Below are 72,089 nucleotides of genomic sequence, written 5' to 3' on the forward strand. Positions count from 1 at the left end.
CTTGCCAGCCCTCTGACTGGATAAATTAATCATGTTCTGATAGGGCAGCCCCAGACAGCCAACCTTTGAATGTCTATTCTTTTCTATAATCGATATAGCAATTTAGCAGTTAAACCTGCCTCCAGGCTACAGGGCATAAAAGTCATTGTGAAAATCTTTGTATTCTATTTATAATTCTTTGTTGATAATGTGAAATGATTTTTTGTTAAAAAAATACAAAAAGAAACAAATTATTGTTATTGCAATTATTTTCTTCATACTGAATGTAAAAATTGACTATAATCCACTTAATAATTTATAATTATTAAAATGACAATGTCATTTTTTAAATCAAATACTAAAAGCAAATACACCAAGCAAGAACTATAGAATCAGAGCTATCAAAGTGACTTGAATGATTTAATATACTGGGCCATTCTGCTATAATTAAGATATATAAATTATATAAATATATATAGTATATCATATATATTTATAAAAGTTATATATAAATGTGTGAAATATTCATTTTAAGCTCTGCCAAATAATACTGTATATTTTATTGAAAGAAAATCTCCAAGCCTTCCTCTTTTGTTTGTCAAATTTCACCAACAAAAGTTCTTAAAAACAAATACAATGTTTAAAAATACTTATTATGTATAAGATTTATCATGTTTTAAGGCAAATATATACAAACTTCCCTGTGGAAAGGGTGACCGGTCACAGCTTTCTTAAAAAAAAAAAAATACAAAAGATCCTCAGTTTTCCTTTTCACATGGCATGATCTCTAGACCTTATATTATTTCCATGATTTTTCTAGGAATTATTATTTCTTGGTTTTATTTCTTTGTCTATTTTATCAATATAGAATCATTTTTTCAAATTACAAAGTGCTGAGAGTGAGGGCAGTCACAACATAATAAATGAAATTTAGAAATAAGCATTTACAGCAGATAATTGCACTATTAGGTATTTACCCAAAGAATACAAAAATGCTAATCCAAAGGGATGCATGAGCCCCAATGTTTATAGCTGTATTATTATACTAACCAAACTACAAAAATAGCCCAAGTGTCCATTGTCTGATAAATGAATATAGAAGATGTAGTATATATGTGTACACACACACAGGAATATTACTCAGCCATAAAAAATAATGAAATCTTGCCATTTGCAACCATGCAGACAGAGCTACAGAGTATTCTGCTAGGCAAAATAAGTCAGTTAGAAAAAAAATACCACATGATTTCACTCATATGAGGAATTTAAGAAACCAAACAAACAAAGGGGGAAAAAACAAGAGAGGCAAGGCAAAAAAAACCCCAAAAAACAAAAAACAAAACAGACTCTTAACCATAGAGAACAAACTCATGTTTACCAGAAAGGAGGGTAGGTGGGGGGATGGGTGACATAGGTGTTGGGGATTAGAGAGGGCACTGGTCCTGATGAGCACCAGGGGCTGTATGGAAGTAGGGATCACTGTTCTGTGTACCTGAAGCTAATATTAAACTGTATGTTAACTAGAATTTAAATAAAAACAATAAAATAAAATAGATAATAAAATATGCATCCAAAAAGCCGTCTTAAACTAATGCTCACTATTTTTCTTACTGTATCTAAAATGATAATGAAAAAAATGAATGTCATTTTCAAAAAAAAAAAAACAACAACAACAACAGTAAAACTGCCTTACTAGATGGTAAAATAAATGAATTGGTAACTAACGGGACCTCTCCAAATTATGAGCTTTTTTGAGTATGGCCGATACTACAAGATAGGAGCACTATGCTTGTTTCCCACTCAACATGTCAGATCCATAAAAATAGTACATAAAACTAGACCTACTGTACTATAGCTCATTTCTATGTGGTTTAGTTACTTATCATGCTAACAGAGTCAGAAAATTTACTTTTCTGACAATGTAGGTTATAAATGATCTTTATTTCTTGAGGAAGCCCTGCTTAAAAGTATTCTCTCTGACTAAAATTAAAAATTCTCATTGAAGAAAAGCTAATTGGAGTCCACCTCTTCACAAGCTGTTCTCTCTATGGGTTCGAAGGCACAGTTCAGCTCTGTTCAGAGACCTTGAATCAAAGCCAAATCAATTTAGAGTTTGTCTGTATTGTTCACTACATCTCATGCCACTTTCTGGAATTGAAATGACTTTATGTTTGTATGGATCACCATCATGCATTAGTATTTATGGATCTTGAATGATGAGCAAATGTGAACAATGTCCCCTCCCAACGAACAAGTCTTAGCTAGAACTTATTGCTCATTAGCAGTCAAAGATAAAATTAAATCTCTTACAGGACCAAGTATCTTCCATTTTACATTCTCAAGTAGCTTGCTTTTTGCTCATTTTGATTTTCTGATTTAAAGTGATAAAATAATTCTTTGCCGAATAAGTTCTTTTGGCAACATGGGGGTGAGAAGGGGCAGTTTTTTTGGTTTTGGTTTTGTTTGTTTTTTACTAAAATATTTTTTTTATATGTTTTGGTTGTTGAAGGGTTGATGCAGCTATTTTTCTATAACATCAAGTATCACTGCCAACTACAGTGCAATTATACTAAATATTTTCCTTGTTCTTTAAGCCAGAAATATCTGTTCTTTGAAGGAAAAAAGGAAAGTGCTTTTATTTTTAGTGTTTTGATTTTCAGCAGTTTAAATCTAGAGGTTGTGATATTTCTTATCTTTACCTGTAATTAGTTTCCAGTTACTTTACATATTATTTGAATAGGTATATATATCCATTTATATGTTATTTTATTCCAATAATAGAATTATTGTTTAAAAATAAACATATAAAAATCTTACCAGTGTACATTACTAATATATTCTAAGAAGTAGAAAACATTTTTATCCAAGTAATCAACCTGTTACTACCTATTAAATTATTCCAAAGGATTGAGTTCTTCAAACCTGAAGAAATATATTTTCTCTATTCAGTATATATATCTCTGGTAATACGTCTGTCTTTTTTTTTTTTTAAGATTTTATTTATATAAAGAGAGAGAGAGACAGCAAGAGAGGCAACACAAGCAGGGGGAGTTGGGAGACAGAGAAGCAGGCTTCCTGCTGAGCAGGGAGCCCAATGCAGGGCTGGACCCTAGAACTCTGGGATCATGACCTGAGCTGAAGGCAGACGCTTAAGGACTGAGCCATCCAGGCGCCCCACTTCTGTCATTCTTAAAAGTAGAAATATCTATAAAGTTTATGGTATATATGGAGCCAAAACTGTACTATAAATTAATTTTGCCAAATTACAGCAATAACTGATGTCCAAATCATCCTCTTTTGTTAGGATCCAGAGACCAAAAGTAAAGAAGTGTATGTCAAGTAGCATGTTCCAAGGGGAGATGCAATACTGTTTATAGAGACTTGTAAAGTGCATTGTTAAAAACTTGTTTGGGATCTGTATCTTGATTGGGGTTTAGGTTATAAGTGTATGCATTTGTCAAAACTCAGTAAATGCACACTTAAAATTCATGCATTTCATTTTATGTAAAAACAACTTGCTTTCTGGCACTTAGAAAGAAAATATCAATAAGTATATATCATTATCAACAGCAGCAGCATGAACAGCATGATCATTATCCTGGCAATATTTTAGACAGTGAGAGAGGAAAAACACACATGCTCCTGTTTTTCTTTTGTTTTGTTTTTGCTTTTGAGATCAACTAAATAAAGTCAGGTGATTAATGTCTTTACAGATGTTACAGATCTACTCTTGGAAAATGATCAAATAGTGCTTTAGCTCTAAGTTGAACACAGTATGTCCAAAAAATGATACTGATACTGCATTTTATATTTTGTGTTATTAGTATGATATTCATCTTCATGTTCCCAGGACCAGACAGTCAACAAATAAAGAAAAAAAAATGAACACTGATTGTAGGATTCTTTGCATTCTCAAACAAAAAGAATTTCACTGCATTCTGAATCAGAGTTAATGGACTGAAGTACACAAAATAGCCCCGTATATGGTAGATTAAAAGTTGTGTGTCCCTTTCTCATCCAAACTATGGTAATAATCCCAAAACACTGGTAATACAAACACATTAAAAAAAAAAAACTAAATAAAAATTGAGCTCTCAAAGCCTTCTAAGTTCTTAAAAGTCAGAATTAGATTAAATTGGAACTTCAAAAAGACAAGACCCTCTTGAATAAAGACAAAACTTGAGGTGATTATCCACCAAGATATTTTTCCAAAGTCATTTTCTTTTCAAGAACAGAGAGCTGCCATATTTACTATCACATAGGAACACACCTTCAACTACAGAGCTACAAAGACTAAGACATAGGCTTAGTGTGAAGACATGAAGAAAGCAATCTGTTTTGATTTTGATTTAGATTTGGCATGGCAGAGCATGAAAATTTCTTCACTGGGGTGAAACATAAGGGATCTTGAGATGAAGTCTAGATGTTAAACTCATTTGGTGTTAAGAAACAGTAGGAGGTAGGAGGTGTAACATACAGACTGCCTGTGCAAGAATAATGTGAGAAGAACAAACAACAACAACAAAAAAATGAAACTAGGAAGCCCTCCATGGGAATACAAAATTAATCAAAATGTAGATCAGTTGGTGGGAGAAAGTCAAGTAAATGTCTTGAGACTTTCCATGAAGGACAAACTAAAAATACTTTTTTAGGTGTTCAAAAAGTTTATAATTTTCTAACTTGTACTATAAGATACTACTATGCATTACTTCAAAATCTTAAATGATTCAGACTTTCTCTGAGATTTTTCTATGCTAATGTATATTAAGAATTCTCCAAAAAGTGAAATAATACACAATATCACCCAAAATTCTTTAACTAGAATCTTTATTTAATTTTAAGAATTTGAGCAGGGTTCCACATTTGAGAGGGTTCCACAAAACCCTCTTAAAAATCTTGAGTGAAATTAACTTGAAATTTAAAGGAAGAGATTAATATGTCAGCAATTTCAACACAACCACATTGAAATGGAGGCACTTAGTTCAGTGCCATGATATCAAGAAAAGCAAGATAGAGTCCTTGCTCTTAAGTGCATATATGTGGTCTCCCAGAGATGTCACAAAAGAAAGATTGATAGGAGAAAAAATAAAGAACGAAGGAGAACATGCCTTTCTATTTCTACTGTGCAATTTCTGTGTGTGCGTCAAAGTCCTTTTTTGTATTTCCCAAGATTTCCACTTGGAATTTTTCTTCTCACTCTATTCATTCACCATGGCTCAGCTAGTCTACCCCAACAATTTCATTTATGACAGTGTTTTGATTAGACTGTGTTCGTATTTCCAGTCCATAATACTTTCCTGATCTCCAGACTAAATATCTACCTATCTACCAGTCACTTCAACCCACATTCACTATATAAATTCAAACATTGTGTAACTGATCTTACTATTTTATGTCTACTGTTTGTTTCTGCATTTATAATGTTGGATATAAAAAAATTTTCAGAGAACCTGTCTGCTAAGACAGAAACCTGTTAGGCATCATTGACCAGGATATCTAGCCCATCATAGCCAATATGATCTCTAAGCCATTACCAAACCTGTCAGGTTTCCCTTGTTCTCAACACTAATTCCTGCTCTGACACTTGGGTCATTGTGGCATTAGATCAGTCCTCCTCATTTCTCACCTAGAGGTTTGCATCAGTCACCTAAAGTTTTATTTTAATATTGATATTGAATTGGCAGATCCCTTTTTATTTGAGTTAACTACTTGAAAGCAGCCCTTTTGATACATGGGCATTATGATAAAAATATATATATAATAGTGGCTTTCAGTAAAATTACCTAGTAATGTCCCCAAATATCTCCATCCTCAATCCATACCCAACTTGTGAGTGTGGAACCATATGGGACTATCAAAGGCAGATATAGGAAATGGGTGCAGGCTGAAGGAGCAGATGAGGAACCATCTGGCAGAGAAATCACACATTTAAACCGGGAGATCCATTAATCTTCCTAAGAAAAATTGCTGTTATCTGACAACTTCCCAGGATCTTGAATGATCTACCTTTCATATATTCTGATTTCTTCAACTCAATAAAAATATGGAGGAATCTATTTGGGCCACAGTATGAGTCATGCTCTCCTCTCTAGACTTCACAGGAATTCCTCAATTAAAAATACAACCTTTGTATTTAATATTTAATGAGGTCACCCTTTTATAGTAATAGCATTTGAAAACATGATTAATTCCTTCTAGGAGGCAAATGCACTTCTAACCAAAATTTTAAAAATCTATTTGTGGATCTTATTCTGATTATAAAAGACAAATAATTTATACATTTATGCATATATATCCAAGGAATATAGAAGAGAAGAGAAAAATAAAATTTTCCTATAATCATGGTTGAATTAAGGACAAAGTAAGAGGACACATTATGCACATATTATTTGATAATGAAAAATAGCGAATTTGCATTTTAACACAGGTTCACTTAAACTGCCATGTCACAAATATTTTGAAAGTTACCTATGAATCAAACGCCCTATGGTGAATTCTTCTACCTACCAATTCTGTTTTCATATAAATGATATATATAGTGGTTCTTTTTTGTTTATAGCAGTGATGCGTGCTGATTCTAGATAACATCTGGAACATAGAAAAGCTGATGGTAAAAATTAGAATCACCAATAAGCCAACTATACCATAGTTTTAATTTAATCCTTTTATTTTCATTGTTTTTTCCTACATATGCAAATTTAAGCCAGAAGCTAGAAAAAGAGCAGGATAATCCAACATAAATAAAAATTAGGAAATAAATAGAAAAAAAAAACTTAGTGAAATGGAAACTCACCTGAGGTAGACTTGGAAAAAAGTTTACTTGAAAAGGCTACTAAAGAAAATCTTTTTAAAATATAAACAAAGACAGAAAGGCAGTATTGATATTAAGAAAGAGATAAAAGACACAAATACAGATGAACAAAATATATCAAATTGGTAAAATTTTATACAAATTGAAAATTTGATAAGAAATTCACTAGGAAAAGACATTTGTATGGAGGAGTCTATTAAATCTACAAGAAATAATACTTTTTAAAACAACCTTATTGAAATGTAATTTACATGCCATAAAGTTCACATGGTTAAAGGGTACAATTCCATGGTTTTGTATTTACACAGTTGTGCAAATATCTCCATAAGCTAATTTTAGAACATTTTCACCCTTTTTAAAAGAAACATCTTACCCATTAGCAGTAGGCCCCTGGTACCCATTTCTGTTATTTTAAGCAGTGACAGAACATCGGAAAAAAATGCAGAGTTTCCAAAAATATTATATGAGGTCATGAAACTAGCAAAAGAAACCCAAACAAGGAGGTGTGCAAACATTGTCTATCTGCATCCGTCTAATCTGTTCCTGTCTACCAAACTCTCACTCATGAACATATGTGTAAAATACTGGAGAAAATACTACCAAATCAGAATCAGCAATTTGTTGAAAAAGTAAAACATCCTCATCAGGTAGGATTTACTCCAGGAAGGCAGGCAATGATTAAGTTTAGAGAACATTTAAAAAACAAACAAACAAACTCATTTAAACATATTAAAAATAATAATCAAATGATCATCTTAAAAGATGTCAAAGTACTTAAGAGTCAAACATCTATTCCTTATTTTTGATGAATATTTCAGGAAATTTTAGAATGAAAGAATAATCCTTTGTACATTTGCAGGAGAAGCCTACTTAAATAAAGATATTTTCAATAAAGTCAAATGAAGAACAGATTTGCCAGTACTATTGAAAATTCTTATACACATATAATTAGATAATAGGTTACAATTATATGAATATATAAAAAGTAAATATTTATTTTTAATTTAAAAATTGTAGATAAAAATAGAAGTACATGAATACATATTTTTGTAATAAAAGCACATATGGTGTAAACCATAAATGTGATATATGAATATATATGAATTTATATATTAACACAATATATTAATATACATAGTCCATATATTAACAGAATACATCTGCTACCTGTATTGCATCCTTGACCTTAGTGAAAGCTTTCAGAATAATACATGACATCATATTCAAGAATAAGGGAGTTATATTAAGTCTGTCATATCACCAAGCGTAACAGATATATTTTATATACAAGTGTTTCCTACAATGGAGAACATAGAGATTAATATATGGTTTTGGTCTGTGGCTGGATTGATTATTTTCAGTAATCTTGTTTGATTTCATTCATCTGTATTTCCCCTTGTTTCCTGTACATTGTATATTTGGAATTCATTAGTAATCTACAGGGCTATAAAGAACATGATTGGGTTTTATTTGGGGATTTTTTGTTTTGAATTCATGGTAATATATCTTCTTTGCTTTTTATAATTATTCTAGGAAGGCTGTAATAAATCTACATTCACACCATCATTCTGTGCAATAGTATGTATATCAATTTGCCAATTTGGTAGGCAAAATTTGTATTTAGTTTTAATTTTTATTTGAAATGAGACTAAACATTTAGAAATATTTTATTAACAATTCATACATCTTAATATTTTGGACGTTTAAACAGTTTTCTACTAGAGAAATGTTTTCATACTGGTTTGCAAATGTTCTTTTTTTAAGTTTAGTGCTATTAGAAAAAGTTATGTATGAAATACTTATTGATATCCACTAGGTGACAGACAGTAGGTAGATATCAGAGATACATAGTTTGTGATCCTTAAGAAGCTTACAGAATGGAAGGGAACACAGAATGGACACATCCAGTGTCAATATTAATGTGATTAGTGCTTTGAACTGCAAACAAATGCTGCTAGAGAGCAAAGAGGAGCATCCAGCCAATATATATTAAATGTAATCACCTTTTCTTTTAGAATTAAATTCTTAGAAAACCATTGCTCATGTAGAAAGTTAAATATGTATCTATATTTTGTCCCAGATCCTTGTTTCCTTAAAATTGTGGTAATAATGTTTAGATGTATTGCACTATGGTCTGAAATGTCACCTGTACAATATATAGTCTTTTGAATATGCTGAGATGGTAATGTAGTGTAGTTTATAAGTGATTTTTTTTAAGCATTCTGTAAACAGTAGAGGTAAAGAGTTCCACACTGCCATTTCTGAAACAATATGGAACAGTGGGTAGCACAGTAGAGGATAGGCCTGGGGATAATGTTTTTAATCTCTGCAGCAGTTGTAGAGTTGACGGAGTTGTAGACATAGTGTAGGGATGGCTACTCTAGATGTTTGTTTGGTTTGTTCTTGGCACAATCTTTGGATCTCTGAGCAAGAAAGGAGACAAAAAAAATATAGTGCTTTCCTAATCTGTTTTGTTGGTTTGAGTCTGCATTTTTTGTAACTGAAGTTACAGGTAGGCCACCAATCACTTCTCTCCATCCAGCTGCATTAGTCATATGGGTAGATTTTTTTTGCAGTTTCTGAGAAATAAGTTTTCTGTCTTAGCATGTGGTCAAGTTTGATTTTTTTTTTTTTAAATCTATATAGATGTTCTAATAAGTTGGGAGAAGGACTACCAGACTTATTAGAAGATTAAACTTCTGTGAAAAGTCCAACTAGACTTTATAAAAAGTAAGTCAGATATGCTCCCCCTGTTTGAAATCTCACTGTAGAAAAAAAAAAAAAAGGGTAATGCCTTTGTATGGCAGAGAAGGTAATCTTACAGCCCCTGGTGCATTTTAAACCCATTTCTGCACTTTTTCATCAGTTACAATCTATACTGAAACCCAGGTAATTAGGTTCAGCCGCCAAAAATTCCATGTTTTCTGTATTCTGCAATCAGCTGCACATTTATTGAGCACCTACTATATGTTAGAGACAAGTATCATGTGGTGCTGGTGATAAACAGATGGATAAGTAAATAGTCCTTGAATGGCCAACTTCCACTGATGATTTTAAATCATTTTAGGAATCATTCCCTCTGGCAAGCCTGTGCAAAGTCATCCCCAAATCAGTACTTTAGGTTTACCTGGGTGATAGCATTTATCACATGGTATTATAATGGTTTGTTTCCTCGCAAAGGACTGTGGGTAAATATCTCCATAACTCCAGAGTCTGGCACAGTACTTGGAATATCAGAAAATATCCCTTGATATTTAAACACTGGGACAACAGAGGAAAACTGTGCTCGAGGAATAAAATCACATTCTATATCCAGATAAGATTGAAAGTGATAGATATACAGAGTTTGGAATTCATGATAGTAAAAAGATGGGATCCAGGTTACTAAAGGGAGGTTTATTTTCATCAATAAAAGCAGGTAACTGGAAAATCAAGGTGGTGCTAACAAAAACAATGGGAATATTAAAATATTAAATAGATGATATCTATTAGAGATTGGCATCATCATGATTTGTAGTAGGTCAAGCACAGAGGACTTCAGTAAAGCTGGTGAGGATAATTCTTTCAATTAAGAAAAGCTTTACTTTTACAGCTTTTATTTTTTGTATCTTTTATACCTAGACGATAAATTCATTAAGTAAACTACAATGATTGCCTCTGTGCTCTTCCTTTTATATAGTTAATTAATGTACTTTATAATACAAAAATTAGGAGAAACAAAATAGAAATTATTGTGTAACTTTTTCCAAAAAGTTATTCCAAAATTCAAATAACTCCATGAAATATAAACTAACACCACCTTAGTATTATATCTGTTAATGCTCATTATCATAATCAGAATATTTAAGGGTTTCATCATTCCTGGACATAGTAAGGCAGTTTTCTCAACTAGGGTTATATTTGTTATAGATATATATGCACGTTTTAAAAAGCCTAGTTACATGAAAACCTTCCAATATCTGTGAGATCAGAGGATCATTGGACTGAACAAGGAATCTATATTGTTTTAACTGCTGCAGGTGATTCTGCTGTACACTTCTTAAAATCACAGATTAAGGCATAAAACAAAGAAATCTGTTGCTAACTCTTTGAACATTGTCTAGGACAGTATTATTTAGTGCAGATAGTAATAGAAATAAAAGATAAAACAAATATCTGAATAAAAATATTTTTTCAGCTCATGCAGGCGGTAGCCTACTGCAACTCCCTGGGTCTCAGGGCTCCGTGTGATCCCGGTGCTGTGAAATCAGCATGGTAGCATCCCCTTCTGACACATCTGATTTCTAGGAAGTGTTTTCCAGGCATGATCAGCGGGGAGCAAACATCAAAAGACAAACTTGTAGTAATGGCGTTCCAGTCCATTGGACGTTCTATTTTAAAAGACTGCGGACCTCATCTTTCAACCCCTGCTCAGTTTTGAAGAGATCAAGGTCCACCCTTGGTTCCTTGCTTATTCCCCCTCAGAACCACATGGGTACCCTTCTCTCCTGATGATTGATGGAATCAAAGTGACGATTCCAACACTATGTCTTCAAAGAAAGTGCAGACTCCTTAGACTTCATGGATAGGAGTACAATGAAGTGATGTTAGAGGTAGGCTAAAAATAGATATGTTAGCAGCCGTATGTCAGTCTGGACAGTGACTCTGGCTTCCCTCAGAACCTCTTTCTCTGGCAAGCTGTGTAGGTACCAGGAGTCCAGCATTAACTTCCAAAAGCAAGCAACGTCCTCCATTTATTTTTCTACTCCTTTTTCCTCCAGAGTATCACTTTCTAGAAGAGATTCTTCACCTTTTTACTTGTTCCCCAGAATAGTAACTTTAAATGCATCAAATAAATATAATTATAAAATAAAGCAATTATATTAAATATTGCTATCCAAATATAAACAAATAGTTATGTAGCCCATACTTATGTTTTAACGCATTAAGCAACAAAATCTCTTAGTCTAGAAGCTACTTTGATTACAAAATAATGATGTGTGGATATGGTATTTTGAGACCTCTACAACAACCATGATATGAAATTATCTGTTCTACAAAGGTCACCTGACAAAGTCACAGGTCCTGATAATACAATTGTGGTTTGTGGTCTTCAGAGATGGTTGAGGGAAATAATTAATGTCAGCTAAAGTTAGTGAAAATAGAAGTGCATTTTGTTCCCTTCGAAGTTTATACCCCCTCCCCCAATTCTTTCCATAGGCCCTGACAGGACCCTAACTTAGAAACCATCGCCTCTTGATTTTTGCCTGTGTCTGTACTCCAAGTCAAAATGGCCTCTTCCCCTCATGTATTCCCTAGTCCTGCCATTTCTAACAAGGAAATGGACCAGAAAACTCTTGGAATTGGCTGCAATGGAAATGGTTAAGTTTTAGGATTGGCTGTCATGATGATGTGGGCGGTGAGGTAGTGGGGAGAGGAGGTGTGTAAATGGCAGAGGCCTAGAACCTAACTGGCCTGTATCATTGGTACTGGAATACAAAATCCTCACCACTCAGAGATGAGAGTCCGGACCAGTCAGAAGGAAGGAGAATCCCAGGTAAGGTACAGCCTCACTTTATTTTATCCAGGGAGTCTTTCTGTCTCAGATTCAGGGAATTAACTGACTTCCCCACCTACTAAGAAATGCCATTCTTCACAAAGGCAGAGGGCAGGTGTGTCCATTTTATAGTGAGCATTCAGAAGGAAAAGGCTGACCTTCCTCAGTGGGTACAAATGTTAGGAGAAAATAAACATATATGGACCCTATCCTGAGGACCATGTCATAAAGAATGCAGCGGTGGGCAGTACCTACAGTACCAAAGTATGACTTCAAATTCCTTTCAAATACATTTCAAATACAACACAGTCTAATTTATACAATTAAATCCTTTGTAATTCAGTCATAATATTGGAAAAAGAATTGCTTTTAAGACATGACTTTGGCTAGTTATTCATGGACCTAGCCACATCAACATCCTCATCTGGTAAAGTAGTAGCAATAAACCCGATCTAATAAGCCTACTTAAAGCAATTACATCTTTCAACAAATTCTGTAGCACTTATTTACATACAGTTGTTATATTAATTGCCAGGATATGTAAGTATAAAGAACGCCCAACAGGAATCTTAGCCAGACATTTTGTTAAAGTCAATAAAGGCAACGTATGTGATGGGCGAGCATATGGTCTCAGAATCCCGGCCCTGCCATTTACCAAATGTGTGAACTTGAACTAGCCACTTAAACACTCAGTGTCTTCATTTCTTCACATGTCAGATGAGAATGATCCTGGCAGGACCTACCTCATTCAGAGAGGAGTGGCTGAGTTAACCTGTGTGATGCCATTAGCACAAATTTGGCACATAGCTAGTACACTGCAAATGACAGCTATGATTTCTATGTTCCACAGTCATAAGTAGAGAAGTCCCCTAGACTGCTTTGAAATGTCGAACAGTGTCATGTTATCACTAATCCCAACCAACCTTTCCTTTTCTCCCTACAACTATTTTATTAGAGTTCTTTCTGTATTAGAAATGTGGCCTTGCATTCTTTTATTATGAGAACAAGTTTATAAGAAAAGAGAAGTTCTGGAATTCTTATGGCAGGAGGGCAGCAGTGTTTATACATGTTAGTGAATCAGTCTCTGCTGCTGAGCATAATTCTTACAGGAGATGAACTGGATTTATTAGAAAGCAAGGAAAAGTGCCTTGGATGAATGACATTATCCTAATTGGCCATAGTGACCAATGAGACCAACTCATTAGACAGGTATCTTCTCTTTCCTAACATCTCTTTCTGCTTATGACTATACGCTATTGATCCTAGGGACCTACTTGATTTAGTTTCTGATATGTTGCAAGGTTTAAAAAAGAGCAGTCTTAGGGGGCACCGGGTGGTGTACTTGGTTAAGTAGCCAACTCTTGGTTTCGGCTTAGGCCATGATCTCAGGATCATGGGATTGAGCCCCTCTTTGAGCGCCAAGCTCAGTGTAGAGTCTGCTTGGGACTCTCTCTCCCCCTGCCCCTCCACACCCCAAGCTCTCTCTCTCTTTCTCTAAAATAAGTAAATCTTTAAAAAAATAAAAATAAAAAAGCAGTATCAGCCTCTAATAGGAATTCAGAAAGAAATTTAATTCTTCAGTCATGCCTTCAGAGAACATTTAAAATAAGATCCAAACACTAACAAATACGTGAGATTCCTTCTAATCTTCTCACCAGCGTTCCAGCTGTTAGTGACTCCCTGAATCCCAAAACACTTACGAATTTTCCATTCACTCCTGCAAACTCCTCTCCCTGGCACACATCTTTCCTCCGTGTGGTGCTCCCTCAAGATGTCAGCATCTAAGCAGGAGTTTTGGGTCCTGCTTTCACTATGTTCTCTCCACTAACATTCCTATGGGTGCTTGTTCATCTCACACCCTCCAGCCCACCCACGTCCCATTCTGGGGGTGAAGTGGAAGCCATAGGCACTCAGATAGCAAGGAATCATCTTTTCCATCATTTTCTGTAAGCAGTAGGAGATGGATCTGTGGTTTGTGTGCTTCTTCAAACTCTGAAATTTTCTGTTTGTGCTTTAGCAATTAGAAAGCTTTGGCCTGCTCAAACAGAAGGAAGAAAGCCCCATGTGGGTTCCTCTTCTGTTTTGCCTTGTTTTTTCTTCAATAGGGGAAATAATCTTTGCTTTGTCATAGGTACAGGTTTTAGATTTATGTCCAAGAGAATTAAGTAGTTTCAGGTAACTCTTCTCAGATTATATAAAAGTGGGTGAAGTTTTCAGAAGTAGTAACAGCCTTCATTTGACTTTTTATTTTTTTTACATCTGCTAAAAGTAGCACTTAAAAAAGTAGTACTTAAAAAATCACAATATTTATACCATGAGAGATTGTTTAAATGGGATTCTCAGAACTACTGCTGTGTGACAACAAAAGGTGTGGCTGAATAGTACACCATCATACTATTGACTGTAGCATGGTAGAAGGATACAAATGATGTGTCAAAATATGACACCATTTATTGATGACCAATTGAAAAATACTGGTATGCACCAGGAAAAAAGGAAGAGATTTCTAAATACCAAGTGCCCCCACCCCAGTTTGTTGATGGGCAGATAGCCATCAGTGTCATTATAGCAGCCTTAGACCCTTAAAATCCTAGCACACAGCTAATAAGAGAACATGAGGTTTGAGCAGTTAAATTTCTGTTGCTGTATTTTATCTACCAAGGCTGTAAGATCTCTTAGCATTTTAGAATTATAACTTCCATGAAAACTTCTCATGTAAAGTAAAAAAAAGGATCTCATTACAGTGTGCATTATTTACAAAAGAGCTCCTCCCCATGAAAAGACTCTTTTAGTTTGACTTTTTCTCTCTAAGTTTTTTTATCTAATGGTTTTTAGAGGAGAAATAATAGATGCTAAATATAAAAAAAGCTGGCAAATACCAATTTTTTATTTGAATTTATCACATTTATTTATATGTAGTTTTCTGCTTAAATTTAACTTGCATGGAATAATTTTATGTTGAGAACAGACTTGATTAATGCATTGTCTCTTTGACATGTGCAAAGAAAGCATGACTCTCTGCTTTAGAAAGATGAGCCACTCTGTTAAATCCAGTGCTTAGTAATAGCCCGAGTTAACTAATACAGCAAAATGAGCATTTGTCTAATGGTAAAGTAAGATACAGGATAACCATATTTTAGGTCTCTGTTCTTGTTCAAAACCTAGGATTCGATCTGAAGTGGTAAATAAGATTAAGTTCCCTATAATAATAATGCTATCTACTTCTGTGTCTTAATGATGATGGTAATAGGCGATAAGTTTTTCTCTGGTGCTGCCATTTAATTTAGAGTTATTTAATTAGTGTTATTATAGCCTTAGCAAATCCTAAACATTTCATCCATTAATGTAATATTTCTCTTTTGGATTAGAAATTTACCTGCTAGAAGAGAAGTTTTGGATGATCTTTTTTATTCATTTAATTATCCATCAATTTTCCACCACACCTGACTACTATACACTTTATTATTAAAAAATGAAAATAAGAGGGATTGAGATATACCGAAACTATAGAAAAGTCTTATATTTTTATCATGTTATTGCTAAACATCAAGGAATAAATAATTCTCACAAGAGATTTTTTTAATAAAAGCATTTATAATATAAAATAGGCTTTAAACATATGAGCAAAAATATGGCTTCCAGGTGCTACTGTCCAAATGGTCACATGAGAGATAATAATTCCATTTTTTTGCAGGTAAATGAAAATCCAAAGCAGCTTATTCTTCCCTTGTGTTAATAGGCTTTGCCTGTGTCCATCGCTAGAACAAGAGTGTATCTTAGTCATCAGTATCATAGATAACGAAATTGCACAATTAGAGCTTTTTTATTGCTTTCTTTATTCACTGGCCTAATAAAATTTCAGATATTAAATAGATTTGTCTGTGTGTTGTGTTTGTTTAAATGCAGTGTGGACAACACTATTATTTTGAAGCTAATTTACTTCCAATCACATTGGTTTAAAACCAGATTAAAGTTTTTATTCTTTCTCCATCCTAATCAGAAAGTTTTAGGAGACAATCAGATAAAATTTATACCAGGCAAGTCAAGGGGAGATTTGCATTAAATATCCAGTTATAAAAGATATGACACCTCTCATAGTATTCTTATACTCATAGTTAAGCAAGAAAAAGGGTTAATGCACTTATTTTTTGTGGAGTCTATAAATACATATTGAATATTCACAAATTAACTATTTTTTTGCTACAATAGTAGGTTTGATGGACAAAACTTTAAGGAAAATAGATTTTGAAGAAAACACAGTTCTGTATAAGTCATCTAAAACAGTTTATATAATAATTCCAGCTAAGGAAAGGAAAACTAATTTATTTAATGACTAGTATGTGCCAGGCATTTTCACATATATTTGCTTATTTGGGATCTTGAAGATTAGTATTATAAATTCTATTTTTAAAATAAAGGGAATGAATTTAGGTGGTTAAGAACTTTGTCCAGGGTCATACAAATAAAAAGTAGCCAAGCTAACTTTAAGGCCATAGTTCTTCTGGATGATGTTGTCAAATACATGGTTTGTTTTCAGTGCTACAAAGAGTGGTGAACCGGGGGCACCTGGGTGGCTCAGTCAGTTAAGCATCCAGCTCTTGGTTTTGGCTCAGGTCAGGATCTCAGGGGTCCGGCTCTATGCTGAGTGTGGATCCTGCTTAAGATTCTCTCTCTCCCTCTGCCCCTCACCTCCTCTAGCTGCTCATACTCTCATGTTCTCTCTTTCTCAAAAAAACCCAAAAAACCAAAAACAAAAAAAACTCCCAAAAAACATAAACAAAAAACAAAGAGTGGTGAACCAGCATTCTCTGTGCTTTGTGGTCACAACAGTAATTAAAAGAAAGGGTTAATAACTTCCTGTGAAGTCTTCCTATCTCACAAACTAAGAGCTGTAAAAACTCTTCAGAAGAATTTTTTTCAATTAAATATGTACAAATGCACATTTATTTGCCAAACATTTGATTAAACCAAGTTCCTCTTTTTTTTTTTCCCTCCCTCAGAATGGGTCTGCTAATTGGAGTTTCACTTCATCTTTCTTCATAAACAATAAAAAATTTTCTTTCAAGTTGTTTTTTTATGTTTTTTAAAGATTGCTTTTAAAGCAATCTGAGTGTAGATTTTAACCCTTTTGTTAAAGTTGTCTCTATATCCTTACTTTGACATAAACTTTTTAGTGACTAAACTTTAATTGACTTTCCAAAGTATTCAATAATTCTTTGTGTAATATGTGAAATGTATTTCTATTCACAATCACTTAATGATTTAATTAAATTATACAATTATAATAACAAATACAACCTGATTAGGGAATAACTAAAACCCAACTAATGGGAGTGGAGATCTTGCTTGAGTGCAGGACATGTCATCATTTAATCTAGTTTAACTGTTAAATATAAACCATAGGGACAGTTTACTCCACCTCAGACAACTAAGGTTCCTATTTGCTATAGAAAAACTGATTTTCCAGGCAGAATTTAATAACAATTGATCAGGAAGATGATCCTATGTTCAGAATCGGTGAGTAGTTTACCAACTTAGAAATCAGTATCCAACTTCTCATGAGTTAAAATCAAAATGTTTACAGACATACTGAACTGAATTTAAAAAAATGTCACTTCTAATTTCTCAAGTCCCCTTTTGATTTTCTTTGGGGTAAAAGAATCAAGGATACAGACTACAGACTAGGAGACTGCATAGAAGAATACTGAAAATAGGCTGATGCTGGGTGCCTGGGTGGCTCAATTGGTTGGGCATCTGCTTTCAGCTCCAGCCATGACCCTGGGGTCCTGGGTTGGGTCCCACATCGGGCTCCCTGCTCAGCGGGAAGCCTGCTTCTCCCTCTCCCATTCCCCCTGCTTGTGCACTCTCTCTCTCTCTCTCAAATAAATAAAAATCTTAAAAAAAAGAAAATAGACTGATGCTGCCAATTGAGTATATCATGACCCATGGGTTTTAAGGGACCTAAGAGAGTTGAAAGTTTCAAAACTATTGATCACAGCCCCTGGAAAGGCTAATGCATTTTAAAGTCAGTGTGGCACCCTTAGCAAAGAAATAGACTTCTACTGGAAAACGTGGCAACTTTTCCTTAATTTCATGATAATCTGGCTACGGTTTGGTCTTCTGTGGTAACAGAGTAAATAAACATTCATAAGTGTCCCAATGTATACTACTTCTAAGACCCTACAAAGTAAGAATTCAGTCTTCAGTCGTGTTGATGACAGAAAAGTGCATCAGAAAAGCCAAATTGAAAAGAACTCTCATGATACCAAGAAATGTAAATAACATCAAGGAAATGACCATGTTTGTCAAATTTATTCTCCTAAATTCAGACTTGATTTGTCAAGGAATATCTCTTGCTTTTTAACTATTATTTAAATCATTGTGGTAAATTCTAGCCTACCCAGGAAACTATAATATCTAACACATTTGATGACACAGTGAAATTCTCCATGATTGATCTTTAAGATCTATATTAGCAGAACCTTTGGGAAGCCTTTGATACCATCTGCAAAGACAGCTGTCATAGAAGTTTATAAAACTTTGATACTTAGCTGCCTTTTATTTGAAAGGATGAGGAGGTCTTTGCCCACATCCTGTATTCACGCATAACGGACGCTGTCATTGCCTTAAAGGCTGTGTGAAAATCAATCCTTTTAATCCTGTTCCTAGTGCTAAAAATTTCCCTAGGCCAAAATTTCCTCCAGATTTGATGATATTTAAAATACTTTTTTTGCATTATCTGTTTCAACTCTTAGACAGAAAACCCATCATCTTTGCACTGGTCTTCAGCATTTTTAGGTGAATGAAATTTATCTTTATCACGTACTCGATACTGTAATGACCCAGTTAGATGCAAAATTTTGTAGGCTGGTTATGGTTGCTGACTGTGATGGACAGAATAATGATTCCTCCCCAAAGATGTCCATGCCCTAATTCTAAAAACTGTGAATGAATGTGTTAGGTTATGTGACAAAGAGGAATTAATGTTGCAGATGGAATTAATGTTGTGAATCAACTGATGTTAAAATAGGGTGATTACTCTGGATTAACTGGATGGGCCCCGTGTAACCACAGGGTCATTAGTACTCAGGAAGGAAGAAGAGTCGGTGTCATAGTAATACCATGAGGTGTCCAGCTGCTAGAGGAATGGGTCCAAGAGCCAAGGCATGGTGTGGGGGGGGAGCAGCCTCTAGATGAGGGAAAGTCAAGAAAATGAATTTTTCTCTAGATCCTATAGAAGGAACACATCACTGTCGATGTCTTGATTTTAGCCCAGTGAGTCCTGAGTTGAAATTGTGACTTACCAAACTGTGAAATACTAGCTGCTATTTTAAGCCACAAAGTTTATTGATAGTTTGTTATGGGCAGCAATAGAAAACTAATGCACTAGCTTCTTGGCATTTCATAATTCAGTCACTAATATTTTCCCAGCTTTACTGAGATCCAACTAATTTATATAAATGATCACAAAAGAAACAATCTGAAAAAAATATTCAAATTACTACTACTATTTATTACCAATGCAAATAATGGTTGGCATATATCTATTATAATCAAAATTGGAAAAAAATCAACCAATTTGTTGTAATAATTTTACTCATTTTTTTCCCAGTTTTGAGATACAATTGACATCAAGCAGTGTATGAATTTAAGGTGTAGCATAATGACTTGACTTACATATATTGTGAAATGATGACCACAGTAAGTTTAGTTAACACCCAATATCTCATATAGATACCAAAAAAAAAGGAAGAAAAAGAGAGAACTCTTACTAGACTTATTCTCTTAATAGTTTTCAAATATACCATATAGCAGCATTAACGTAGTCATTATTTGTATGTTACATCACCTAGTACTTATTTATCATATAACAGGAAGTTTATACCTTTTGATCACCTTTATCCGATTCCCTCTCCCTCCACCTCCCACTTCTGGTAATCACAACTCTGCTCTCTCACTAGGAGTTATTTTTTTTTCCGTTTGATTCTACATAAAAGTGAGATATGGGAATTGCCTTTCTCTGTCTTTCTTCACTTAACATAATACCTTCAAGGTCTCTCTGTGCTGTCAACATGGCAGGGTTTCTTCCTTTTTATGGCTGACTGGTATTCTGTTATGTATAGATATACCACAACTTCTTTATCCATTCATCCATCAATGCACACTTACATTATTTCCATGTCTTGGTTCTTATAAATAGTGATGCTCTAAATGTGGGGGTTGCAGATATTTCTTTGACACAGTGTTTTTATTCCTTCCAATATATTCCCAAAAGTAGAGTTACTGGTTCATATGGTGGTTCCATTTTTAATTTTTGAGGGATCTCCGTAATCTTTTCCATAGTGGCTACACCAATTTGCAATCCCACCAACAGTGCACAGGGGTTCCCCTTTCTCCATATTCTCTGGCATCTTATCTCTTGTCTTTTTCACAGTAGCCATTCAAATAGGTGTGAGGTAATATTTCACTGTGGTTTTAATTTGCATTTTCCTAATGATTAGTAATGTTGAGCATCTTTTTATGTACCTATGAGAGTAATTTTAAAATACCATGAAACAGTTGCAAGCATTTTTGTTTTACAGTTCTCAAATTATGCTTAGAATGAAATATTCTTTGCCTAAAACTAAACACACAAAATTAAAACAAATAAAAAATGACAACTGGTTGCAGTACTGGTCAGCATGGAAAAATATTTTTTTTCAGTGTCAAATTATGACAAAGATCACTCTAGCTTGACTTGTTTAAAATATATTTGTGTTAATAGAATATTTAGTTCAGTTTGTTATATCTTTATTTAGGTTCCCAACTTTCAAAATGTATTAATATGATTTTTAAGTTTTACCAACAATATTCAATTTGTTTTGGATAAATACATGATAATAACTCATGTTGGTATGCTTATGACTGTATTACTTAATTAGCAAACACTAAGTGTTGGCCTTGTATGGAGTGCTTTATAAACATCAATTCATTTAGTCCTTATAACAAGTCTGTGAATGAGGTATTATTATTAATCCCATGTTATAACTGAAGAAATCAAAAAACATGTTAAGTAACTTAACATGGTCAACAAAAGCAAGTCTTGGAGCCAGGATTGGGATTCAAAAGTTGTGCTCTTATCAAATTCACCTCTGTCTAGGTCAGACATAATCTATACATCTCATATACCTTGTCTCAGTGATTCCTTATACTGTCTCTGTAAATACTATTATTAACCCCATTTACAAAGGAGGAAATTGAGGCTTAAAGAGATTGAGAGACTCCAGGATATTTGAAACTTCACCAAATGAGCCCTTATGTCTCATGGTGCACACTTCGATGAAACAACAGGATCTAATTTAACTAGTTATATAGTTAGTGCATAATATGGTTATTCAAATAAGAACCCCTGGCCAACCCCAATCTTGCCTCATCCTAAAAAGCTTATTTGTGCTAAAACTGCCTGCCACTGATCTTGGGAGCTTGGGAATAACAGAGGAAGTATCACAAACATCTGAACGCCTAGCTAGAGTGTGCAGAGGACAGGCTAGAAACATCACCCAACACCCCTCCAACATCCAACAAATCAAAACTAAATTCTGTTTTGCAAGTTGAATACCCCATGGTTCTAAATGTCAAGAAACAGAATTTTAATGTAGTGTTGAAATCTGTAAAAGATTGACCTCTCCTAAAAAATAAATCACAAATATATTAGTGGTTTAAAAATGGACCTGTATTGCTTACTTTGATTATGAACTGATAAAACACGGAACTATCAGAAGTCTGGCTCCTTTTAAAACACAGGCTTTTACACTGTGTTCTTTCCTTCCTAGAATATCTTTATGATCAAATGCAGAATATTTCAGCTCGCAATTTCCAATTTAATTCTTGTCCTCATTTGAGCTATTAAATTGGACTCCATTTCAGCAGCCACTGAGCCGACACTTGATCCTCTGTTACCAATGACTGTGGATCGCCATCTGCTTGAGTGATTTTCGCCATATGTGTTTAAAGAAAGACAATGTTTTATGCAAGCTTGATGTAGGTAATATTTGAAAATCATAAAAGAAGAGCAAAATCAGAGTAAACTATAAAATTGCAAGCACAAACTGAAATGATAAAACACATATTTTAAATCCCAGGAGTTAGGGCAGTTTAGAGCACATATTTTGAAGGAAATTCAGGAACAATTTGAAAACAGTTCCCAAACTAGAAAGAAATAATTCAGCGTAGATAACTGTCAATTAGAAATTAACATTTTGAAATTAATTCTGACCAAGCCAATTGTAATTTAAAACTTTTTTTTTTCTTTTTGTTTTACTGAGTTCTCTTTAGAAATGATTTCCTTGGGGGACACCCAGGTGGCTCAGTTAAGTGTCTGACTTCAGCTCAGGTCATAATCTTGGGGTCCTGGGATCGAGCCCAGCATCGGGCTCCCCGTTCAGTGGGGAGTCTGTTTGTCCCTCACCCTCTACCCTACCCCTTGCTTGTGCTCAATCTTTCTCTCAAATAAAATAATATAATTGTTGTTATTATTTCCTTAGGGGGCACCTGGCTGGCTCAGTTGATAAAGCACGCAACTCTTGATTTTGGGTTTGTGAGTTTGAGCCCCATGTTGGGTGTAGAGATTACTTACAAATAAAATCTTTAAAAATTAATAATTTCTTTGGGCATGCAGAACTCCACTTTTTCTAAAATCTTTTAGTAACTTGTAATAAAGAATATTTAACTTAAAAGCTTTTAGCAAATAATATTTTAGAATCTATTAACAAATTGTCTTATTTCTATATAAAGATTTGTTTTCCTTACTCAATATAATTAACTTTCAATTAACTAATGCATAGGTATCCCCTGATATGTTTGGATGTGGAAAAAGGTAAAATTAAGCCCCCAAAAATGAATACAGGAGAAAACCCATATAAAATCTACATCATAGGACATAGCAGATTTTTTTTAATTCTTATTTAAATTCAATTTAGTTAACATGCACTGTATTATTAGTTAGCGGGTTAGAATTTAGTGATTCATCAGTTGCATATAACACCCAGTGCTCATTACATCAAGTGTCCTCCTTAATGCCCATCACCCAGTCACCCCATCCTTCCACCCATTTCCCCTCCAGCAAATATTTTTAAAAAGAATGTCTCAATTAAAATTTATAATCTGTAATTATGTCTCCTAATATTGTCTTTATAGCATGTCTATTCGGATGATTTGTGAAGCACTTTCACCTGTATTGTGAAAGCTGATCTTTACAACAGTCACACCAAGTGCTGAGTTCAAATATTATCTCAATTTTAACAATGTGGAAAATGAAGTTCAGAGCAGTAAGCAAATGCCAAAAGCCACATAGTTGGTGATGATTGAAATACTTTTTTTTTTTCCTTCTTTTAATACCAAATCTCAGGCTCTTTCACCATCTCTACTTAATCTTATGCCTACCAAGTTTGGGAGACACTTCCAACCCTAAACATTCCCTTGAGAAAATATGCAGTATGTAGTTGTGTTCATCATTTTGGAGGGGGCCTTCATTTTGGAGGGGGTCAGTTTCATCATTTCCAAAAATGAGGGAGAAGATAAGCTGTTTATGCATTGCAAATTATCGTGATTAATATGAATTATCAGAAAAATCTTGACCTTTCTCTTCCATGGTATTGGCTTTTCTTCATATGTCTGATGGTCCATGGTTCTCTGTTCTTATTCATGTGTATAGAGTGGCTTGTGTGAGATTTTGTTTCAGTTGTGAATCATTTCTACCAACTTTCTTCTGAGCATGAAGTTTGGCTCTGAACTCTGTATACGGGCAGGCGTGTGAGTACCACTTGAAGTCAGGCAGAAGAGGAGCAGCTAAGATTCCCCCAAAATGCCAGTGTGACTCTGACCCAAAAGACTAACCCTCCTCAGAAAGAATGTTTATTACCTGACATTGTACTCTCCTGGACTTCACTGGCAGGAGACCAGAAGTGAAAGTCATTGATGCCAATTTGTTTGTTTGTTTGTTTATTTTTAGAATGGACAGAAAGAAGGGAAGAGGTAGGGGAGCTGGAAGGAAGGATGTAGCTGGTCATCCATAGAACTTCCATAATTTCCCCAATTTCTCTGACATTCCCATTCTTGCTCTACTCATTTGCTCACATGGAGCTTGGAACCCCTTGAAGTTTGGTCCTGAAAAATTGTTCCCACCTTCATTACTACTACTTATTCCTCTTTTGCAAGTTTTTGACAGTTGGTTCCTCTAGTCTGTTTTATTCTGTAATAGTGTAATGGATTGAATAGTGACCCCCCCAAAAAAAAAGATACGTTTAGATCTTAACTCCCAGTAACTGTAAATGTGACCTTTTTTGAAAGAGGGTTTTTGTAGATGTAATTAAATTTAGGATCTCAACATAAGACTATCATGGATGTACCCTAGTCCCTAAATCTAGTCACTGGTGTTTTTTTTTTATAAGAGAAAGAGGGAGATTTGCGACACAGACACATGTGAAGAAGGCTTTGTGAAGATGAAGGCAGAGACTGGGGTTGAGCAGCCACAAATCAAGGATTGCCTTTAGCCACCAGAAATGGAAGAAGCAGAGAAGGATTCTCCCCTAGAGCCTTTGGAGGAAACATGGTCCTGCCAACACCTTGATTTCGGACATCTGGCCTCCAGAACTGTGAGAGGAAACATTTCATGGGCTTTAAATCACCAAGTGTGTGGTAATTTGTTATGGCAGCCCTAGGAAATTAACAAAAATAGAATCCCATTAACTTCCTGTCTTTTAGAAGTCCTCCAAAATCTCTGAGCTGCTCATATAACCCTTGGCCCCATCCTTTTCTCTGTACTAGTCTGTATTTATCTTATTTTGTTTCTTTTGACTGGAAAGGAAGCTAACTATTCTCAATCTGCATTGAAAATTTTAAAGTAGTATTTAATATTAAACTCCAGTCAATCTTGCCCTGGTATCCAGATTCAGGCTAGACTGAAGAAAAGGCATTCAACTATAAGAAAGGGGATTTAATTTCAGTTCCATGGCACATAGAGTATGCATTCCCCAGATACAATGGAGTAGAACCAAAAGCATGTAAAATGAAAGCCAATCAAGACTGATGGGTTTGATAGCTTACTTACTCAGCTTCATTGCCCCCCATGCCATTTCAGCCATCAAGGTGTGTATATGTGTATATATATTAAATTCTTAATTTTTCCACCAGTATTGTTTCACAAGATCCCTTTAGAAATACCCAATATTCATTTTAATTTCAGTCAGAATAAGTATAAAATCAGTTCCCCATATAACACTAATTTTTAACTTCAAACCTTCAGAGACGTAAGTGTGCTTTACAAAAATCTCCTATCATTTCTTTCCTCCAGCAAAAATCATGCAGTGATCTGTTTCTGCCAGTGAAGAATTTGATATGTAAATGGGAAGAGGGCATTAGAAGGGAGACAGCACCTAGGAATAGACTGGGTGGTCACATGGGTTTTTCTTCATTAAGACATTTTAAAGTTTAGTTCTCAGTTTGAAGATAATTTAAATTGAAAGAATTTTTGTACCTTGCTACTGCAATAACTTCCCTGTAAATGCATGAAGTTTTACAAATGAGAAGCTGTGTGGCACTTCCGCCAAGCAAGGTGCTCAGCACTAAGGCAACAGAACACTTCTTAACTATCTCCCTTTGATGTCAGAGCCTGAAAGTTAGGCATGAAAAATGAATAACCCTGCAACTCTACGAAAAATTAGAGCAAGTAAAATATAATTTAATGAATCCCTATGTGATAGGAACCGTAGTTCAAATCATTTGGTATCAGAAAACACCCCCATCTCTTAACCCCTAAATATATTAAGCCAGTTCCATCCTCGTGTCTTCTAGTAAATCTTCTTGAATAATTCTAATCCACATTGATCTCTTTCTTCAAAGACCTTATCTGTATCTTTATCAATCATCAACTTGTAATCATAACCATCTTGTAGCAATATCTAAACTCCTTCAACTACATATATCTATCTTGCTACTGAGGTTACAAATTCAGTGAGGTCAAGAACCATATCTTAATTTTCTTTTGTACCTCTCATTGCAATAAATACTTAACATAATAAAGTAAAATTAAAAAAAAAACTGAAGTGAGGTAAACCTCAAAATAAAATGGATCAGACACAGTAGATTTTAACTAGCAAGATTCCAATATAGTAGACTGTATCATTTCATCTGCAATGTTAAAAGTCATAAGAATCACCTACCCTCAGTCATCAGTCATGGGGAAAGTCACAAGGCTAAGTTATGTTCTACCTGCCACACTTCTCTTTTGAATGCTGCTCTTGTGAGACTTTGATGCCCTTTACTTAGAATAACTGTGAAGTTATGTCTGGAAAATAATTGACAAGACCTTTGTTTCTACCAACCTATCACCCAGGTCATCAATCTTGCTTAAGCCCAGAGTTGGCAAGCTATTAATAACTACCATTTTGAAGCACTAATGTGTTCCAAGTACTAGATAGATAGATGGTAGGTAGGTAGGTAGGTAGGTAGGTAGGTAGATAGATAGATAGATAGATGCAGATGAACTATAGATGATATAGATATAGATGAATGCCTGTATATGCATATGTGTGTGTATATACATGCCAACAACCTTGAAATGTTGGTATTATTAGCCTTGTTCTGCAGATATATAAAGAACTTCCTCAAGGTCATAGACTAACAAAACAGGGATTGAAGCCCCAATTTAGAATTTGCCTTCAAAATCCATGTGGCTTTTATTGTTACTCTGGCTAGCTAAGAAAGATTACTATTTCAGATGATAAAAAGATAAAACTATAATGAATGTGAATGCTCTTTGAATTCCTGAGTTTGAACATTTTGCTTTTTATTAATTTAATTAATATTCTGTAAGTCACAAACTACAAAATCTCATTGTAAAAAGCAGTGAATGAAAGTTACCTAGAAGCATGTCAGAGCAAGTCGACAGAAAAATAGCATAAGAAACAGGGAAAGGAACAATGCAAGATATGGGTCTGGGTACAAGAAAAAGGGAACAAGGAACATCAATGCCTTGAGAATAAAGAAAATAGCTTTGTGAGCCATTTTTCATTCAAAATGATGTCATCTAAGTCTATAGCTTGAATTTTTTGGAAGATTTTATAAATAATGTGCTCTTGATAGCCAATAAAGTACAGATAATGCTGTAGCAACAAAGGTTACCTGTGAAAATGCTGGTAATTCCAAATAGAGTAACACTGAAAAACCATGAATTGACTTATGATGAGATTGACCATGGACTCCTGGATTCATCTGTCCTTTTTAGTAGAGATGAACAAGAGTTCTTTTCTTTTTTCCCCCTTGGGCCACAACTTCAGCCATTAGACTCCTTTGCTAAGTAAAATTCTTTTTTTTTTATTATGTTATGTTAATCACCATACATTACATTATCAGTTTTTGATGTAGTGTTCCATGATTCATTGTTTGCGTGTAACACCCAGTGCTCCACGCAGAGCGTGCCCTCTTTAATACCCATCACCAGGCTAACCCATCCCCCCACCCCCTCCCCTCTAGGACCTTCAGTTGTGCTATGGTGAGCGCTGTGAATTGTGAACAAGTGTTCTTATCTTGTGTTGTAGATGCTACAGTTGTGCTTATGGAGAGCGAGGTAAGGGTAACAGGATAATGGCAGGCAACCCTTATGTGTGGTAGCCCCAGAGAATATTAAAAACAGACAAATCTCTGTCTGGAAAAGAAGAGTCAGAGAAAGAGTCTCTTGTTCCTAGTATTCTCTCAGCCCAAGATGCCGGATCAAGTCAACAAAACGGGATCTAAGAGCAGGAAATGAGGGAAACCATTTTTGCTTTCCTGAAAGCCCTTTTCAACCACAGAACCCCTACAGTTATCCCCAATATTTAAAAGGAGCAAACAGCTATGGTGAGTGCTGTGAATTGTGTAAGACTGTTGAATCACAGACCTGTGTACCTCTGAAACAAATAATATATGTTAATAAAAAAGAAGAAGAAGAGAGCAGGAAGGGGAAAATGAAGGGGGGGAAATCAGAGAGGGAGACGAGCCGTGAGAGACTATGGACTCTGAGAAACAAACTGAGGGTTCTAGAGGGAAGGGGGCTGGGCGGATGCGTTAGCCTGGTGATGGGTATTAAAGAGGGCACGTTCTGCATGGAGCACTGGGTGTCATGTGCAAACAATGAATCATGGAACACTACATCAAAAACTAATGATGTAATGTATGGCGATTAACAAAATAAATAAATAAGTAAAAAGGAGCAAACAACTCACACAAGGTGGTGCCAAGCTGCAAGTGGACCTAGATGAATTTTGAACCTCAGAGTCAGAGTCTGAACTCTAGACTGGCTAGGTGTGCAATCTTCCCCGAGGTCATTTTATTAACCACTCAACAACTCAACAACACATTTTAGGAAAGTGAACTTTTTGAACCTCATTTATCACTTTTTCTTTTTGCTGTACTTAAAAACAGCCCAAAGAAACTAAACATTATTACATCAATTGGTGAGATGCAGTGGTCCCCAAACTTTGCTGTGTTAGAATTATTTGGGGAACTTTTAAAATCTTAGTGCACAGGTCACATCTCAGATCAATTATATTAGAATCTTTGGGGTGAAAAAGATGTTAATCTTTATTCTTTCAAACTTCAGAGGTAATCTTAATGAGAAACCAAGTTTGAGAACTGTTTTAATTAGGTAAGTTGGTGTCAGCATTGAGACTTGGTTTAGAAGAGAACATGGGTCCAAGTTAGGGGCTTGAGAGCCACATGGGTGAATGTCATTAGCCAGTCACTTTGAAAATACATCATATGGTCACAATAGGTGATAACCCCCCAAAATTCGTATATAAGGACTAAAATTCTGTAACAGTTCTGAATAAAACTAACAGCACACAACCTTTATTCAAAGTACAACTGTTGTGTGGAAAGTTACCTTGGTGCAATAGTAGCTTCCCAGAACACTTGTAGGAAAGTGATCTCAGAGGTCAGGAAACAGAAACTCTTACCGTCAAAATTCTCCCATCACACAGATATCAAGTCAATTTTAAATGCATGGTGAGAGGTAAAAGGAAAGAATTGAGGTAGGATAGTATAGAAGCAGGTAGAACCATACTACCTGAATTCTAGATTCTAGGTTAGCAACGTTTACTAGTTCTCCCTTTCTTTGTCTCTGGCTCTGTCTCATCACCTTTACCCACAGATGGTGTAGTTTTCTACACTAGAGTTGAGGTGTGTATAAAAATGGCTAATACATGATAATCTGGGGCAACAGAAAACACTTGCTGTATTTGAGAGAATCAGGCAAGCATTCCTGGCCACAGATCACCAGGTAGCTTGCTGAGTAGGCATGTTTGTATCTGCATTTCTTAGAGCATATGTGGGGCCAAAATGAGACTATTATGTGTGCTACAAAAGGGCAGCCAATTTAGGGTTAAAAATAACTGAGCTGAGAGAATCAGACCTTATCACTTAGTCTTTTTATCCCTGCTTTCTAGAAGAAACACTCTTATCATGTATCACAGTTGTTTTATTAATACATATTAAAAATCATAATCTTACTTTCTCCAACATCTCCTTTGAATTCTATATGTCATAAGCTACTTGCTTATTCATACCTATACTTAACACATACTATGAGATTTGTCTCTCTCTGATAAACTACTACTTTTCTCACTATCTGTGTTTAACATTCTTACAAGGTTCATTACTCCTGTTTATTTTTCTTTTATAACAGAATTGAATATTCTCAAATAATAAGGCAAGCACACATTCCAACAACTTTCTCCACATTTGAAGGACAGGAATTTTTTATAGAGGTGAAAGAGACCTCTGTCACTTTCATTATTCACTTTGGATAACTTTATACATTTTTAAGTGGGAATGTAACTGCTGTGTGCAACCCTTGTTAAGGACACTATGTTCAAGGAGAAAATGCTGTGGGCAAATCAGAGAAATTTAAATTGAAGGAAGGTTGACAAGTTAAACATTAAAGCATGAGGAAGTGTGTTTCAAGAATGGAATGGCCCGACAACCTAAGTGTCCACCAACATATGAATGGATAAGGGAGTTATGCTACGTGTGTATATGTATTATGTATACACACATACACATAATGGACTATTATTCAGCCATAAAAAAGAATAAAATCTTGCCATGTGTGATAACATGGGATGGTCCTAGAGGGTCCATTTTACTTATGCTAAGTAAAATAAGTCATACAGAGAAAGTCAAATATCATATGATTTCACTTATATGTAGAATCAAAAACTCAAAACAGAAGCCAACTCATAGTTACAGGAAACAAACTGTTGGCTACCAGGTGGCAGAGGTGGGGAGGGACAGGCAAAAATAGTAAAGGGGATTAAGAGATACAAATTTCCAGTTATAAAATAAATAAAACACGGGGATGTAATGTACAGCACTGGGGAATATCGTCAATAATATTGTAATGATTTTGTATGGTGACTAGACTTATTGTGGGGATCACTTCATAACGTATAAAAATATCAAATCACTCTAATATACACCTGAAACTAATAGTTTATTATATGTCAATTAGACCTAAAAAAAAGAAGAATAGCCCATTTTGAGCAAAATTTCAGGTTAAGTTCAAGTGCAAAATATAGTGATGTTTTTCAAAGACCAGCAAATGTCATTAAGGAATCATTATCCGTTGTAGGAACTATGGATGTTAATCTCTCAAATCAGTCCACTAAGTTACACCCTGCAGTAACATTTGTGTCATCAGCGGAATAGTAGTTTATATTTTAATAATTATGCATAGTATGGGTATAAGCAATGAAACCTGACATATATATACATATATATATGTATAACATGTAAAATACACATATGCATATATACAGAAATAACCAAATCTATCTTGATATTATGAGTGGTAACTCCATAATGCCTATGTTAGTCAGTGTACCATCAGGAAACAGAAGTCATATACAAATAAGGGTAACTAGAGAAAATTTATTAAGGACCTATTTACAGAGGTAAGAGTAGGGTGTAGGAAAACACAGGGATTAGTGCAATATCCCATACTGGTGACTGCAGAGTCATTATAATATCTAGGCCTGAATAGGCTAGTAGAGGGGTCACTGGAACCTAGAATGAGACAGTCCTAAGGAAAGAGCCATCTTGAGAGGAGTTGTCACCTTTGCTTGAAGGCACATTCAGCTTGAGGTTATAAGACAGGAATAGATCCAGATGAAAATATGCTGGGCTTATTTCCTTCCATTTCTGAAACCTGGCCAGTGGGTCCCTATGGCCATATCCAACTAGAAGCTGGAAACAAGGGAGCCTATTGCTGTCATTTACATGGATAGGCTTTTTGGAGAAGAGAGCAGGGTTAATAAAGGTGGAGTGGGACAAGAAGACTAAGTCAGTCACCTGTCCCAACACCCAAGTCATATGTGTAAATATAAGATCATTTATTCAATGGACTCCTTTCATAACAGGTGAAGCAACACAGGGATAGAGAATGGAGATTATTTTCTCCAGCAGGTCTTTTACTCTGAACAACTGTAATAAATCCTTGGGACATAAAGATGATTAAGGCAGAGTCCAGAACTCAGGCGCTCACAGTCCACAGGGGAGATAGCCATGTAAATAAGTAGATAAATATTTAAAGTAGTATTACATTCAAAAGGCAACTGCTGCATGAAGCCTTTGATAAGGACCTCATGTTAAAGGAGGAAATGCCATATGTAAATCAAAAGAAATAGAAATTATATATATATATATAAAATTGCTGCAACAAATGTGACCTGAGGTGGCAAAATGCAGGATGTAAAATCAGTTTCATGTTGAGAGGTACATGGAATTAATATTCTTTTATGTTAATATGAAGAAGTGGGGATTCATGGAGTTACATGACTCAAAGTTTTCGAGTAAATATCACAGCCAGGACTTTGAACTTTTCTCTCTCCAAGTTAGCTGTGGGAATTAATAATACCATATCTGTTAAGTGTTTCATAGGAAAGACAATACAAGCAATGATTATAGATTATAAGGCCTTTTACATAGTCTCATAGCCTAACAATATAGCCTGATTTTGAGGTATGCGATTCAGAAACTTGCTTTTCTGCATGTGAAATGTAAACATGGAAGAGGTAATTTATCTCTGGTGACACAGCACTTAATTCTCACGAAGAATATTTTTATGTAGCCCGGCTAGAAGAATAAACATTTCAACTGTGAAGCTATAGTGTCAACATCCCTGCTTCTATGTGTGGCTAAATAAAAGCCAGACAATTATTTCATCTCCAAAATGATACGGATTTCTAGGTGATGTTTACTAAGGAAAATTAGCTCCAAAATATCACATCTGGTAGATAATGATGTTGTTAAATTGGTTTTGCAATTATATTTCCAGCTAACTGTAAATGTATGACAATTAGTTTTTCTGAATACAGTTTGTGGTCTAATTCTCCCCAAGGCCTCTTACTGCAAACCAAGCTCCATAACATTAAAATATCTTAAAAATGTAATTTACCTTTTAAAGTTCCTTTACCAGTCTTTAACAAATGTATAGACATTTCAAATGATAATTTTCAAATGTCACATGCAAATCAACTTCTATGGTTGAATTTTAAAGTGTAACTTGAAGCAATTGGGCTGATGAACACCCACTGATAAACAATTTACTTTAAAGATATATCATTTATAAATAACAGCCCCTTTATTACCATGAAAATCTTGAAGCTTTTGGATAAATAAAAAGTATGTAATCCTGCTTCAGTTTTTGCTTTACTTATTATTTTTTTTGTAATTGCTTTATTGAGATACAATTCATTCACCTGGCATAGAAGTCATCCCTTTAAAGATTATTATTTAATGCTGTTTAATATATTCACAAGTTGTGCAACCATCAGCACAATCAATTATACATATTCTGTGAACTTCAGCAATAGTTATTGAGCAAGGACCACACACCCGACATTGTTCTAGGTACGGGGCATACCGTCAGCAGGGTGTTACACTGAGTTTCCTCTCATATGGAACATATATTCTGGGTGGGGAGACAGTTAAACACAGAAGCAAGTGCATGTGTAATATATCTCATACGATAAATGCTAAGAAGAAAAGGGAAACAGGAGTAAGAGTTGCAGGAGGTAGGTGCTCAGGCAGGAAGGGCCTCCATGAGGAAAGGTGGTGATTGAAGTGAGGGAATGGATCCCAAGTGGACAGCGAAGAGAAGAGCCTTTGAAACAGAGAAAAGGGCAGGCACAACACACCCCTGACGGGGATTTACGCTCGGCAAGTTTGGGAAAGAGCCAGAAGGCCAGCAGGGAGCAGTGAGACCAAGGGGACGAAGGTGAGAAGGGAACAGAGAGCTGTGGGTGCATAGCCTTGTAGGCCACAGTCTGTTCTTACTCTCAAGGCAGGGGGGCTGGCTGATGGGGGGTCTCTGAGGGGAGAAATTGCGGGTTCTGATTTAGGTTGTAAAAGGATCATTCTGGCAGCTGTCTGAGCAGCCTCTAACCTGCTGGGTCAAAGGAAAAAAGGAGGAGTCCAACTGGGTGGCTGTTGCAGTAGTCCCAGTGCGAAATGAGAGGGCTTGGACTTCGTTGTGTTCTCTATTTTAACACAGCTATGATAGCACATCGGTCCTGTGAACATGATAATCACTTGCTAGGTCCAAATGATACCAGCATCTTTATATTTGTAAAATGTAATAAAAATTGCATTTATATACAGAAAGTAAATCATTTTTATCCACCTGATTTGAAAAGAAGAGAATCTTACATCCATATGATTCTCATCCTTTTTTTTTTTCTTTTTTTTTTTTTTTAATATATCTCTGCAAGTGGAATTCTTGGCTCTTCCACTGTGGTGTCTTAGATCTCTACCTCCTTAGGAATTCCTTGAGCAATTCCGACCCACCAGAGGTGCACATGGCTTCTTCTCCGCCAAGAAGGCCTTATCTTTCAACCCAAGTATTCCTGCTCCTTATTAGTGGTTTAGGGATGTGCTTAACTCGCCTCGGAGAAATATTAGTGAATTTCTCACTGCCTCACAGAGGCTCTTGATCAGACACTAGGATGCGTGGGGGCACTGTTTTACATACTAAAGTTCTTTCTGTTTTTGTCTTATACAGACTTTAAAAGAATAAGCCTGTAATGGACTTTGCATAGTTTCTTATATTGTTCCATTAGCCTCTTTGGATCCAAGCATAGCAACATAGACAACATTACATTTAAATTGTTTGCATTCATTCAATCAGTCAATATATATGTGTCTGTCCTCCATGTGTCATTCACTATTCTTAGTGTGGGGAGTACAAACATGCTTGCCTTCAAGAAGCTCACAATCTAGATGGGAAGACCAGCAAGCATACAGGTATTTACAGTGGAGTGGAATGAATTACAGCCAAGTGATAGGGATAGAAAAGAGGGTCCCTGTGTTGCACAATGCCCAGGGCCACCATTTATATGGAATACAGTGTAATTTATGTCCTGTGAGTGGTGCAGTATTGTGGGCTTGCTGGGAAACGTAGTGTACACCCAGTGCTCACTACCTGGTAATGGGTGCTAAAACCCACTCGGAGCCTGTGCCCAGTGAAGACACTGTGAGGAATTATCAGTGTCTGCCCTTAACATGGGAGGGGAGAATGGTGGCATGCATGCCACATAGTTTCTAGCATGTGTCATGAAAATAGTGAAGTGAGAGAAATTACAGGGAGATGACTGACGAAAATCTAAAATGAAGAGCTGATTCTCATAGACAAGGGTGTAGGATACTCCTGTAGAAAGCATATCACATGCAAATATCCAGAGGACTAAAAAGCCATGCAGTATTCTTGAAATTGCAAGTAACCCCAGGATGAACAAAGAGCATAGCTTATGAGAAGAGTCTGAGAAATCTGTTCAGAAAAGCAGGCTGTAGATAGATGGTGAAAAGCCTACAAGCCTATGATGTGAAGTTGGATTTTTAGCCATGTGTTGTCATGATGAATTTTTGCACGTTAAGCAGCTACTTTGGTGTCAATGTACAGAGTGAATTGGAAAAATGAGTAGAGGAAGCAAAGCCAACAAAAATGACTCAGAAGAATGGGCGAGTTAAGCTTGACTCAGTTAAGTTTCACATTTAAGGAGGGCCAATATGTGTGGACCCTGGGCTAGACATCAAATAGCCATGAATATGACACATATCTGCCTGAACCCCAAGCATTCTGGGAGCAGAGAAAGAGGGAAGAACCAGGAACAAGGGTGAAAGAGTCAAGCAAGACCCCTATCAGCACAGTGGTGACCAACTCCTGGGGCTTACAGGGTCCCCCAAAGCTCTCAGTATTTCTGCCCTAAGTCCTTAACACAACATGCTACTTACTCCGAGATCCCCCACTCACCCAGCCACACCTGTGTGCACGCACGCACACACACACACCACACCACACACACACAACATGAGCAACACACACACAACACTCACACACAACACACACACACACACACACACACACACACGGAAACCTACACACAGGGACACGATTATATTCACTCAGCTCTTTTCCTCTCTTTCCTTCCTTAGCCACTGAGTCCTTCATCAACCTCTCCTGATCAGCTGAAAATTAAGAAATGTGCATGATTTGTGAAGATGACTCTTTTTCTGCTCTGAAGTAAAATATTGAATTTCCTACCTTGGCTTAGAAATAAAAGAAAAAGAATATCACATTTTTTTAATAGGTTCTCCTTCGGTAATCTGAATTGTCCTGTCATATAGGGACCTACAGAAAGTTAACAATTACATTTTTATACTTACAATGAAATTATAAATAATAGTATATAGGGTATTTCAGTTCATCATTACAAAACTCTGGAGGTACATAGAATTATTATTCTTTTATGTCAGTATGAAGAAGTGGGGATTCATGGAGTTATGTGACTCACTCAAAGTTTAAAGTAAATATCACAGCCAGGACTTTGAACTTTTCTCTCTCTGAGTTAGCTAAGTAAATGTTGTGTGAATCTGGTTATGAAATTTCTTACAGGTCCTTGTTAGCTCTAATGAGACTGTTACTGTAAAGCTGTTTTCAGCCCTCAGTAGCACTGGAGAGATTTTTTGTTTTTCTTGCCATCTGTACCAAGACTTAGAAGAGAATGAAGGAATATTCCTTTTCTTTTGCCCTTTCAAATGAGATGATTTAGTTGAAATCTGGAGAATCATTAGTTAAGTGCAGCAAGAAAGCATTTTGGCATTTACACATTGTGATACAATTTTCCCCTGTTGTTTTTAATCTCTGAAGACAGAAGGAGTATTCTCTTACTGGCAAAGGTCCATTTTTTTCAGCATTCTATACAATTATATTTCATTTCTGTCCCTTTATGCCCTGCATTTCAGATCAGATCTTGGTTCTTTTTATTTTGAAAGCATGAAAGACATTTTTTTCCTCTTAGATATCATGAGATTGTTAGTGAGTAAAGAAATAATTCATGAGATTTTGCTATTATAGCAACTGTGTTATTCTCCAAATAGTTAATTTTCTAAAACCTGCTTGCCAAATCCCATGATTGATTTCATTCTTACAAAAAAATAACTATAGTACAAGGTAGTTAAGTCTGTCGTGATTCAGTGAAATTCTTCCACTTCTATAAAATTAGTTAAACCGGGGGCAGGCCATACACACCTAGAAGGTAGTTTTGTGCACTAGGGAAAAAACTAATTCATCATTATCCCATGCGTTTGAAGTGTGAAGAGTCTACTTAAATCAAAGAAATTATGAGCACTTGTATTATGGTTGGTACATATGCTAAGAACCACTTTAACTTTTCTGAACAAAACCTTTGACTAGATGTCCTCACTCTCTTCCTTGGCTCCATCCCATTGCCTGTTTCCTGGTTGTCTATCAGAACTGCAGTCATGGCATTCCACGGTTCACCCTAACTTTCCTCCTGAATTCACTTCCTCTTCTTTCCGTTCACAAAACATCTATAAGTGAGTCTCCTCCACCAATTCAGGATTCATGGTAAAGGTCTCAACCACGATCTTATTGCAGATTCAATAATACGCATGTTGAACTCTGAAACAGACGCTAGTCACCTAGGCTGCCTACTCACCATTTTATTTCCTCACTGAGTTTATTGTTTGAACACTTGTGTTTGTCAAGGTCTATGTTAGATGAATCCTTTTAAATGGGTTTTGTTACCTATTTGGCCATGCTCTTGTTGTTCAATGGGTATTTTTATTGTATAATGTTTCTTCTAATACTGCTCCTCTCTTCTTCGTGCTGGGCTTTCTACATGTCTTTCTTGAATCAAAAGAGCACAGGTCACATCAAAGTATATAATTACATGGAAGAGCCCCAGAAGTCAACTCACGCTAATATTTGAAAGCATGAGAAATAAATACAAGTTATTAAATAACTCTTCAGGACTCTTTCATAAGCCCCTTTATGTAGACTAGGAGAAAATTGTTTAAATGTCTAAATCAGTTTAACTTAGTTCAATCACATATCTTTTCCAGCTTTATTGTGGTGTAGTTGATAAATAAAATTGCCTATATATTTAAAGTATAGGAAATGATTTGATATACATATACATTGTATCATGACTACCACAATCAAGTTAGTACATGCACCACCTTACCTAGTTACATTTTTGTGTGTGTGGCGAGAAGGCTTAAGATCTACTCTATTAGCAAATTTCAAGTATACCATGTAGTGTTATTAACTATATCCATCATGCTATAAGTTAGATCCTCAGAATTTACTTATAACTGAAAGTTTGTGCCTTTTGACCAATATCTCCTCATTTTCTAAGAGTTTGACATTTTTTTTAAGATCCCACATATGAGGGGCACCTGGGTGGCTCCGTTGGTTAAACATCTACTTTTGGCTTAGGTCATGATCCCAAGGTCCTAGAACTGAGCTCCGCATCTTTGCGGGGGGGGGGGGGGTCCCTGCTCAGCAGGGAGTCTGCTTCTTTCTCTATGCCCTTCCCCCCACTTGTGCTCTCACTTGTGCACTCTCTCTCTCAAATAAATAAATAAAATCTTACAAAAAAAAAAAGATCCCACATATGAGTGGTATCAAACAGTATTGGCTTTTCTCTGTATGGCTTATTTCATTTAGCATAAAATGCCCATCATTCATCCCATTGTAAATGGCAGGATTTCCTTTTTTTTAATGGCTGAATAATATATTGTATGTATATACCACTTTTTCTAATCCATTCATCTGTCAATGAATGCTTAGGTTGTTTCCGTATCTTGGCTACTGTGAAGAATGCTGTAATGAATGTGAGAACACAGATATCTCCTTAAGATACTGATTTCATGTCCTTTGGACATATACATATATGTATGTATGTATGTATGTATGTATATGTGTATGTATATATATGTGTGTGTGTGTGTATATATATATATCCATTCATTTATTTTTATGGATATATTTACATATATATTATATGTAGCTCTATTTTTATTTTTTTGAGGAATGTCCCTATTGTTTTTCATAATAGCTGTGTCAATTTATATTTCTACCAACAGCGTACAAGGATTGTCTCTTATTTGGAAAATGCCTTTTCTCAACCCTCCTGAAGCTTTTCTCCCTAAGATGATATTTGGGTGTAATGACTAGAGAGCTTAACATCGTTCACATAAGTGGTCATGGACCTTGAGCTTCTCTTGCTTCTAGTATAGGTTATGGCTGGTGTTTGATCATGTCCAGGGCAATGCCTTTTCTCCCCAGATGCTTTGTCCACTGTTGGCTTTTCTCTTTGTTGTCTTTGGCAGTGATAGAGGGGAGAACAGACTCAAACTCGAATGAGCTATATTTGTCAGTAAATGTGAGTCTCTGTCAAGTCCTTCATCCAACTCATTGACTGAGGGGGCTACCCCTAATGCCTGCTGCAGGTCAGTTTGTGACTGACACCATGCTAGGCTTACTGATTGATCTACATAATGCAAGGACTGATGACAAGCCATAAAAACAAAGTCTCAGCTTAGCTTTCCTTTATATAAATGTATGATGAGTATATCAAGTGGGTTGTGAAATAATAGAAAACAAAATATATGCAGATCTGCTCACGATTACTAGCACATGGATCCTAAATCTCTTACAATATCCTAAGTGACAAGAGCACTCAGAATATCTTTTGTTCTAACATTTCTTCTTTGACCCTGGTTTCTAACACTGAGCTTCTAAATCCCTTGGAATTTATTTAGGTGATAGGAGTACCTTTGTTTTGGCAACTCTTAGTGGGCCACTGGATAGCTTCAGAACGGAGGCTGGCCACCCTAAGACCAAGCCATGATTAGAAGCTTACAACTTTCAGTCCCAATCCCCATTCTCTGGAGAGGGAAGGAGGCTATAAATGGAGTTTATAATTCATTATGTCTTTATGATGAAGCCTCCATTAAAAATACCACTAGTATAGGGTTGGTAAGCTGCTGGTTTGTGAACACATCTACATGCTAAGGGGGTGGACTGCACCCAAATTCCATGGTGACAGCATCTCTTGTGCTCAGGACAATTCCAGACTTAGCTCTACATGTCTCTTTATCTGGCTGTTCATTCAGATCATTTATTCTATATATATATATATATATTTTTTAAAGATTTTATTTATTTATTTGACAGAGAGAGAAATAGCAAGAGCAGGAACACAAGTAGGGGGAGTGGGAGAGGGAGAAGCAGGCTTCCTGCTGAGCAGGGAGCCTGATGTGGGACTTGATCCCAGGACCCTCGGATCATGACCTGAGCCGAAGGCAGATGCTTAACGACTGAGCCACCCAGGCGCCCCCTTTATTATATTTTTTATAAAAAAACAGTAACTTAAAGTGTTGCCCTGAGTTTTATAAGCCATTTTAGCAAATTGTGGAATCCAAGGAGGGAGAACTAGGAACCCTGATGTATATCTGGTCTGTCAGAAGTACTGGTGACAAACTGGGACTTGTGATTGGCATCCGAATTGGGGGAAGACAGTCATGTGCACTGAGCCCTTAACCTGTAGGATCTGATGCTATCTCCAGATAGATAATGTCAGAATTGAGTTAAATTGTAGGACACCCTGCTGGTGTCACAGAGAGTTGCTTAACATTTGGAAAACCTGTACATCTAGTATCAGAAATATTGTGAACATGAGAGTAGAGGAGAAACACAGGAGGAATATGTGTTTCCCTTAAGTAGATGGAGACCATACCCCACCATTATTCATTTTTTTCTATCTGTTTGTTTGTTTGTTTGTTTGTTTATTGTGAGTGCATGAGCAGGGGGAGGGGCAGAGGGAGAGGAAGAGAGAGAGAATCTCAAGATCTCAAGCAGACTCCCCACTGAGTGTGGAGCCCGACACAAGACTTGATCTCATGATCCTGAGATCATGACCTGAGGCAAAATCAAGAGTTGGACACTTAACCCACTGAACCACCCAGGTACTGTGCATACCCACCATTATTCTTTCATCAATTCATGTAACCGTCAGATATCCACATTATCTCCTAGCCTAATGTAAGAGTAAACAGACTTGGGATATATATGTTTGACTGCTTTCCTCTCTTTTACTTTCTCACCTCCCTTTCTTTTATTCATCAAATGTTTCCTTCCTGTCCTAAGTGCTAGAGATAGTATACCAAACAACACAGACACATTCTACACATTCTTAGAGTCCACATTCCAGAGGGGAAAACAGGCAATAAACAAGCAAATAAGCTAAATAATATCAAGAGATAATAAAATCAGATGAGGAAAAGTGAAGGAGTAAAAGTGATTGGAAAAGAGGTAGATTGATCATGAAAGAGCTCTTTGAAGAAGTACTATTTGAGAGCAGATATTTGAATGTCCTATAAGAAAAAGCTAGGTCAAAATCTGCAGATGGCATTGTTTGCAAAAGTCCCAATATTGGAATACCTGTGGCACAGTAGAGGGAAGGCATGATGGCCAGTGCACCTAAAGCAGAGTGAGAGAGGCAGAATGGGGCTAGACATAAACAGGAGAGGCCAGGAGAGACCAGATCAGAGAGATTTAGCACTACTGAAATGATTTGAGCATGGGTAACATGACTGATTGAAGTTTTAAAGCCATTTCTGACTGTCTAGAACTGACTATAGGAAAAAAGGAGGGCAAACAAGAAGAAAAGATGGACACATTTGCAGGAGTGCCTGACAGTAGCTGGTTCCATGCTGGAGAGGTGATTTCATCTGAAATATATACTGAAGGTAGAGATGAAGATGGCTGCTGATAGAATGAATGTGTAAATGTTGAGTGAATGTTGATACCATGCACTGAAATAAGGAAGACTGGAGCTTGAGGCATTGGATGAAGGGGAAGGGGATCAAGAGTCCCCCAACCCTTTTTTTTGGAGAGAACTTTTGAATGCCCATTAGGCATCCAGGTGGCCATATCGAGTAGGCAACTGGATCAACAATCTGGAACTCAGGAAAGAAATAAAGCAAGAAGAAAATACATAGCATCAGAGGACTGGATGAGATCAACCACAGAGTAAGTTGAGAATGGGGAGACGAAGCTGACCTTCTTGAAAAAAAGGACACAGTGAAAGGAGATCGAGAAAAAACAGCCAGTCAGGTGAAGAATGCCTGGAAAGTGTGTCTAACAAGTCAAGGACAGAAAATATTTTAAGAAGAAGATTATAGGCTGCCTCATGTTCCCTGAAGGGGCAAGTAGGCGATGATCTTGACAAGAATTTTCACTCGATTTGTGGGCATGCAAATCTGACTGGAGAGAGTTAAAGAGAGAGTGGGGAGAACTCCTAATTAAATATGTTTATCTCCACACCCTCCCAAAACACTACTAAAGTGTATGTAATGGAACCTGTTTTTTTTTTTTTTAAAGTAGGCATAAACTACAAGGACAAAGAGTGTAATAAAAGAAGACAACAGCAGAAAACTGATGTCAACAAAATTTTATCATCTGGAGACCAGTGAAGTGGCAGTAACCAAGCAGACCAGAGAAGCTAAAATTTAACCCATGTTCAGGATGCCAGGAAAATGCAAATCTGTTTACTGGTAAACCCCAAGAAAATTCAGAAATTCAAGAATCAGATGGCAGAATCGTGAGATGGTGTTGAAAACAGAAGGACCGATTGCAAGTTCATGTAGGTATTAGACACCAGGTTCCACTCTGCAGACCTGTAAGCCATGCAGGTGTCTATCTGGACTCAGCAGAGGACTAAAGAGGCACTCTCTGAAAAAGCCTGACAAAAGGCTAAAGGGCTCTGGAGATGATGATACCAGATATAAGTGAGGGTGGGAGTGCAGTGACTTACCGAAAACATAGATTTTAAGTCAAATTCTTTAAAGAATAGTAAAACACCTTATACCCCAGCTCCTTACCTGTTTTTCTGCTTCACCTTCAAAAAGACGGCTGCTGGGTCTCTACCAGCGCCTTCCTACCTCGAATCAATCCAAAAATCTCCCCTTTAGTTGTGAGCATTGTGATCTTCTTGTAGTAACCCATTTCTCCTGCAGCTTTGCTAAACTTCTCTTCACTGACACCATCCAATTTTCTGCTACCGATAATGAAACTTCTCTCAGACTGTTCCCTATATTTGGAAAAGCCCTTCTTCAAATTCACCCAGAGGATTTTGTCCTCTTTACAATAAGTGAATGGATGAATGAATGAATGAAATAAAATCCCGTGATATAAATGTCCCCATTTCCATCTACTTCCAACGTTAAATAGAATATTATATCAAGCAAAAGATAATTAACAGCAAAATATGTATCACTAATTACTGATTTTTGTTTCCAGCTCATATTATTGTTTGTGTTTTTTTGTAAGTGGTATGTGATTAAAATGTGCAGATATTGTTGTAATTTAGCCAAGTCAGTATTTCTGGTGTGAAAACATATGGTCCAATGTGATGGGTAGAAGATCTGGCACAACACATGCGTCTAGGTGTTTAATGATATTTGATGACAAAAATTAAAAAAAAAAAAATCTCAGCTTTCCAAATCATTACTTAGATCCAAGGAGGCAGAGATCCAGCTGCTTTACCACATTTTTTGCACATCATTATTAAATTCACATGTTAACTGTTCTTTTTACATAAATTGTCATAGAAGACCTTCAGAAGCAACCACACGATACAGTTATAACCTTTACGTCCCCTTTCTAAAGCTTTCAACAGAGATCTAAAAACCAAGCAAACCAAATGCCTAGACCCTCCAGGCCAATGCATAGATCAATAAAATCAGACAATGTTCATTCAGATCTTTCTGCATAGAATATATGCACAATTGTACTAGCTTATAACTAATGTCTTATATTGTCATAAGTAATAGTTTTAATAGGAGTTGACTATTATACACACACACACACACACACACACACACACACACACACACACTTATGGTTATGAGCTGTGCATAGACCTTGTCTGGAAGTCAGAAGATTGCATTCACTCTGCTTTTATGGAATAACCTTTTTGGCAATTTTGAGAAAGTTGTACATCTTTGGTTAAGCCTCATCCTCACTTACTGTAAAATGGAATTCTGCCCCTGGGGTTTCTCAAATGAGTCATAAAATCAAAGACGAAAATGTCAAAAAATATACTTTTATGTTTTTTTCCCTGCAATCTAGTTTATTTATCTAGCCCTGCTCTCATCTGCTGTTCTTATAAAAAAAATCCACTACTACTTTCTAAGTATACACATTTCATTCATTCAAATAGATATGTTTTGAGTACCTTCAGTCACATAATCTAAATAACTTTCTTAATTCTTCAGATGAACAAATGTTCACCCATCGAATGTAAATGACAACCAGGGCCACGTTTATAACTGGTGGCAGACTCAGGACTAAAACTCAGGCCTCTGGTTTTCCTGTTCATTGGGATCTATATCCGTTTCTCAAAAAAGAAAAAAAAAATCCCTTAGTTTTGAAAGCACTAAAAATGTTGTTAAGAGATAAATTCAATATGAACTGAGAGTATGTGTGAATGTTCAAGATGACACATAATATTCCCATATAAATATTAGAAAACTCTGAAAAGATATTGTCCTAAATATTCTTATTCAAGGTTTCATAGAAATGTATATTCATGTAATGCCAAAGTCATAATACTGTTGAGTAATTTAATTCTAAAAAACTGGCTCCTTACCTATGAGTCTTTTGCATATTTCTTTAGTGATAATGTGAAAAGGAAATTTAATAATTGAAAGGACGCTCAGAAGGCACACACAACAGCAGCTCCAAGGATTACAGATGGCTCCCTGGTTACAACACGGAAAGACACGTGCTTCACCTGTTTGTTTTTAATTTCCCCCTTTGCACAGTCATGTGACTATTTTTGGGAATTCAGAACACTTTATATTTTTAATGTTAATCACGAACTCTGTTAGAATCCTGCTTACAGTGACCTAATTGGGAGTCAAATCATATATTTTTTATACTTCCAGAGAATTAGCATTTACTTTTTTGATTTCCAAGTTCCAGAAGCATATTACAACCTTCCACATCCTCACCTCCTGGAGATCAGCATATAATGCCAGGGGGGAGAAAAATGCTTGCCACATGGAGGTAGGGAAAAGGAAATAGTCCTAATGCTCATTTGGAGAAACATGTAACTAGAGCACTTATTTCCATGTTCTGAAGACATTTAGGAGCCAGACAGATAATTTATCTACATGATATTTGACTAACTGCATCCTCAGAAGAGACTATAAAACTGCATTTAAGTCTGACATCCTCCCAGCTAAAGTGGTGAGTTTATCAAATAAACAAAAAGAAATCAATTATGTTTCCACAGACATCACTGAGTGTGTCTGGGTGGTGAATAGAGGAATCAGAATCAGGCTTTTTACATTCTTCACAGAAAATCTAAGAAAATGTCAGAAGCAAAGCACTGCAATTTTTCCAAATAACGCTGAAGAAACAAACTAGATCCCATTTTCTTTTCTGGCTTCCATTTTACTCATTGGTACATTTGTATGGAGGTTTACTTTGGTGTCAGAGGAAAAAACTGAATAGAATAAGTGGATCCGTCTTTATCTGAGTTCTGCTCTAGCCCTAAAATTTTCGTACTATGGAATTGGGACTTTTTACATTTTATTTTATGTTGTGTTCATCCAGTTGTCTTCTTATAGAATTATGCTCCAGCAGTTCTGAAGACGGCTCTGTTGCTCCATTCCCTTTGGAGGTTCATGTAAAACAGATTGACATCAAGACCAAATTTGGAACTGCAGGGACAATGTTCAGTTTATTCATTTGGTATATTGACTGAAACCTAGGGCAAGGTGTCTAGGTCATTCCATCCAAATTTAGTTTATCTGGGTGTGTTTGAACTTGACAAATTCCGCTCCAACCAAACACTGATGACATGACCATTTACGATGCATGTTTTTTTAAGGAAATAAAATGCTTCAAAAATAAAGATTCAAACTGTGAAATCCTCAATAGCCTCAAGGAGCTGTATTTATAATTGTTTTTAATTAAATTTCACAGTCAAGCTATGGAATATAAAATGCATATGGATGCAAATATTTGCTAAGGAGGTTAGACTATAGCAAAATGTGTTTTGTTGTTTTAATTTTTAACTTCCTCTCAGCAATCGTTCATGTGCTTGGAATGTCAGATCAACCTTTTTTTTTTTAATGTCTTCTCTGACTTGGATATCTTTGTTGCTCTTGTTTCATTAAACTTGTCTTTCATGGGGGATTTTAGCTTCTTGAAGTCAACGATTTTTATAGTTCTGATCTCCTGTTACTTCACTATTTTTTTTATCTATGTTAGATAATTGTAAAATGATAAAAATAAGTGCAAGTTTAATGTGAGTTTAGTGTTTGTTTTTGACTAACAGCCTCCAGTAGAAGGAGTTTAAAGGCATACTTTTGATACCATCACAAAATAAACTGAGACCTAATAATTTATACATTGTTGGGGAAAACCATTTAGGATTTGTTCCCTTTCTGCCTTTTGATCAGTATCAGTAAAGATTTTAAGTCAGCTTTTATCCCCAAATGTAGACAAATCCTGGGTTGTAACACTGTATCTATTTAGTGCTATATAGCGATCAATGCAATTTCTATTATCATTCCAAAGATTTTTTTGTGTGTTGGTCTTTAGAAAATTATAAATAACACTTTCATTGTAAGTTCCTTGACAAGTAATTATTTAGCATAGTGTTTGATCCAGGGAATAAATGCTCAACATGACAGACACATTGCTTGGCTTTATTGTTTATAATATAGTGGGAGATAAAAACTTTTAGAGAGGTGATTATAATACTGCACTAAGTGCAAATTGTAAGATAAATATGCACCTAAACTCTATTTAGGCTCATTAGAAAAGGTTTCTGTGAGAAGAATGCCATGCTAAAATATAAAGATTAGGGAGGGGTTACCTAGAGGAGAGGTAATTGTGAGATGAGAAAAGAAGAGTGGACGATGGAGAATGGAAAAGGAAAAGGAGTATTCTAGACAGAAGGAAAAGCCTTGCAAAGCCAGCCTTGAAAGACAGCATGAATTTGAGGAAAGGAACATAGTCCAAAGTGTAGATGTGGAGGAGGGTATACCAAGGGACGAGTCTTCAAAGATAAACGGGGTGTGAAAATGAAGGAGTTGGTAAGACATATTAATGAGTTTGGAATTTAATTTGCTGGCAAAGTGGAACCATTGGTGGTAGCTGGGGGGGGGGCTGGGGGTGATACACAGGGTTGTGACATAGGATCACTCTGGCTATATCAAAGGTAACAAATTGAAGGTCATAATACTGAGACCAAGGAGACCAATTAGGAAATAATTGCAATTATCTTTTTAAGGGGTCTCAACTAATGGAGAAGTTTTAGGGACTGAGAAGGATGTTGAATTGTAAAATATTTGAGATATTTAACATCAGGACTTGGTGGTTTATTTGACGTAGAGTAGAATTAGTAAAGAATGATGTGAAGATTCTGGCTTAGAGATTTGGAAGGTGGGATGTGCAATTCATTCAAAAACTTCAGATGTTGCCTATTATTACTCCTATCAGCTGCTAGTTTTTTAATTTAGTATTTTCTTGAATTTTCTATCTTAAATTTACGACCTGTCAAATCCATACACTTTTTAAGTAGCTTTGTAATCACCTATAGATGGATTTGCATTTTATCCAACATAACCCTGGGGGTTATTGATATATTTGAATATATTCCTTCATCTTATATATGTTTTGATCTTATTTTGACTTCTGGGTTTTTGTGTTTTTGTTGTTGTTGTTGTTTGCTCTCTTATCAACCCAACAATTTATTTTAAAATGTTTCTTCATTTTATTTCTTATTGGGAATTGCTTTCTAAGAGGACATTATTTAGAGTGTATCTAGCACCATTCTATCAGTAAAGGAAGTATTTCCATGTTTCTTTCCATTTTATATTTTATTTTATTTGTTAAAAGACTTTATGAGAGAGAGAGAGAAGGAGCACAGGGAGGGGGAGAGGGAGAAGCAGGCTTCTCGCTGAGCGGGGAGCCAGACACAGGGCTCAATCCCAGGACCCTGGTATCATGACCTGAGCCGAAGGCAGATGCTTAACTGACTGAGCCACCCAGGCTCCCCATGTTTCTTTCCATTTTAATGTTTGGCTGTCCTTTAGCACATTCTCTGCATATAACCATGTACTCAAATTTATCCAAATATGAAAATATCTATCCCTTGACCCTAAATTCCCCTATAAGCAACTAACTCATGACTCTACCTCTCAACCACTAAATTTCTGGACATATACTCAATATGCTTCATCCTGCACTCATTTGAGTGCAAGTTTGATCTGAGAGCCGAATCTCAAATCTCTTGCAGTATAACTTCGATACCAACCACTCAAATAAAATAACTGACGTGAATAATTCAGTTGTAAGTTACAGGCTCAACATTTCAACCTGTCTTCTTTACACTACAGCATTTTGAAAAATTCCTAACGTGTCTAGAATTTAATTTCTCTCCTTACTTCATTTCTAACACTAAGTTTATTTCATTGTAATACAATTAATTTTACCTCCTAAGAGAAGACTTATGAAGGAGAAGGACCAAGATTTGTTTATTATTATATCTTCCACAGGGATTATGTAGTTCTTGGCACATAATAAGATTTCAGTTTATGTGTTTTAAATAAATAAATATTTGACAATTTCAGTGTAATAAGATGTTTTATAGGAATGTGTTAATTTGCTGTAGCTTAGTGTTTTTAGATTTTATAAGTAAGCTAACAAAAGAAAGATTTAGCTAATTTTCAGAAGTTAAGTTTGTGGGTAAGAAATTCAGAAACTTGTGAATCATGGTGAAAGGGGCAGACTCACTGAAATTTCTTTTATGGAATTTTCTGTAACTTAAATAAGCTTTATTAAAGATTACATTTTTAATATTTTCTTTTTATTGCCACTTATTATACTCAGGCCTATGTTATAAATCAGTTTTATACATACCTCACTTCCATATTGTGGCCAAAATTGTAGTATTTATATCTACTACATCCCCAGAGCACAATGCTTTGAAAATAATTGTTGGCTTGTATTTATTTTACTTTATTTATTATAATTACTTAAATTATCATTTATAAAAGGAAATATACATACACACATAAATAGCTTTTGGTTGCACTATGGTGGAAAATTTCCGAGCCCCCTGTGACTTTTGAAAGACTAAATCATCAACAAATATTCAGTAAACTTAATATAAATTTACTCTGACTTGCTCTCCAATTTGTTGGGCTTTGCTTGCCTAGGGCTCTACTGATTGGAGTTAAAGACTAGTTGTAAAGATAAACCTGCCTTTTGGATTGTTGACCAAACTAGCCCTTCCGATTCCTCATGGTCACCTTTAAAGGGCTGCTGAGGCAGTTTTTTGTTTATTTTATTTATTTGTTTCATCTATACCAGTGTAACCTCCCACCGCTAAGGACTAGAAAACACTAGCTTCTTGAATACTCCAGCTCTCTGAAAATAGGATACAGCAGAAAATAAAGCCAGTCAGGGATCCTTCCTGGAGGCTGACTATACTTTTGAAATTTAGCTGGCTAGCAACCAATTCAAACGGAGAAATTAGATCAGTGACCTAAGTCACTCTCAAAACAAATTATTAGGAGAATATCTGTGTCAGGGGTCCCCAAAATTCAGGCTTGGTGATTCACTAGAAATACACACAAGACTCAGACATCTCAATACCCATAGTTTCAGGTTTTTTCCAGCAAGAGGATATAAAGCAAAATCAGCAAAGGGAAAAGACACATGGGGCATATTCTAGAGAAAATCAGGTGCACGTTTCTAAGTGTCCTCTCTCACTAGAGTGACACAGGACATACTTAATTGCTCCAGCAGGTGTGACAACATATGCAAAGTGTTGTCTACCAAAGAAGCTCTCTTGAGCCATATACATAGTGACTATAGGAGTTGACTTCCATCACTAAAGCTCTAGATTCCCAGAAGGAAAGCATCCATTTACCATAAATACCACTGTTTGCTGAAAGCATCTAGACAAATTGGTCTAACATAGTTTGAGGTCTCAATTCCAAGAGGTTGATTCTCAAGAGCTGACCAAGGGCCAGTATTTGAAAACCGGCCCTCTTTAGGAATGTGCAGGGTTTGAACAACTCAGGTGTGCAGTGCTAACTCTTACCTACACAGCAGTTTTTCCTTATTCTAAAGTCTAAGAGCATTTCTTTCTTCTTAGCAGCAACCTCTTCCCCAAAACCCTAGAATCCTTTCCTCTCCATGGAGACTTCTCAAGGAATTCTGAGGGTTTGGGTTCAATTTTGTTTTGCTTTGTTGTCCTTTCAAGGAAACTTACTAAACTAGATTATACAAGTTAGAAATAAAAATATTCCGTAGAGAACATCTGGATTATTTTATATCTGAGGTATCAAAAATCGAAGGAAATATTTTAACAGATTGCACCCAAAAGGCATAACACATCCCACTTAGAAGAATTCCAGGTGTATCAAGGGCTGAACATATCTCATTCATAGCCATATTATTTAAAGTAAACCTAGACTATTTAACAAGGAAACTCAACGTTAATTCACTTGCCTAAAGAAGAAAAATATGTCTCTTGCGTTACAATCTGAAGTGAGAAGTTAGGTCTGTAGGTCACTGCTATATATAATCACTCAGTAATGAAGCTTCCTTCCACTGTGTTGTGACATCATTCAGAGAGTCATCATCATCATCTGCACAGCCAAGGCTAAATCAATATGGGTTTGAGACAAGAAGAAGGGGAAAGAGAAAATTCAGGAGGTATCTCACTGTCTTAAGGATCAGGTCTGCAAGTAGAAAGCATCCCTTTTAAATCCCTTCACTGGGAAAAACTTAGTTACTTGAACATATTTAACTGTGAAAGGGGCTGGGAAATGTAGTTTGCCCATGTGCTCAAAAGGAAGAGAAGAACGGATTTTGATGGTCAACCCGCAGTCCTCACCTCATGTGGATTTTTTTTTTTTGCCACAAGTAAATAAATAAATACCATGTTGACTAAAAGAAGAACCATATGCCTTTTAAAACCTGAACTTTCACACCTTGCTTTTCCTGAGCATCTAGAACTTTCTAAATTATTATTTTTTCTCCAAATTAACCACTTAGTGGGAGAGACTGAAGCCAACACGCTGTAATTGTGCCTTGTATAGATTAATTTCATACTCACTTTTATTCTTATGCTAATTTTGCCAAATTGAGTGAAAAATAGAGTAGAAATAACCTGTTCTATTTTAATCAGAAAATTACTCATTAATGAGCATTTACAGTATGTATTTAAAGTCTAGCACTTTTAAGGAATTTTATTTCAGTGTTGTTGGTTTTTAGGTGTCTACAAAGAAGAAGCTATTGATTATTGTGTGTTTCCATTTTATACTTATTTTTCAATATTTCACATACAGACTTTTCTTCACGGTAAAAATGGCTGTCTCTTCTCATCAGCATACAGGGTTTTCTATTTATCTAGAAAGTATAGCAGTAAGTGCCTAGCAGTAAGTGCTGATTCTTCATTAAGGCATTTGAGTGCAATTTGGGCATAAAGTGTTCGGGTGCTTTCAACAGTCACTGAATGTTCACCCAAACAGTGGGACCCATTACATTTCCCAGACAGATCACTGAATTATTGAACACACATGAATGCTATGCAACCTTGATTAGAGAATTGTTAATCAACCTATGCCGGTATGTAGGTCAAAAACCAATTAAAAATCTGTGACTAGAATATATGATTAAGGAACCATTAAATGCACAGTTTTAGAAAAGGGGGAGAGAAGGGGAAACAAACACACTGAATTATTCTCTTCTGTACTCTACAAGAAGTGTTCTTAGTGACATTAATCCTACAATATTATCAGATTTACAATTGTTAAAAAAATGGTTTGATTAAAAAATATATTCATTTCCAAGCAAATACTTTGCTTGTCACTATGGCTTCTTTAAAATACCATTGTTCCAGGTCTAGTCCTGGATTTTATTGTTTTCTTCCCTAAAATAAATTATGTATGATGTTTTAGGGAGGCTTTGAAGTTCAATCAGTTTTGGCAAAGAGTAGTATTTTGCAAATAGTTAAATTAGAATTCTGTCTGTAATTTATCCCTTTGAAACATTTCTGCATCAGAGAGGCCTGAAAAATAAATGAGCAGCCATTTCACTAGTTTTGCAAAATATACTGTTAGGACACCAAGAGAAAAATGGTTTGCTTGGGTTTTTGTTAAGGCAGCATGAAAAGACTGGGGGAAAATAGAAATGTAGTATTAGCTCTTTAATCTATAATTTAAAAGAGCTAGAAAATCAGGAAATGCTATCTGATGTATTTTATATTAATGTAAATGTAAGGTGGTGAGGGATAGAGATTTTGAATTCATATATGTTGAAATTTTTAAAATTGTGTTTTTTATGAAGCTACATACAAAGGAATTAAACTTTTTAGTAACTTGGTCAGGAAGTCTAAATTGGATGAAACTGGTACTTCTTCCTTTCACTTTTAGACTTGTAGATTGTTAATAAATTGAAATCAAGCCTGTTGCTTTCTCCTGCACGGGCTCACGTCTAGATTTCCTTCCTTAGTGTTCAGAGACTGTGATTATATTAACTACAAGGGTCAGGAATTAGAGTTCTAGATATTTAACATTGCTTTTACTGTTTCTTTAATTGTAAGGTGTTATCCCAAGGGAGTTTTCTTATTTTGCTTTTTTTTTCTTTGCTTTGAAATTTTTTCCTTTTCTCTGGGATAGCATGAATGTCCTCTTGAATAAATTTAAATTCAACAATGTACAATGTGAATTTCATTTTATAAATATTTCATAAGCTATTAAATCACATGTGTTTTGCCCCAAAGTAATGACTTGGTTTGGTTCAGGTGAAACTGACTTCCCTTAAAAAAATTGCTATACCTTCTTTGAGATTTCTGTCAAGTCAAAAGGACAATTAATTTTTTTAGTAACCAATGGTTGAGAGATATTTATATTTTGTAGATGGCTTAATGTTCTGAAATTTCCAAAAGTTTTAATGACAGTCCCTAGTTAATTATGTGGTAAATGTACCTGGATGATAGTAGTTTGAGACCATAACATAATCAGATTAGGTCAAGAGAGGAATTTGAAAATTTTTATTCTTGTCTTTCAAAAATGATGTCCTGTAAGAAGAAATATAAAACTCCCTGTCTCATTTTACCCTACTCTTCTCCAAGACCTACACAATTACTTTTAATGATTGTGTTCTGGAGCAGAGCGACAGAGCACAATTATCTACTAGTGGTACCTACAATTCTGTTTATATTGGATTAAATAGACTAGCTCACATTAGAGAAATAACAATTATTTAAGAGGATTTTTGTTTAAGGTGCTGCCTGTACTCTAGTCCCTCCAAGAGAATGGGAGGGTACAGAAAAGAAAATTGGGAATATCAGACATAGAGATGAGAGCACATGTTTTTTATTCTTTCCCTTCTAACAGAAGGCATTGCTATGCAGGCAGGTTTCCTATTTCAGCCCACTACGTAGAATCTCATATTGTTTCTGCAATTGCACACAGTCCTTTGCAAGTGTGTGTGTGTGTTTTCTGACCTGGGGTGAGAACATTAGAGGTGTTTTCAGATTTGAGAAAAAGTAATCTGATAATTTTCCTTGAAAAGGTCTCACTTTTGTAGGTCAAGGTAAGCTCTCTAGTGGGCATGAGAGAATCAATAACTATAGTAACCTACATTTTTAATATGAATTTCCCTTAATTTTTAACACTTTTGATTATAAAGTGAAGTGATTAAGTGTATGGTGTTTGAAAGCAGGCAGAACTAAATGTGAATTCAAGTACATAAAGTATTAGGTTTCTTTATTTTGTATGTTATTTACTGTCTTTTCTTTCTCTTTCTTTCTTTCTTTCTTTCTTTCTTTCTTTCTTTCTTTCTTTCTTTCTTTTCTTTCTTTCAATTTAAATTTTAGTTAACATATAGTGCGATATTGGTTTCAGGAGTAGAATTCAGTGATTCATCACTAACATATAACACCAAGTGCTCATCATGACAAGCACCCTCCTTAATACCCATTGCCCATCTAGCCCCTCCTCTACCCACTTACCTCTGTCAGCCCTCAATTTGTTCTCTATCCTAAGAGTCTCTTATGGTTTGTTTCCCCTTCTCCTCCCCGCCACTTCCCATATGTCCATCTGTTTTCTTTCTTAAATTCCACGTATGAGTGAGATCATATGGTATCTTTCTCTGACTGACTTATTTCACTTAGCATAATATACTCTAGCTCTAACCACATCTCTGCAAATGGCAAGATTTCATTTTTTGATGGCTGAGTAGTATTGCATTATATATAATCTCAGGAAACAAAGTGAGGGTTGCTGGAGTGGTGTGGGGTGGGAGGGATGGGGTGGCTGGGTCTGTCTTTCTTATATGGACTAGAATGTAAGCTCTATGAGAGTAAGGGTATTATCTGTTTGGGCCATTGTGTTCCAAGTGCCTAGAAAAGTAATTGCTCAATAAATATGTATAAATAATGGAATAAATGTATTATTATTATTAGAGTACTTAATTCACCCTTCACATACTCTCTTATCTGAGAAAAGGATTTTAATCATACTTGCCTTACAGACTTGCGAAGTTTAATGTAGATAACATTTTTAAAGTTCTTAGAACAGTGCACATAACAAATACCCAGTAAATGTTAGTGTAAATGTTAAAAGTTAAATGCATGACTCTCATGCAAATATAAAATAAATACATGTCAAATATTTATTTAATTCATTAATGGGGAACCAATAAGATGCCAAACCTGGCTTTAAGAGCACTACAAGAACTGAGTATGTATTGACATTTTTAAAATAAAACCACTGGGGCTCCTGGGTGGCTCCATCATTTCAAGGTCCCACTCTTGATTTTGGCTCAGGTTGTGATTTCAAGGTTGTGAGATCAAGCCCCCTGTTGGGCTCTGCAATGGGCATGGAGCCTGTTTAAGATTCTTTCTCTCCTTCTCTCTCTCTGACCCTCCCCCCAGTCTTTCTCTCTCTCTCTGCCTAAAAAAATAAAATAAAATAAACACTACTAAAAATATGGATACATAACTGGCTAACATTGTACAGGATTATTTTTCTACTAGACAGAAACCTAATGGTTAACATTTAATTTTGCAGTATGTGGGCTATAACCAAATAGTAAATAGCAAAGTCAAGCATAGGTGTATTCTCTTAAAGAATTAATTGGTGGATGAGGGTGTTAGAAAGTACCCATGTATGATACTGGAAAGATGTGCTTTACTCTCTTTTGCATTATTTTCACTTTGGAATATTTTTCTTTATAGTTACTACTTTTTTAAGAAGGAGTTCCTCACCTTGGTCTCGCCTGCACTTTAGCTTCACATGTAGTTGCTACTTTGCCATCCAGTATGGGTTGGGGGAGAGGACTTAGACAAACAGTGCAGTAGTAAGTGAATAGATTGATTTTCATTGTTGGATATTTCCTCTCCTTCTACCTAATGGTAGTTATGACTGAATGTATGGCTAAAGAATAAAGTATTCTGAAAATCTATATAAATATATAGATAGATATACATTGATAAATGCAATAATTACAATATAACCTGATTAGAGGTCATTGTAAGTATTACTGTAGAGTATAAACAAATCATATTTCTATTTGATTAAAAAGTAATTGAAATGACTCACCAAACTATGCCCTCTGCATTATTTACAGATGTTAACTTAATGATCTATTTCTGAAAGTGTTTTAAAAAATTACTAAATAAGGTTTTAAATGTTATTTTCTATAGCAGGAAAATAAAAGCTTCAGTGCTGTTACCTGAAAGTAAATCTGACTAAACCAATAAATAGCATAGTCATGCTCTATATCAGTTTTACTTGTATAGAGTTGAATTCGTAGTTTCTCCTGCATTTTAGAATTTTTAAGAAACTGGGTCACTTGATCATACTTCTTCATTATACAAATTGAAAGTTGGAAACCCATACAGACTAGTTATCTAAAAGTATTTAGCCATATAATTGCCCAGTCAAGCTTGGAATTTGCTGCTTCTTCCTCTAGTCTATGACTCTTGTCTAAAAGTATTTTTATTTTTTTAATAAAATCTTAAATCTTATGTGGTTTCCCTTTGTCTAATAAATGTTTTTGGACCCCAGATATGATAGGTAGGGGGAGAAATTGTCCAAGAGAAAGAATAGGTTCTTTAATTAATGACATTCAAGTTCAATTTAAAGTAGAAAATTATGAAAAATAACATAGAAAATTCTCATCCAAATGTGTGTGTGTGTGTGTGTGTGTGTGTGTGTGTGTGTGTGTGTGTGTTGAATGTGTGTTGAATGTGAGCCCAGAATTCTGCATGACCCTGTCTGTAAGACAGAGTATAGAGTTGTAATCCCAACACTCATTTACACATGATCATCGTATCTGGATAATTTAGCTATGTCAACATTGTCTCACCTACTTCAGTTTTTTCTTGTGCTCCAACCATACTGCATAGGCACCAGTTGTACTATTCCCTTTATATTACCTATCCCATGCCTCTGTAACTTGGCATCTGCAATCTCTGTCCTCAATTCTCTTTCCTCACCTTGAAAAACTACTACAGCTTTCTTTATGGGTCAGAGTGGCTTCTATATGCAGTTTTCCCTGATTCCCCTCTCTGCCAAAGAGTTAACTATTTACTCCTTTGTGCAGTGAATTCTGTGTTATTCCATGTTGACTGGTATACTACATTCTAGTTTATTGTTTGTGTTTCAATATTAATTTCCTGTTACTCTTTCAGCAATTTGAGTGTTAAAAAAAAAAAGCCAAATCTTCAAAACTCGGGAAATAAGGAAAATTCTTTTAGCGCATAGTAGGTATTTAATAAATGTATCAAGAGGAGAAAAGGGAGGAAAGAAGGGTGGCATGGTGAGGGGGGTGGTTGAAGGGGTATAGATTCTGGCACTTGCTACTTTGGACAAATTCTTACCTCCTTTCTGTTCACCTTTCTGAAGGGAAAAATAATACCTGTCTGATAGGTTTGTCCTAAGATTCAAAAGAAAGTTATAAGAAATACACTAGAAGTGACCGGTTCTTTTGCTTCACTAGATAAAAGTTTATTTAACTTCCATTTACTATTCAGTGTGTAAGCAAAAAATAGAGTGCTTTGTGATGAGACTGGTTAAGGTAATGGACCTGAACTGGTCCCAATAATGAGGTTTATGCTCCTACTGTGTTGACCAGCTTTCATGCATGAAAACCCTATGAGGCACAAGCATCTAATCTTAGAATGCATTTTATTAATGCCTTTAAGTAAGGAAAACATAAGATTCACCCTAGTTAAAGTATATCAAGACTTGAGTGGTATTAACATTGAAGTTCAATATAAAAGCAATCTTAACATTTCCTTGGGTAAAGTTAAATTTTCTGTTCAAAAAGAAAGAAATGCAAGGTATTTATTGAACTTTGAGCTAAACAAGAATTCACTCCAGGTAAAATAAACACACTCTGGGTTTATAATTGTTACAGATATTTTGTCATTTAAAAACAACTATTTCATGAAAGAAAAGAAATAGGAGCTTTGTATTTCATGTGAGTACGGTTAATCCAGAGAGCTCATGAATTGTTGGTGAACAATTTCACACTGTTGTAGCATCTAGTTTATCCTATAATTCAAAATTTTCCCAGTGAAATCTTGATAATGGCCTATAAATGGCTTCCAATTTCAGCTAGAAAAAATATCAAAAAATGCACTCCTATCTTGCTTTAAAACTATATTCATGACAATTCTGAGGTTATATAAATTACCTCAATTATTTGTCTCACTTTAAAGGAAAGTATCATTTTCGCTGTGTTGCACTGAGACAGCTTAGACACATTTTGCTATTGCTAATCTAGAAACAACATTCAGACCTTTTGAAGGGAAAGAAAAGGATCGCCATTTTCCTTAATCTGAGTAGATTTCTCTGCCCTGAGAACTCCTCTTCAATACATTCCACAGAATACATCAAAATCTCAGAAGTCCCTAGGCAGTTCAAATATTTCTACGAGATATCTGGAAGTCTAAAATAATTTTTTGACCATAATAAAATCAGAAAAAAAAGAGCTAGGATAAATGACAAACAGGTTTAAATTCTGATAAACCATGTACTTTAAAAATATAGTTGCAACCAGGGACTCCCAAGTAAGGAATAGAATTAATTATAGGGGGACTCATCACAGTACGGGTCATGGGGAAATAGCGACGTCCCCTTCCTGTACCCCATGGGTGTGATTTGTGATCCCATGACTGGATCACTCATTGAGAGTCAGGCATCTTCCATCCTTGCTCTTTCCTTTTGCCTAGAAACAACTGCTGAGACTGGAGTTTACAACCAATATTTTAGGTAACAGATGTCCATGGCAAGGAAGTAATCAATATTTAAGTTTCAATAAGGTAATCCATTCAAAATATTTTTGTCAAAAAATCCACCTTCAAAGAGCTACAGTATTAAATATCTACAGAATAGAATCTGCAGTTCTCAAGATTCTTATTGTAATAGCAGGCCAATGTTCTTCCAGTTATTAAATAACCCAGTTATTTTTAAATAACTTTTTAAAAAGTTTTAAAACATTTTAGAACTTTAAAAAATTCTATATATAGGACTTATTCCAAACAGTGCTATAATAAATTTTAAAGGGAAAGTTCTAATTATTATTATAACACTGAAGGCATTCTATGCCCTCTCTTAAAAACATTTGTCTTTCTCTTGGGCAATATAACTAAACTAGTGTTTCCAAGGGCAAGGAAGTCATGTTTTTTGGTATATATTTTATGCCAGTATGTATAAAACGGTATGTTCTTACTATTTCTACTGTTGTGAGATTCCAAATATTTAAGAGCTTTAGTTTTACAAAAGTTTCAAAGAATCAGCCATTAAAATTGCATGGGAGGCTTATTTGCATTGGGTACCAGGGAGAATATTTTTAGCTTAGAGCTATTTTAGACATGACTGGGTAAAAGTGAACTCCCTTATTACCCCAAGAGTATACATACATTTCTACAATAAATAATGAAGAATGAAAAAAAAGAAGGTATAAAGAATAATACTGCATTTGGAATTAGCTCTTTTATCTAAGGTCTTTGAAGGGAGGTTAATGTGTAAAAGGGCATCCTTATTCATGGCAATCTGAATGCTGATAAATAATACATAATGCTAGTGATTATCACCTAATTTCAATATTTATTGAAAACTGCCATTTCAGAGCAATCAAAGCACATCAAGAATTGTGCCATTGTCTACATTTGTGTAAATTTTCCAAAAATACTGAGTTTCAGTGATTATCATTAGAATATTTTATTATTAACTTTCTGGAGATTTGAATACATATGGAAAATGATTAATGTTCCATCACAAGATTTTTCTATGTATTTTATCCTTCATAAGGTTGATCCAAATAAGAGAATAAGTTATTCAATGAGTCCAATAAAACAATTTCACAGAGAGGGATGTTTCTGAGAAAAATATAAAGTTGCATAAACTTGTGTCTGATGCCATCATACTTCCCCATTTACTCTTATTTCCTGGCCATTCTTACATCAAAGGCAAACATACTCTTCCTCCTATAGAGCTTTAAGTCCTTCATTTTCAGTCTTATAGTGCCCAGTATTGCACCACAGAGACCTCTTTAGATAGAAAATACACTTATTTTCCCAACAAAATTCAGCTATGTAATCAGTGAAAAAATATTATTATTGCCAGCTCTATGCCAGACGTTATGACGTGTATATAAAAAACATAATAATTACTGGGATACAGTGCTTCCAACATTCTTTGCCCTAAAGTAGTTCATGGCCCACTGGAAAAGATGGACACATATTAATGTATGTTCTAATAAAAGCAATAATAACAAATAATGTTTAATTGCCAGGAGCTCTTCAAAATGCTTTACGTATATTAATCCTTATAACACCATGTGTAAATGTTATCAATATTCCCATATTATACTGGGATGCAGTGTAGGTAAGTACAAGGGGGTAATTGCATAGGAAGAGGGCATCTAACTTTATCTGCAGGGTTCAAAGATTAAGTAAGAAAGATTTCATAAAGGTGACAAGCCTGTGTTATTCTTCAAAAATGGTAGGGACTGGCATGATGAGAAAAAACAATCAGACAGGAGTTGTATTTACAGGATGTGAAAAAGTCACCGAGGTGTGAGACGATAGATCAAGTGAGTATTCAGGACACTTAGAATGTGAGTTAGAATGGGAATGTGCAGAGGAACGGGGCTCAGTTTATGAAGGTCTGCACTCTGCTAAGGAATTTTATTTTATCCCGGGGTTTTCAGTAAAGGAAAGAATCTTTTATCAACTCTCACTTACCAAATGTAATGTTCCCTTTTTTTGTTGTTGTTGTTGTCTTGTGATCCTTGGCTGACTAATACAGATAGAAAACAGTTTGATACAAACGAGTATCACTCAGTTATTACTCTTCACAGACATTTGCAATTTATTAAGGTGTATTTGAAAAGTACAAATCCCTTGAATTTTCTAATATTGCAAATTTCAAGCCAGTTGGCAGAAGGATGAGATACTTTTGGGCGGAGAAGCCATTTTCCTGCCCCTGTAAATAATTAAGATGGTTGGTTCCGAGTGAGTGTGGTGGAATGGCCAATTAGAGGTACTGGATTCAATTACCAATTCTGTCACTCACTTGTACAACCTCAGGCAAGTCTTTAGTCTCACTGGTCTTCCATTCCCTCAACAGTAAGGGGAGGGGAGGAACACTGAGAGACAAGATCATTTCAAATACCTTTTCAAGTTCTTATATCTTTATTCCATGATATTGATCTTATCCCACACAAAAGACAAGTTCTGATCATAGACCAAAGTTTCTTATAGAATTATCTTTTGCAAAATAAAGTTAACTGTATAAAAGGGCAAAATGTTGATGAGAGTGCCTGAAATATTTTACAATCTACGCACATCCAACAGGAGACATTTCATTAAATATGGGAACTAAAATGACATAATGGTAATACTTTCCTTCTTAAAAAGGTCATAATTCAATCTGCACACATCATTCTCTGTACATATGATTACCTCCATTTCATATTTAAGGAAGCAGAATCCAGTAATTCAGGTAAGACCTTCTAGACTTTAAGACTTCCAAACATCACATAGATGGAGGCTAAACCTCTGTCTTCTGAGTCCAAGTCCACTGCTCACTTTACCACAACCGTTGTTTTATGTTGACAATTAAGACTTAGTGGTATAGTCAATTTCATAAATAATACTGATATTCTATCTCAAATGGTGCTAGAAAGGTAATAGGCATAACATCAAATATATTGATCACTTGAACCACAAAAAACAGAAGCTTGCATTTCCAGTAGCGTGTGAAGTGTTATAAGGTAGGCAATGCAGACCTACCAATGTGCCCACATTTCTGTAGTTACCTGTGGTATGGGGGAACCCACATACCTCCCACAACCCTCAGCAGGAGGCTGACCTCAGGATATTTCTATTTATTTGAGTTTACAATCAGGAATGATCTATTGGCTTTAAGAATCTGTATACCCTTCCTGAATATGCTTTTAAAATACATGTATCTAGAGTGACATTACCAAAGCATGTTCTCTGGGATGCTAAAAAATGATATAAATATTTTGAAAAAAATAATTTGTGTTAAATATTACAAAGGCAGTAAAATAGACTTCTATTGGTCTTATGTATGCTAATTAGCACTCATTTTAAGTTTCTGAGAAGGCTTATAAAGGTATAACAAATGCAACATTTCCCTAACTTCTTTGACCAAGAAAATTTCCCCACCAACCACATATATACCCAAAAAGTATGTAAAGCAAATGAAAAAGCTGATATAAATAAGGATTTACTTTTTCCTCAGTAAAATTGAAGAACCTTAAAGAATAGTGACAAAGAGCTAAGTTTTCTGAAGAAAGATATGGTGATACATATAGGGTATGATAAAAATTTAAGCTTATGCTCTCTTTAATTAAACTTCTACTATAGAAATACAGAGAAAGTGAATGTCAATGTCTTTAGCCTCCTACTAATGTATAGCAATCAGAATTTACGTCTTTAAATCAAATATGCTTGTTTAATAAGGCCATAACATAATTTGGATGCAGGCAATAGTAGGTGAAAAAATCTAGATATGTCGTGGCATATAACTGGTAGGTGTAAAACAGACTGTGTCTGCAGTGATTTATGAACACTAATGTTGTCTTTTTTCATTGATATATAATACATATAATACAGTTTCAGGTGTACAACATAGTGATTTGATGATTCTATACATTGCAAAATGCTCACCATGCTAAGTGTAGTTACCATCTGTCACCATACAAAGTTATTCCAATATAATAGACAGTATTAATAATAATATACTTTTGATATTCAAATATCAGTGAATTTGCAAGAAATACATAACATTGTTGACCTGTTTTATTGTACTAACATTCAGGACATGTATCTTTTTTTCCTTTCTTTTCTTTCTTCTTCCTAGTTACTAGGAGATGCATTTTTAAACTACCACAACATAAAGCCATCATACTGTTGATGATATTGGATTTATTTTGGCAAAAAAAATAATAGGATTTTATAACTTAAATGATCAACTTTAAATATGGGCACTTTAATAACAACATGACATAAAAGAATAATTGTATAAGATTCTCTTTCATGAATCCTTATGTATCAAATAGCATAGCTTCAAAAAGCATAAGCAATAATTATATTAACTGAGACCTAAAAAGAGAAAAAGACACTGTTAAAAGATTTTAATATCCCTCTTTAAGGCCATAAAAATTAAAGTAGGCAAAATATTAGTAAAAATTGGGAAAATATAAATAAAATAATGTAATACATAAATGTAAGTACATATGCTCATATATTCAGTTGTATAAAATGTAGGATACCTTTATGTCATGTGTTACAGAATGTTGAAATCAGATAATAAATTCAACAATGGAAAAGAACACACATGATGCTATAAGACTTTAATAATGATATTATAAAGTACTGAGAAAACTCTTAATTGTTTAATTTTTGTTGTTTAACTTTTAAACTCGTTACTGAATATCTCTAAGCCAAGTAAAAAACAAAAACTGAATTTGTAGAATATCTTTATAATAAAGGTCATGAAAATATTTCGTATCAAGACCGAATTACAGAAAAACTGCTCTGAAAAAAAATACAAAATGGCTTTAAATGTTTATGTAGCTTAAAAACGAAAGTATAATAAAAATGAATTAAACATTTAATTTAAAAAGTGCTAAAAGGGCAAGGTTGATCAGAGAGAAGAAATACAGATTACTAAATTAAAAAATAAATGTGCCAATAAATAAATCCAGAAACTGATATTTCAAATCAATGAAATTTTCAATACTTAAGCTACAAAGTAACTTAATAGTAGGGAAGAGAGTAGGCATTGGGGAGCAGGAAAGGAGAAAGGCACACATACATCACAAGAAAATAGGAAGAAATTAGAGAATAGTTTGAAATAAAGTCTTAACCTCTCTCTTTATCTAATTTACGATAATCATATCATTAGTCTTGATTCCACCTCCACCAAATCTTCCCCAACCAGTGTTAATCTATTATTTTCTGGTTGTTCAACCCAGTAACCTAAGAGTAGTCATTGATTGCACTCTTTCCTTCTATATGTCATCCTTTAGTACATTGAATTAAAATTTATTCTCCCACCCAAGCACATCACAAACTCCTCTACTTCTTGTTTCCCCTCTTATCTCTCTCCTTAAAGACTATGATCTCACATCTGGTTGGCTGCAATTTCTTCATCTTATCTCCCCATATCAAGGTTGCCTCCTAGAATTCATTCTCCACATAGAAGCCAGTGGTTTCATTCTAAGCAGCAATTGGTGATACAACTTTGAGTTCTTCCAGCTCTTCCCATTCTAAACCTTACTTGCATCATAACACCGAAGTTTGACTTTAGATTTCTGGTCTACCAGCTTCAGTTGAATCTGTCTCCACTTGCCCTTTTCCAAGCTTTTTTATTTCTTACACTGACTTTTTTCTTTTTCACTGAGAAGCTCCTAGTGATATTTGTTACTAAATATCCTGGAATGGAAGCTAAGAAGCCTCCCATTCCCTGTGTCCTACTGTATGAGATTTTTCACAAAAGATTCACTTGATAAATGTCCCTGACTTTTTTCTGTGTTTCCAGGCATCAGCCATACATCATCACTATTGGACTGATATGAATGACGATCCAAAAATTTTACTGTTCTTTCAGGTAACTCCTATAAATTTGCAATGATTGGTAGTGACCTAACAAGGATTACAGTTACTACTCTCTTCTAGGATTTAAAAAATTTACCCTCCACCTATAGGAATTACATACTTTTCAGGAAAATAAATTAAAAAGGCACTTCTCCTTTCTTGAGCAATAACTTAAAAGCCAGTGATATCTAATGCCTCAGTTATGTGCAGCCCTGAAGCACTCTTTCCATGGTGATTGCCATTGTGAAATTAATGAAAACTTGTGAAGCAAATGGTTTACCAGTGGAATGAAGAATAAAAGCTAGGCTCTCAGCATCTTTTTTGTAATTTTCTTTTCCTCCCTCTCTCCCCCCCTCCCTCCTCCCTCCCTCCATCCCTCCCTTCCACCCTCCCTTCCTTCCTTCCTCTTTCTGTCTTTCTCCCTTCTTACCCTTCCTCCCCTTCCTTCCCCTCCCTTCCCCTCCCTCCCTCTCTCTCTGATTCTTGCTAAGTAACCTCTAAAAATTAAGATGAATTTCCATGGATATCCTAATCACAGTTTTGTTTTGTTTTTTTGCTCAAATGACCATCCATGTCCAAGTTTTTATTAACATGCTCCCTTCAGGAAAACTGAAGTAATTCTTTTCCTCACAAGTGATTGTCATGGATAATCTGAACACTGACAAACTAAAGATAAATTATTGCAGGGAAAGACTAAATAAAAAAGATAAATATGTAGGCTCTTTTGACACCTCCCCCCACTCTCTCATGTTAGTCACTCTTTATGATCTGAGCAACCACAGAAGATATAAGAGTAAATAGCTAACCCTTCCTAATATTAATTATGGGGGACACGATTCACATGGGTAATTAGATATGCCAGTGATTAAAAACAGGTCATTTCAATTCTCCCGTCTTCAATTTTAAATAGATTTTTTAAGAGTATTAGCTGGTTTCAACTTATGTATTAATAGAGATGCTGCTCACAAACTAAATCACTCCAAATTAAGTTGTCAAAATATTAATAGAAAAAATATATATAAAAAATATATATAAAAACTTACTGTGACTAAATGGAGGTTAATATTCATGTCCTCAACGATTATATTGACCACATGCATGCCATAATTTCAGATAACAGTGTAAAATAAAGATGGATATTATTAGGTAATGGGTCACTACAAAAATATTAAGTTTGTTTTTTTATCTTAGTGACCTCCTTCACACTACTAATAGTATTAAGATATTGAAGTAAAACAAATTAAGAATTTATTAAATTTAACTTTCTGTCTTTATTGGCTCACATAATCAGTATCCAAGAATAAGTTGTCACATCTATATTAAAAAATGTTTTTGTTAAATCACAACTGTCCCCTTATAATAGGAAATGCAAAAGTAATTGCAGAATAAGTGATCATTAATTTTCTCAAAACTAAATCACTTAATTTATATTTAAAAAAATAACTATGGGGCTTCTTGTCAAGCAATTTTGAATAATGCTTTCTATGTCAGTAAACACATTATTACTTATGCACAGAGATAATATGCTAAGAGTTTGTAGTTGTTTGTTTAAAATGGCATATTTCATGTTTATGCCATATTGAATTTCCTTATAACCCTGATAACTGCATTTTATTATGAATACCTTCATATAGACATGCACTAAAGTGCATTTATTATCTGAAATAGAACAGCAAATTTTAAAATATAAATATGTGTTGTACAGCAGCTTTATGAAATGACTCACCAATTATCTTTAGGTTGACACATTCTTTGCAAAGATAGCGTGTACATATACAGGTGAGTTCATTTAAATTTAAATAACATGCATTTCATAAATATCATGAAGAGTACAAAGATGATTAAGATATGATTTTTCTCCTAAATAATTTTGATTTAATAGTATAGGTAGATCATATACACAAATTCTAAAATGAAAGGTAAAATTAAATTGTTTTTAAAATGAAAGAAATTATTGTTATTAAAGATAAAAATGTGGGACATCAAATGTAGGAAAGGTCATTGACAAACCATTGATCGATAATTTGTAGGATGACAATATTTGGCCTGTAATTAGAAAAGTATGTTAAAAGCCAAAAACAAAACAGGGTAGGAAATTTCTATCTTAGGAAAAGCAAAAGTTATATCAAGTTAAAAAGAAAATAATTTTCTAATACCTGAATTAAATAACATTTGCTAGTCAAAAGCATATTAGTACCGATTTACTTGAATATTATATTACTTAACTATATTACTAATCTACAGAGGTTAGATATTATTTAACCATATTACTAATCTACAATCATTACAGTATGTAATGATAAAATAAAGAAATAGATGTGTCACAACAATCCATTTTATTTAGAAAGATGGTAATAAATAATAGCTATGAGAATTAGTATCATTACCTTTGGAGAGCATAACTGGACTAAAGGATGGAGATTAATCATATTTATTATTAATATTTTAATACTACTTGATTTTTTTATTTTTAAAATGCATGTATAATCTTAAGATGTTTTAAAATGAAAAAAAATAATTGAAGGGATAATCTCGAGAAGGAAATGACTTAGAGAACCAGAAATTTAAGGGAAAAAATCCCAGAAAAATATCTAATAATAAGCTAAGGATTAAAAACAAATGAAGAGGCAAAAAGAATAGATTTTTGAGAATCAGTCTAGACTATCTATCATTTAATGAAGCTGAGTTCCACAGTTGTCAAATAAATAATACAGCAGGCCTAGGAACAACTATTTTGAACAAAGTGGGTTAGGTTTTTCCAGGAAGGAGATTTTCAGGTAATCTACCAAATCTTTTTTTTTTTTTTTTAATATAAAGCACTGGTGATATTTATACAGAAGTAATTCCAAAAGTTAGAGATTAAAATATTGAGAGAATTAAATGAAAGTAATTAAAATGATTAAGTCACGAGAGGGAATACCACCAAAATCTACCATTTCAAGTATTTGGCAAAAAAAGGAAAAAGCTGAAATCCAGGGCTGGATGCATTAGTAATGTCAAGAGTTGGGGAGACTTTTAGAATGTGGGACATCTAAGCCTGTTTGTAGGCAGATTGTGGGAGGTCAAGAAAGAATGTTGTAAATGTCATAATTCATTGCAGGAGTTGGACTTGTAATGGAGGAAGTTATAAACTGGCTTTCTCTTTCCAGACCACTACCTTTGAATATCTGTGTATTTGTTCCTCACATCCCTGGATGAAGTCTCAGCACAACTTTTCTTACCACACTCAGGCCTTAACTCATAGTCTCAAATCTGGAGGATTAAATATTCCAATCCAGTCTTGTACATGTAAACTCCACTAATGTAAAATTCGTATTCCACCACTCATTCCTCCTTGAGACTGGAAATATTTTGAGGGAAAATGATGTGGGGTCAGCTTCTCTTTCTCATGCTTCTTTTCATGCCCCACTCACTAGCTGTTATTTGGATCAAGGGGGTGAAGTTGGAAGAAAGGGAAAAGATAAAATTTTGAATAACCAAAGTGTTGTCATCAGACAATGATTACTTCTGGCTGAGGCAAATGTCCAAAGCTGACTCTGCCGTGGGCCGCTTGGGTTCCTTGGGAACTCACTGCTGGTGGTATTCCACCCCCAACCTCCATGCCCATCTTCAGCTCCCATATCTGGCAGGATCCTTAGGACTTTTGTCTCAAGCCTTCGCTACCAGAGGTCCAGTCCTCTGTTACAGTCATCTCTGATAACCACTTTGGGTAACACCGATTTTGCCAAAGATAGATTCGATTAGGTTTCCTCTGTGAAGTCCAACATGTGATGCACAGGAAACATAAACTTTTGCCTTGACTTTTGGTGATATTGAAGCATCTCATGCCTAACTTCTCCAGCTCAAGCAGTCTCTAATCTTCAGACTTTTTAAAGGCACAAGCCAGGTACAAGTTCCTGTTTATCACCCAAGGATAACAACGACAATGAGGGAATGTATATCAAGTTCTCTGTGTATTCTTCCAAAAGGGCCCTTTGGCTGATATTTTCCCTTTGTCCCTTCATGTCTTTTCTCCACCCACTTCCAACCTGCTCTGTTTATCCTGGGGTGGTTTGCCCCAACTTTGAGTCCTCTGGATTCTGGTTAGTTCTAGCAACATAAGGAAAAGGGAAGTGTTGGGGGAACTAGAACCTGTGGTTATTTGTTCTCCTGACCCCATCTCTGTGAGGCTGCAGGTTGGCAGTGACTCTGTTCCTCTTCTGAATGTAGAGTTCCTCCTGGAGGCCCTCTCCTTTAGTTATATAGCTGCAGTTTTTCTGGGGTCTGAGAACCACTAATTCTGTTTCCCCCCCATCAGGCCTAGGAATGACAATAATTCCTCTTTGTTGTTCGTTCCAGATGATTTCATGTTCCATTGTTGGTTCTTATAACCTTCTCCACAACTCTGTCAATTGTTCCCTTATTTAAATGTTTTTTACTTAACACTTTAGGTAGGATTTCTATTTTTTTTTTATTGGAACCTTGAATGTTATACTTGGATTGAAGTGAGGAGAAGCACCCAATTCCCTCCATGTTGCTCAATAGTGTTCTGTATTATTCCACACTAATATGCCAACTACTCTCTTCAGAGAAATCCTCATCATCGTTTTGCCCGATTTAAAAAAAAAAATATGTCCTCTTATTTAACTTGCAAGTAGATGATGTGCTAATGCTAGAAGAACCAGCTTCATAATTCTTAAAATATTCAGCAGAAGTGAATTAGAACCTCAGTAAGAATGTGGTAAAAGAGAGAAAATAGTGACTTTTCAATATCCTGTAATACTTTTTATGGATTGAGGTCAGGGGAAGAGAAAGGAATGAAAGTTTCAGGCATGTAAACTAGGGGAATATTTCTTCCTCTGAGAAAATAGTGAGGCAAAGAAGTTATGTGGAAGGACACAGAAAAAAAAAAATGTTTAGGTAAAGAGCAAGCCTGCAGGTCTCAGTGTTGTCAGCAAATGAGCATGTAGTTGGAGGACTGGTGAGCTCAGAATGAGAGGGACTCCTAAGGAAAACTAAGGATAGTTAAAACTCTTTGGAACATTTTCTGCAAAGACTACTAGGATGCCAACTAGTGATGAATGGAGGTGAATGGTGAATGGAGGAATTGCTAAACAACTGTGAGGGCTGCCAAGTTCCTCAGGGTACGGAATAACCGCTCCCAAATACTTGCATGTACAGTACCTCACAACCTTCTCTTAAATAGTGGGTTGTAAAATCAAGTGACTTTTATGCAACATGTAATTTTCCCATTAAAAACAGAAGAGAAATCTCATTTAAGTCCCAAGAATTCTTGAAGTGAAGCTTCTTTTATCTTCAAGTATATAATCCACTGTAGTGGATTAATTGTTATGACACATCTTGTAGTAGGCTTCCTATAGTAAGGAACAGGTTCTGTTTTCAAATGTGAGATGAAATTGTTACTGAAAGTAAAATTTTAGTGATTCTGTATGGCTAGTGCATAGAAACAATTCCTATTTGAAAAAAAAAAGCTGAAGAAATCAGTTGTTTCTGAGTATTATAAAAATATTCAGGATTGCTTATCTTTTCAGTCAAATTCCCTTAGAACGTTATTGTTACTATTCGAATTTAAATTCTGTGTAAAAGATCCTTGGGTCTAGGAAAGCTCTTTAGTGGAAACATTTACCAGCTTTTACATCTGCCATGTCCACTCGTACCATCTTCAGTGTGAGGTGTGTCTATAACTATGAAGGATGGGAGATTTTATCCTACTAGAAAGTCATCTAACCCTAGCCTTATGGATGATAGCAGAAACTGAGAGGTTCTTACATAATAACAGTAGCCAGAGTATCAGCACTTTTGCATTGGCTTTCTAAACCCCAGTTCAGAAAAATCAGTATGAAGAACGATGGGTGACAGGCTCACAATATGGGTTGCATTACAGGAAAGAAACCCTGAGTTTAGGGAACCCACATCTTTTATAATGGCAAGTAGAAGAATACCTGCCTTTGCTTAGCAAGAAGACACTATCATGATCTTAAAGGTTTTAAGCAAATTGGGACTTTGCTCTGGAGGTAAAAACTCTCTCTGTTTTCCCAGGATTGTTCACCACCCAAATGTTCTTGATGAGATAGTTCAAAGGACGCTCAGTATATCTGCTTGTAAGATATACAGAAATGTGAGGACCACATAAAAAACAGTCTTCCGACAGGGTATACTTATATGTGACATAAATTTAGATTTACAATCCCCAGTATTCAGATCTCTGTGTCTGTGTTTAGTTCACAGCTTGCTTTTATTACCACAGTGATATGTGCAAAAATTATTAACCTTCTGATATCAAGCTTCCATGTCTTTGAGACCTTGTGTTAGTGTGATTTTGACAGTTTAATGTTGTCTACTGAGAATTTAGATTAATTTGGGCATATAATCTGAGGTATTATCTTGAATACAGGACACAGGTTTACAAATACAAGGAATTTAAAAAGCTTTGATGAGGGGCACCTGGGTGGCTCAGTTGGTTAAGCGACTGCCTTCAGCTCAGGTCATGATCCTGGAGTCCCGGGATCGAGTCCCGCATCGGGCTCCCTGCTCGGCGGGGAGTCTGCTTCTCCCTCCGACCCTCCCCCCTCTCATGTGCTTTCTCTCTCTCATTCTCTCTCTCTCTCTCTCTCAAATAAATAAAATCTTTAAAAAAAAAAAAGCTTTGATGATACGAATTCCCATATTAAATTAGTTTTCCTTTATTTTTATTAACTCAGATTGTAAATTTTCATTTCCAAAAAAGAATATATAACACTATACAATTTATTTCAGTTGGGATGTATGACTATTCTTAGTCACTTATAGAAAGTTATAGAGTATCATTGGGAAATTTTCTTGGCTATGTAACATCTGAGTAGAAATTGATTAATGATGAGTTCTTTTAGAAAGTAGCTTTAATTATAACGCACATGTTTTAACATATGGTGTGAACTCAGCATTCTAACTCCACCAATAGGAGAAGGTAGATGATACAGGTCAAAGACAAAAATATAGGCTATCTGTTTGGATTTCAGTGAAAAAAGACAAGTAAGTTGTCTTGCTGCAATTTCATGCAGGACCTGCTGTCAACTCCCCCTACACCACACATGCACAAACACTAACCGAGACCTTAGAGGATGGGGAAGATTTTCCTAGTGGATGTAATTCAGATGTTCTCAGCTTTAGGGAGGGCGGGGGAAACTCAATTTCCCTTAGCAGTCTTCTTTTTTAAGTTATTGTTTACTTGTCTTTCCACATCACCGGAGTGGTTAAAACCTAAAAGTAAAGATTAAGTGTAGGCACAAAACAAAGTATCAAAGCCTTTGGTGCAAGGGGGAGGAATAGTCCTTGAAACTCACAGGTGGTGTCACTATGGAGGTCGGCTAGGTAGCCACCACATAGGCCAGCGCTTTGATAGTTCAAAGTATCACCCTTTTTCTTTTGTGTTCCTGCTCTGTAGCTCTTTCGTGAGCTTGTGTTCACCATAGGAATCACATCAAGGGCTCTGGAGTTCCAGATCCCGGCTAAATATCTTTCCTTCTCCTTGCTGTGAAAATGCATTCTGCTTTAATCATCACCATACAAACTTCATCAATTGAAGTAAATCACTTATTTCAAGTTATGTTTTACAATTACATAATCCTATTAGTTATTTTCTATAATTGTAGTATTGAATCCGATTGTATAGTAATAATTTTGACAAAGTGAAAAAGTTAAATAGTACAAATGTACTATACGAACTGCAGCATTTGAAGACAGTCTCCCCCCCAAAAAATGTAACATATTTCATTGAAAATATCGGGATTGAGTGGGGGGAACTCATTCCTCAGGATCCCAGCAGAGCAGTCAAAGAGGATGGACCCTACTGTCCCAAACTGTGTGCTATGGGGAGTCTCCTGGGTTAATAGCATGAAATTTTAAATATCTGGAGACTAGTAGGCACAGCCCAGAGCAGGAAGGGCGAGAGAGGAGGAAGCCACTTGGCATGAGGGAGTTTTAAATGAGGAGGAGGAGAAAAATATGAGCTGTGGTTATGTATGATGAGACTTTGAGGAGAGAAAGAGCTATTGAAAGAGAATTGTAGGCATGTTGTGCTGTGTGCTGTGTTATGAATTGCTTCCTCAAGAGATCTTTAGTAAAGGTCAATATTCATTTTGAGTTCTTTTTAGAACTTGATGCTTCTTTGGATGGGATGCTGACTTGCTGCTGGGTTGCACTAGAGGGGGCCCAGCTTAGATGA

Source organism: Eumetopias jubatus, unplaced genomic scaffold (genome assembly GCF_037043125.1).
Source record: "Eumetopias jubatus isolate StellerSeaLion01/CBP00866 unplaced genomic scaffold, mEumJub1_p1.0 scaffold_3, whole genome shotgun sequence".
Lineage (NCBI taxonomy): Eukaryota > Metazoa > Chordata > Mammalia > Carnivora > Otariidae > Eumetopias > Eumetopias jubatus.